This window comes from Heterodontus francisci, chromosome 19, assembly GCF_036365525.1.
Source record: "Heterodontus francisci isolate sHetFra1 chromosome 19, sHetFra1.hap1, whole genome shotgun sequence".
In the NCBI taxonomy this organism is placed as follows: Eukaryota; Metazoa; Chordata; class Chondrichthyes; order Heterodontiformes; family Heterodontidae; genus Heterodontus; species Heterodontus francisci.
In genome coordinates, this window is record NC_090389.1 from 67,312,778 (window position 1) to 67,384,866 (window position 72,089).

A 72,089-nucleotide genomic window follows, 5' to 3' on the forward strand; every position below is an offset into this window, starting at 1 on the left:
CGGAGGATGATCCTTTGGATATGGAGGCTGATGGGGTGGAAAGTGAGGACAAGGGGAACCCTGTTGCGGTTCTGGGAGGGAGGGGAAGGGGTGAGGGTGGAGGTGCGGGAAATGGGCCGGACACGGTTGAGGGCCCTGTCAACCACAGTGAGGGGGAATTCTCAGCTGAGGAAAAAGGAAGACATATCAGAAGCGTTGTTGTGGAAGGTTGCATCATCAGAGCAGATGCGTCGGAGATGGAGAAACTAGGAGAATGGAATGGAGTCCTTACAGGAGGCAGGGTGTGAAGAAGTGTAGTCGAGATAGCTGTGGGAGTCAGTGGGCTTATAATGAATATTACTAGACAGCCTACCCCCAGAGATGGAGACAGAGAAGTCGAGGAAAGGAAGGGAAGGGAAGTGTCGGAGATGGACCATGTAAAGGTGAGAGAAGGGTGGAAATTAGAAGCAAAGTTGATAAAGTTTTCCAGTTCGAGGCGGAAGCAGGAAACGGCACCGATACAGTCATCAATGTACCGGAAAAAGAGTTGGGGGAGGGGGCCTCAGTAGGACTGGAACAAGGAATGTTCAACATATCCCACAAAAAGACAGGCATAACTAGGGTTCATGCGGGTACCCATAGCAACACCGTTTACTTGAAGGAAGTGAGTGGAGTTGAAGGAGAAGTTATTCAATGTGAGAACAAGTTCAGCCAGGCGGAGGAGGGTGGCGGTGGATGGGGACTGGTTGGGCCTCTGCTCAAGGAAGAAGCAGAGAGCCCTCAGACTGTCCTGGTGGGGGATGGAGGTGTAGCGAAATTGGACGTCCATAGTGAAGAGGAGGCGGTTGGGGCCAGGAAACTAGAAATTGTCAAAATGACATAGGGCGTCAGAAGAGTCACGGATGTAGGTGGGAAGAGACTGGACCAGTGGAGAAAAGATAGCGTCAAGATAGGAAGAAATAAGTTCAGTGGGGCAGGAACAGGCTGAAACAATGGGTCTGCCAGGACAGTCCTGTTTGTGGATTTTGGGAAGAAGGTAGAAATGGGCTGTCCAGGGTTGCAGGACTATGAGGTTGGAAGCTGTAGAGGGAAGATCTCCAGAGGAGATGAGGTCAGTGACAGTCCTGTGGACAGTAGCTTGATGTTCGGTGGTGGGGTGATGGTCCAGAGGGAGGTAGGAGGAAGTGTCTGAGGGTTGGCGCTGAGCCTCGACAAGGTAGAAGTAGGTACGCCATACAACAACAGCACCACCCTTGTCTGCAGGTTTGATGACCATGTCGGGGTTAGACCTGAGAGTACAAGGCTTCCCCTTGTCCTCACTTTCCACCCCATCATCCTCCATATCCAAAGGATTATCCTCACCATTTCCGCCACCTCCAGTGTGATGCCACTACCAAAGGCATCTTCCCCTCCCTTCCCTTGTCAGCATTCTGAAGGGATCGTTCCCTCCGCAACACCCTGGTCCACTCCTCCATTACCCCCACCACCTCGTCCCCTTCCCACAGCATCTTCCCCTGCAAGCACAGGAGGTGTAATGCCTGCCCATTTACCTCCTCTGTCCTCACTATCCAAGGCTCCAAACACTCGAGGCCTGCTACCTGACCCGAATCCGACAGGACCCGACGACGTGTCGGATTCGGGTCGGGTTGGGCCCATCTTCCGGGGCCAGCTTTCGGGATCGGTTCGGATCGGGCTGAGTCCAGGTCGAGTCAGGTCGGTTCAGGCCAGACACACAGGGTAAGTGCTCTGCTGGAATTTTAAAAAACTTCCCTGAGCTGGGAGTCCGGGACGAAACTGAGTCTGTGCGGAGCGACTGGCGTCACTATGACATCATTGCGCATGCGCTGCTGCTTCTTGCAGATTCGGTGTCAGGAAGGTAAGTAAATGGATGGTCAGACCGGGCTCGGGTCAGGTTGAGTAGTGGCGGGTTCGGCTTGGGTCGGGCTCGGGGCAAAATCGGAGGGACCTGGGCCGGGTCAGGCTCGGGTCCGCTGTAGTTCGGTCGGGTTCAGGTCGGGTTCTTTTTCCTGACCTAAAGCAGGCCTCTACCAAACACTCCTTTCAGGTGAAGCAGCAATTTACTCATACTTCTTTCAATGTAGTATACTGTATTTGCTGCTCACAATGCACAGTGGCGCAGTGGTTAGCACCGCAGCCTCACAGCTCCAGCGATCCGGGTTCAATTCTGGGTACTGCCTGTGTGGAGTTTGCAAGTTCTCCCTGTGTCTGCGTGGGTTTCCTCCGGGTGCTCCGGTTTCCTCCCACAGCCAAAAGACTTGCAGGTTGATAGGTAAATTGGCTATTATAAATTGCCCCTAGTATAGGTAGGTGGTAGGGGAATATAGGAACAGGTGAGGATATGGTAGGAATATGGGATTAGTGTAGGATTAGTATAAATGGGTGGTTAATGGTCGGCACAGACTCGGTGGGCCGAAGGGCCTGTTTCAGTGCTGTATCTCTAAATCAAATCAAATGTAGTCTCCTCTACATTGGGGAGACCAAACGGAGACTGGGTGACTGCTTTGCAGACAACATTCAGGCTTGGGCTGGTAAGTGGCAAGCAACATTTGTGCCACACAAATGCTAGGCAATGACCATCTTCAACAAGAGAGAATCTAACCATCTCCCCCTGACATTCAATAGTACTGCCATCGCTGAATCCCCCACTATCAACATCATTGATAGGGGCTACCATTGACCAGAAACTGAACCGGTGTAGCTATATTACTACCGTGGCTACAAGAGCAGGTTGGAGGCTAGGAATCCTGCGGCGAGCAACTCACCTGCTGACTCCCCAAAGCCAATCCACCATCTTCAAGTCACGAGTCAAGAGTGTGATGGAATACTCTCCACTTGCCTGGATGGGTGCAGCTCCAACAACAAGAAGCTAGACACCATCCAAGACAAAGCAGTCTGCTTGATTGGCACCCCAACTACAAACGTTCACTACCTCATCACCGATGCATAGTGGCAGCAGTGTGTATCATCTACAAGATGCAATTCAGCAACACACCAAGGCTCCTTAGACAGCACCTTTCAAACCCACAACCTCTACCACCTAGAAAGACAAGGGCAGCAGATGCATGAGAACACCACCACCTTCAAGTTCCCCTCCAAGTCACACACCATCCTGACTTGGAACGTTATCGTCGTTCCTTCACTGTTGCTGGGTCAAAATCCTGGAACTCCCTTCCTAACAGCACTGTTGGTGTACCTACCCCACATGGACTGCAGCGTTTCAAGAAGGCAGCTCACCACCACCTTCTCAAGGGAAATTAGGGATAGGCAATAAATGCTGGCCCAGCCCGCGAAGCCCACATTCCATGAATGAATAAAAGAAAATCCAGCGTTGTGCTAAATTAAATTATATTAATTCAGCATGGACACCAATGTACAGTGTGGGGTGCAAGACATGCTGGGAGGTCCAGTAAGCAGCTTCAGTAAAGAGTCAGCTTGGATCAGTGGATTTGGAGAAACAGTTTCCCACCTTATAATCATGTTACAATGGCCTGACTTCAGACAACATCAAGACAGAAGTACTTCATTTCTAAATTGATTTGCTTTTCCATTTCCTCTCTTTCTGGGTTACAGTTCCATTAGGCCAATCCACCTCCCCATTATTTTGTTCAAGTGCCCATCCTTGAAATGTGACTCTAGATGAGTGTCAACAGATTAATCAACCAGGAGGAGCATTACACCTGATCCTGATGTTGTTGTTATTCAACATCTACATGTGTACCCTTTTCAGCAGGGATTACTGGATTGAAATCGGGAGCAGATACTCTGGCTGATTTTCTCCTCCATCTTTGCCTGAGTTCATTGAGTCCAACTGTATCTCTGCACTCACCATTGCCATCGTTATTGAGTTGAGCTAACAGTACAAATGAAGGATTGAACCTGGGATCTTTCTATGCTGCATGACTCAGCATCACACAAGATGGTGCAATAGTCATTGGTAAAGAAATAATGATTTGGATCGGAAGGAAATTGCCAAGTGTACCTTTCAAGAAGAACCTATGACTTAATCCTACAAAAAACAGCTTAATTTCAAAGATTGTGCATCCGATGACAATCAATTTTAAATGCAATTTAAGCTTCTCACTTGAATTTGCACATAATTTTCAAATACTTCAGGGCGAGAGATATCTGACATTTCCCAATTGTGGCATATGATGTGCAAATGCCAACTATAGCACAGACATGAAGTGAAGAAATTACATTGGGTATTGACTTTGATCCTAGTATATTGGCTGCAGAAAATATTCCAATTTATTGTTCAACCCCATTAAAGGAAACTAAGCAGATCTTTAACATCTATGTACTTACAGTGTAAGATAAAGTTTTTATTTGCTTTCCAAAAAAATGACAACATATATATGACAATCATGCCCTGGTATCAATATCACCATTTAGAACTTAACGACACCATTTAATATATACGTTGAAAACTGTACATTTGATCAATTTAACATTTGTAAATCTACAAAACAATACTCTCTTTACTAGACTCATTATATATTGAATATATTTTATACAAATTAAATACATAGCTGATGTTGAAAGAATAATACTTTAATTATATGTTTGTGTTAAGAGTTATTGCAGTGTTAAGGTCTATGATGGAAGAATTGTTATTTTTTTTGACAAAACTACATTAAATAAGATGCAGACATTTACACATAATTTTTACACACTTGCTATACAACAACGTTTTGACAGATATAGTTGTAATAGTTCTTTTTTAAAAGCAACCAATGTTTAATCAATGCACATGTACTTTATATGCTTTTACTTCGAATACATTGTACAATTTACTAAATTTTCTTCCGTGGTTCTGTTTCCCTGTCACATTTGCGTAGCTGCCATAGACACAAGCTGATGTCTGTCTCAAAGTAGAAAACTGTTGAAGCACTGCCTTGATCTGCTGCTACCTGATATTGTGAAATCAATAGTTGTTTACCGTTCCCTGGGTTATAAAGTACACTGTTAATGCCCGGATCTGGCTCTTTAAATGTAGCAATTCCAAAATATTTGCTGCAACTACTTTCTCTATGCTAACTGAAATAGAAGGTAATGTTTGAGTGAATAAAATGTTTATACAAATATTTAAATATATTCAAATACTGACCTAACCAAAATGTAATGATTTGGGTTCTGACTGGATTTGACCATAGAGTGTTTGAAAGATAAGAAAAGAAAGATTTGGTGTACTTGAGGATCTAGTTAGTCAAAGCTGGGTTGCAATGCTAAGGAATTGGCTTTGGGATCAAGTGGTAGTTTTGTTAGAGACAGTTGAGCATAGAGGCTCAGGAAAATGAATAAATGTCATTACAGGAAAAAATTGCAACATTTTAGGAGTAAAAATCTGGAGAAGGTAGGTGAGTGATATTAAGGAACCAACTTCAAATCTGTGTACCTCTCTTTCCCCCTCTGACCCTCATGAATCATATCTCATTCCCCATGCCTGTGCATCATTATCTTGTTCTTCTCCCAGACTACATACATCTGCTTCCCATTCCCCATTTTTCCAGCCCATCCTCTAAACCTCTCCTCCTTATCCCAGTCTGTATGACTTGTGCTGTCAATTGCCAGTGCCATAAATTAGTGCTTCTTCTTCTCACTCTTCAGTAAGAGACAGCTAATGAACATTACTAAAGGTTGGGACTATCTTGGACACTAATTTAAATTATAAAATTCTATTAACTATATAGAGAAAAATTTCTTTCCATTTATCCTATCTTCTAGTACCAATACTTTGCTTTCTTTCACTGGAGAAAATAGTGAATCCCCACATTGGCATCTGACAATGGTACTTGGGCAGACCAGGAAGTGGAGTAGATACATGGACAAATGGCTGAAAAATAGATGACAGGTGGACTGGGGATTCCTACAGATTGTAGCATCCACCAAGACAATGTAGGGGTTGCAGGAAAAAAAAGTAGACTTCTGAAAAGTATGACAGGACTATTAAAGAGTAGGTAAGAAAATTCTATAATTTTATTGCAAAACCATAATTTTAATTAATGGCCTTAGTGCTATAAACTTGACAGACTGAACATGTTGACGTGTATAAAATAAGTCAGTGACTCTAATCACGTCTATATGATCATAAAATCAAAGAGTCTAACAGCACAGAAGGAAGCCATGTGGTCCATCATACCTGTGCTGGCTCTTGGAAAGAAAAAACTATAGTTTAAAAATGCTAACAGTCTGCCTCTATTGATGGTTCTTTGCCAAAATTACATTGTTATCAAAACCTGAACTGAAACTTTTTTTGTTAAGAGTTTTACTGATGTCCATCAACAAAGGTTTATAGCCTCATATAACTATTGGTCATATTTGTGATAGGAGGTAGGTGCACAATAATGTAACTACAGTCCTTGGTCTCGATCAACCGGTGAAAGATTCATTTTCTGGGCAGTGTTAGTATCTTATGTTTAATAAATAATCTACATATAGGCTTCATCAATTGGAGTGTTGCCATGCTCAGGTTGTTCTGGTCCATTCTCCCGACATTTCATGTCCTCAGTTGGTTGAGTCATAAGTCGGAGACGCTATGAACCAAAAATATAAAAACAAAATCACTAGTAAAGGTTTGGAATATAGATAATAATGGCTATGCTGGAATATATTAAGAACTAACCTCAAGTCGAGGGTAAATGTTATGCCTAGAAAAACCAAAAGTTTTAGCTAGCCCAAATGCAAGACTACCATTTCTTCAAACAACATTAATCTTAAATTTAAAGGATAAGAAAAACTTGGGTGGAACATTTTCAATATGATGAACCTCTCCATCTGTAGAATTCAAAATAAAGTGAAGAGCATATTTCCTAGCCGCCAGGAGACATCATTCATTTTGGATTCCATTTGCACCTGGACTCATTCAGATGACAAATTATGACTGTTCCCTGAAATGCTTCATTCATTTAAATAAAATAGATGTTCTGGACTGGCCTTGATGATAATCTAGTGGCAATCGAACCAGGGAAATGTTGTACTTCTATGATTTTAGCAATACCCATTGAGCTCAAAATTTCTTGGCCTGGGCACCTCCACATTCACTTTGGACCAGTCTGAAGGATCAACTGATATGCAAGTGAATGGAGTTACTGCAGGATTCACCCCATATCCCCACCCTTATAATTTACATCATCAGATTATATATATGAATAGAGACCTAAATGTTCAGGGCATGAAAATGAATGTCTGAATTCATCGAAAAAAATCCCCTTCCAATTAGGAGACGTATTGCTCATTTTATTTCATTGTAAAGATGAGGAAGTACATTGTATTCAAAGTACTTCTTCTAGATTTCCTTCTTCTGTCACTGAAATGGAAATCATGCTAAATAAATATGGGTTACTTGGAGGCTTCTCTGGATATGATGTTGACAGAAATATCTGGACATAGCTTTATAAACAGGAACAAGGAAAGGAACAATGTGTTTAAGTTTTATATATATCACAATCAATTGTACCATAGATAAAATTCAAAGATATTTTTGGAGTATTTGTAGTCCAGTGAGTAATTCTCCCATAATTTTCCCATTCTGATGAAAGGTCATTGACCCAAAACATGTCTGTTTCCATCTCCACAGATAATGCCCGACCTCCTGAGTATTTCCAGCATTTTCTGTTTTACTCCAGAATTCCAGCAGCTGCAGTAATTTGCTTTTGTACTTTTCTATTCAATTTGGATATATTTTTAACTGATTGGATCCTGGGAACACTTCAGGAGTTAAATCATCATAAATTTGTCAAGTGTAACTTATCAACTGTTCTCACTTACCTGTTTTAAAGAGCCCTTTGAAATGAGGAACAGGTAACCCATGTAGCCAGGAATCAACATCATGGATGATAAAGCCATAAACCAGCCCACACCTTGGCCCCACTTGGGGAAAACATAATTCCCCATCTTTAGTGGTGTCATTTGAATTGCACTGAAGAGAAATACACCCTGGAAATAAAGAAATTCTAGAATTGAGATAGTGTCTTATCTTATCTTGCATCAATGCATCCACTATTTCTAGGGCCACTTCCTTAAGTACTCTGGGATATAGAATACCCCCAGTAGCACGATCATACATTTCTTGCTTCTCAACTCTAACCAAATGGATTCTGTCCTTACCCCCTCAAGGACATCCTCTCTTTCCAACACTACAATGTCTTCCCTAATCAGTACTGCCACCCCATCTTCCTTTTTTCCTTCCCTATTTTTTCTGAACACTTTGTATCCTTGAATATTAAGCGCCCAGCCCCCACCATTTTTAATCCATGTTTCCATTATCACTAATGCATCATATTTCCACACAGCTTGTAGCTCACCAACATTTTTCACCACACATTTGTGGGTCTACATATATGCATTCCAAACCTGTCCTTGAATTCCTTCTAGTGGAGTTAAGGCTGCGATCAGATCAGCCATGATCTTATTGAATGGCGGAACAGGCTTGAGGGGCCGAATGATCTACTTCTGCTCCTGTTTCTTATGATCTTATGAACTGGTTCCAATTCCCCAAGAATCTGAAGCCCTCCCTCCTGCATCATACCTCAAGCCACACAATCACATATGAACTGGGTTTTAAAATGTATTTTAGAATGCAAAAGTTATGGATGAGCAAAACTTCCCAAAACATTTCACAGCTGCTTTGTATATAAATGGAGGTGGAATCAAAATGCTCAGAAAGCATAGAACATTGTAAGTGAAATGTACATACGAGCATACAAACATATGAATTAGGAGCAGAAGTAGGCCATTCGGCCCCTCGAGCCTGCTCCACCATTCAGTAAGATCTTGGCTGATCTGTTTGCATTTCGAATTCCACACTCCCATCTACCCCTGATAACCTTTGATTCCATTGCCTAACAAGAATCTATCTACCTCCGCCTTAAAAATATTCAATGACCCTGCCTTCACCATCTTCTGAGGCAGTGTTCCAAAGTCACACAACCCTCTGAGAGAAAATAATTTCTCTTCATCTCTGTCCTAAAAAGGAGATCCCTAATTTTAAAACAGTGCCCCCTAGTTCTAGACTCAACCACAAGAGGAAACATCCTTTCCACATCCACCTTGTCAAGACTGTTCAGGATCTTATATACTTCAATCAAGTCTCCCCTCACTCTTCTAATCTGCAGTGAAAACAAGCCCATTCTGTCCAACCTTTCCTCATAAGACAACCTGCTCACTCCGGGTATCAATCTAGTAAACTTCCTCTGAACCACCTCCAACGCATTTACATCCTTCCTTAAATAAGGAGAACAAAACTGCACACAGTATTCGAGATGTGGTCTCACCAATGCCCTGTATAACTGAATCATAACATCCTTACTTTTATTTTCAATTCCTCTCGTAATAAAGGATAGAATTTCATTAGCCTTCTTTATTACTTGCTGTACCTGCATACGAACTTTTTGTAACTCATGCACTAGAACACCTAGATCCCTCTGCACCCCGGAATTTTGCAGTTGTTCTCCATTTAAGTAATACTCTGCTTTTTATTCTTCCTGCCAAAGTGAACAACTTCACATTTTCCCACATTATACTCCGTCTGCCAGATTTTTGCCCACTCACTAAACCTATCAATATCGGGCTGCAACTTCTTTATGTCCTCTTCACAATATACTTTCCTACCTATCTTTGTATCATCTGCAAATTTAGCTACCATGCCATTGCTTCCTTCATCTAAGTCATTGATATAAATTGTAAAAAGTTGAGGCCCCAGCACAGACCCCTGTGGGACTCCACACGTCACATCCTGCCAATCAGAAAAGGGCACATTAATGCATACTCTTTGTTTTCTTCTATCCATGCTAATATGTTACCCCCTACACCATGAGCTCCTACTTTGTGCAATGACCTTTTATGTGGCACCTTGTTAAATGCCTTCTGGAAATCCAAGTACAGTACGTCAATGGACTCCCCTTTATCCACAGTGCATGTTACTCCTTCAAAGAACTCCAATAAATTGATTAAACATGACTTCCCTTTCACAAAACCACCATGCTGACTATTCCCGATTACCTTGAGTTTTTCTAAGTGTCGAGCTATAACCTCCTTAATGATCAATTCTAACACCTTCCCACGACAGACGTCAAGTTAACTGGTCCAGTAGTTACCTGTTTTCTGCCTCCTCCCCCCCACCCCCCTTCTTGAATAGAGGGGTTATATTTGCTACTTTCCAGTCTGATGGAACCTTTCCAGAACCTAGAGAATTAAAAAAAATTAACACCAACGCATCTACTATCTCATTAGCCACCTCTTTTAAGACCCCAGGATGAAGTCCATCAGGACCCGAGGACTTGTCAGCCCACAGCTCCATCAGTTTGCTCAGTACTGCTTCCCTGGTCATTGTAATTTCACCAAGTTCCTCTCTTCCTTCCACCTCCAGATTTACAGCTCTTACTGGAATTTTTTTGTTTCCGCTATAGTGAAGACAGAAGCAAAATATTTGTTCATTTCATCTGCCATGTCCTTGTTATCTACTATTAACTCCCCATTCTCACTCTCTAGAGGACCAACATTCACTTTACTTACTCTTTTCCTCTTTAAATATCTGTAGAACCTCTTGCTATCCATTTTTACATTTCTAGCTAGCTTCATCTCATACTAATTTCTTTCTCCTGATTAACCTTTTAGTCATTCTCTGTCATTCTTTATATTCCGATCAATCATCTGAGCTGCCACTCATCTTTGCGTTATTATTTGCTTTTTCCTTTAGTTTGATGCTTTCCTTAACTTCTTTAGTTAACCACGGATGGTGGGTCCTCCCCTTAGAGTTTTTCTTTATAGTAGGAATATACTTATTGTGAGTATTCTGAAATATCCCCTTAAATGTCTGCCACTGCTTCTCTATTCATCTATCTCGCAGCCTAGTCACCTAGTTCACTTCAGCTAACTCAGCTTTCATGCCCACATAGAACAAAGAACAAAGAACAGTACAGCACAGGAACAGGCCATTCGGCCCTCCAAGCCTGCGCCGATCTTGATGCCTGCCTAAACTAACACCTTCTGCACTTCCGGGGCCCATATCCCTCTATTCCCTTCCTATTCATGTATTTGTCAAGATGTCTCTTAAACGTCGCTATTGTAGAAGGGAAAAAAATTGTGGCCGATGAAGCTAAATAAATACACATATATATATATATAAGATGAAAGTATAGCCACATATTGTTACAAAATGGAGTATTTACCCAAGGCATTGTGGGACAAGTTAGTTAGCTTGCAGCCTTGAGCATGGTACTGCTTAGCACAGACAAGGAGGGCCCCTCATATCAGTGTATAAGACAGCTGCTTTGTGTAACTGCAGACTGCACGAAGCAATCAGGAATGCAAGCTTGATAAGGGTAGAAGGATTCATTGTGAAGACTCAAAGATAGTTGATAAGGGGGTCTGGGAAACATCACAAGATGATCAGGGGGCTTGCATGAGCTGATCACGTAGCCACATGATGCCTAATGAGTAATCTAATTGGTAATATGTGTAATGTATGTAATCGATAACCGTTATGATTGGATCATGTCTAGCCAGGATGGGCTGAGTAACTGTTTGAAAAATGTATAAGTATGCATGATTTTCCTTTATCCAGTGGAGAGGCATCTGGACAGACCAGTGACCTGCTCCCCGCTGGCGTAATAAACTGTTTGACATTGGAGCAGACCTGAGTGTCGAGTGATTCTTCTAGATTCATTCCCGCTAACACTATCGTATCTGCTTCCACCATCTCCCCTGGCAGCAAGTTCCAGGCACTCACCACCCTCTGTGTAAAAACCTTGCCTCGCACATCCCCTCTAAACTTTGCCCCTCGGACCTTAAACCTATGTCCCCTAGTAACAGACTCTTCCACCCTGGGAAAAAGCTTCTGACTATCCACTCTGTCCATGCCGCTCATAACTTTGTAAACCTCTATCATGTCGCCCCTCCACCTCCGTCCTTCCAGTGAAAACAATCCGAGTTTTTCCAACCTCTCCTCATAGCTAATGCCCTCCAGACCAGGCAACATCCTGGTAAACCTCCTCTGTACCCTCTCCAAAGCATCCACGTCCTTCTGGTAGTGTGGCGACCAGAATTGCACGCAATATTCTAAGTGTGGCCTAACTAAGGTTCTGTACAGCTGCAACATGACTTGCCAATTTTTATACTCTATGCCCCGACCGATGAAGGCAAGCATGCCGTATGCCTTCTTGACTACCTTATCCACCTGCGTTGCCACTTTCAGTGACTTGTGGACCTGTACGCCCAGACCTCTCTGCCTGTCAATACTCCTAAGGGTTCTGCCATTTACTGTATACCTCCCACCTGCATTAGACCTTCCAAAATGCATTACCTCACATTTGTCCGGATTAAACTCCAGCTGCCATTTCTCTGCCCAAGTCTCCAACCGATCTATATCCTGCTGTATCCTTTGACAATCCTCATCGTTATCCGCAACTCCACCAACCTTTGTGTTGTCCGCAAACTTACTAATCATACCAGCTACATTTTCCTCCACATCATTTATATATACAACAAACAGCAAAGGTCCCAGCACTGATCCCTGCGGAACACCACTAGTCACATTCCTCCATTCAGAAAAACACTCATCCACTGATACCCTCTGTCTTCTATGACTGAGCCAGTTCTGTATCCATCTTGCCAGCTCACCTCTGATCCCGTGTGACTTCACCTTTTGTACCAGTCTGCCATGCGGGACCTTGTCAAAGGCTTTACTAAAGTCCATATCGATAACATCCACTGCCCTTCCTTCATCAATCATCTTCGTCACTTCCTCAAAAAGCTCAATCAAATTAGTAAGACACGACCTCCCCTTCACAAAACCATGCTGTCTCTCGCTAATAAGTTTGTTTGTTTCCAAATGGGAGTAAATCCTGTCCCGAATAATCCTCTCTAATAATTTCCCTACCACTGACGTAAGGCTCACCGGCCTATAATTTCCTGGATTATCCTTGCCACCCTTCTTAAACAAAGGCACAACATTGGCTATTCTCCAGTCCTCTGGGACCTCACCAGTAGCCAATGAGGATGCAAAGATTTCTGTCAAGGCCCCAGCAATTTCTTCCCTTGCCTCCCTCAGTATTCTCGGGTAGATCCCATCAGGCCCTGGGGACTTATCTACCTTAATGCTTTGCAAGACACCCAACACCTCCTCCTTAGTTGCCTTTATTTAAGTTTAAAATACTAGTCTTAGACCCACTGTTCTCTCTTTCAAATTGAATGTAAAATTCAATCATATTATGGTCGCTGCTACCTAGAGGTGTCTTTACTCTGAGATCATTCATTAATCCTGTCACATTAAATAATACCAAGTCTAAGCTAACCTGGTCTCTGGTTGTTTCCAGACCGTGCTGCACTAAGAAACTATTTCAAAACTATTTATGAACTCCACATCTCGGCTACTATTGCCAATCTAATTTTTCCAGTATATATGTAGATTAAAATCACCGATGATTATTGCTGTCCCTTGATAACAATAACCCAGTACTTCTTTTTGTATACTTCGTCCGACATTGTGGTTACTGCTAGGGGGCCTGTAGACCACTCCCACTAATGACTTCTTTCCGCTACTATTCCTCATCTCCACCTGAATCAATTCGATATCCTGATCTCCTGAACCACGGTCATCTCTAACTATTGCACCAATGCCATTCTTGATTAACAGTGCTACCCCTCCACCTTTATCTATCTTCCTATTCTTCTTGAATGTCATATACCCCTCAATATTCAGGACCCAATCCTTGTCATCTGCAGCGTCTCCGTAATGGCTATCAAATCATATTTATTTACCTCAATGTGTGCTATCAGTTCATCTACTTTGCTATGAATGCTACGTGCATTCAGATACAGAGCCTTTAATTTTGTCTTTTTGTTATCATTGTAACTTCTAGTCTTGACTGTTGGTGTCCCTTCCTGCCATTCTCTGACCTTCATTATCCCATATTACTATTCTGCTCTCCTGCCTTGACTCTATCCTTTGATTTGCTACATCTATCCAAGCTTGATCCCTCATCCCCCTTGTTTAGTTTAAAGCCCTCTCTACTTTCCTAGTTATACGGTTCGCTCGAACACTAGTCCCAGCACAATTCAGGTGCAGACCATCCCAACGGTACAGCGCCCACTTTCCCCAGTACTGGTGCCAGTGGCCCACGAACAGAAACCCACTTCTCCCACACCAGTCTTTGAGCCACGTATTCAATTCACTAATCTTATGTGCCCTCTGCTAATTGGCATGTGGCTCAGGTAATAATCTAGAGGTTATTACTCTTGAGGTTCTGATCTTCAATTTGGTGCCTAGCTCCTCAAAATGTCTAAGCAGAACCTCCTTCCTAGTCCTACTATATCATTGGTACCTACATGGACCACAACAACTGGATCCTCCCTCTCCCACTCCAAGTTCCTGTCCAGCACTGAGCAGATGTCCCAAACCCTGACACCGAATAGGCAACACAGCCTTCTGGACTCTCGCTCTCGGCTGCACAGAACAGTGTCAATCTCCCTCACTATACAATCCCCTACCACCACTACATTTCTTTTTGCTCCCCCCACTTGAATGGCTTCCTGTACCACAGTGCCATGGCCAGTCTGCTCATCCACCTTGCAAACCTCACTTTCGTCTCCACAGGTTGAGAGTACTTCAAACTTGTTTGACAATTGCAAAGTCTGAGGCTCCTCCACTAGTGTCTGCTGAGTCACTTTACCTGCCTCAGTCACGATCACATCCACCTATCCCTCACTGCTGACCAAAACAGATGACCTTGTTCTAAGGGATGTGACTGTCTTCCGAAACAAAGTGTCCAGGTATTTCTTCCCCTTCCTTATGTTGAGCAGTGTTTGCAGTTCGGCTTCCAGATCAATAACCCTGATCCGGAATTCCTCTAGCTGCTTACACTTTCTGTAGACCTGGTTGCATTGGCATCCAAAAGCTCCCTCATACCACAGTTGCAACGTAACACCTGTCCTGTCATTGTTACTTATGCTATTAGTTAATTTACTTTTTTTACTTTCTTAATTAACTTAGAATAATTCATATGTATAGTAGAATTTACTGTGCTTATTAAATGCTAGTACCACCTACAACTAAAGTTGTACTTTCTTAATTACACAGATATGTGTTTTAGGTATTTATTTTTAATTATTTTATTTCATCTTTTATTTATTTTATTTTAAAGTGTTAGTTCTTTTTCTAGATGTAGGTTTACGTTAAATTGTTTTAACTGTAAATTGTTGCAAATTCAACAGCCCTGTTATAAGTATAAATGATGGCACTACTGGTATGTGACATTTTGCATCACATATGCATTGTTCATGAGGGTTATTTTTAAAAGTTCAGGAATGGCACAGCCATTTAGTGAATTGAAACATCAACATAATATGCCACACCAGTGGGAAAAAGGAGTTCAGTCCCCACACTACCAAGTTCCCAATCTCAGCTGTGCTGCAGTCAGACACCTTCTCAAGTGACAGTGAAGTCAGGGCAGCATCACACTGTAAGATGAGTCATTGGAGAGTGACATTGGCTGAGGCCTGAATGCAGCTCGGCCGTCCAATGAATCAGCATAACCAAATGCATAGTCCAGGGGGATTATGGGACAGGGAATCAAAAAGAAAGTTCAGACAACACACAATTATAAATGTCATGGGAAGAAGTTTAAACCGCATTAGGTACAAAGGCCTGAAGTTTCCACTCAGTTGTGCTGATTTCTTCAATGTAATTTGCCTGAGAGTGGCATAACTAGCGCAGAAGGTCATGGAAATTTAACTGCAAATTATATTCAGCACATCTCGAGTTGCCACAACTTTTGTGCTAGTTTAAAAACATTGCGCTAAAAGCAGATCCCAAAGACAAAACTGGGCATGCCCCCCTTTTGAATTAATCACCATTGGGCGTTTTCACTAATTGTATTCATTTGCGGGCCTTTGAGGAGGCTCTAAAAATTAAGCTTTTTTGGGTGCAAAGACACTAATAGGAATGTTTTAAAAGCTTTTGAATACAGTTTTTTTAATTTACTAAGAATCTGACTACTGTACCCCAGTATAATTGGCAAATGGTTCTGTATATTTTTAAAAAGTCATTTTTAATGACTTTAAAAGTAATTTAAAACCAGATTACCTACAAATGGTGCACTGACATTGTGACTAAAAATGCTTAATTTTTGTGATTAAATCCATTTTCAGAGGTATTTTGCACTTGGTTGGTTAATTTAATGGAGCTGGGCCAAAAAGGCGGTGGGAGCCTCACCTCAGCCATTCGGAGCCTCCCTTCAAGTAAGTGAGACAGGGTTGCTGGAGCCTGTCGGCAGGCCCACCAATGGGGGTGGGGGACAGTGGGTGATGAGTGCAGGGAGGTGGGTGGTTTCCCATTGGGGGCCCCCCATTGGCCTCAGATTGTCCAGTGAAGAGGGTGCCCCCACCCCCAAGCCTGAAGGGAGGTCACCTCATTTTCCTGGGCAATCTCCCGCATGGCAGCGGCCTCTTAAGGGACTCTGTTGGCCTCTGGGAGGGGAGGTCGTCGTCGGCCTTTCCCGCCCCCGATTTCATTGCGTTGTGAAGGGAAGGCGACAGGCCCTCTGCCTCCCAACCCAAGCCCCAATTCTAGGGGCCCTCTGCCTCCTAGTCCATCTCCAGGGGCGCCCATTAAGTCCAGCCCAGAGAAAGCAAATTAGCTTGAGTGCAAAATCAAGAAAAAAAACACTTTTCCAAACCAGCACAATTTGTGCCTGTTTTGCTGATTATGCCCAAAGCGGAAACTCTACCCCACATTGCTCTGCATTGACCATATTGTCAGATACGTGGTCTAGGCTGTTCTCACCTGTTTCAGCATCTGAGCCCACCTGAGAAACTTCACAACTTGTTGTCCTTACGATTGATTTGTGAGGTAACCTCTCTGATTCTCATAATGGTGCACATTAGCAGTTTTGTTTTGGGTCAATAAGCCTCTGACAAAAAGATATTATGTACATGCATGCTCTACCTTACCCCCACAACAATTGGAGTGAAAATGGACCAGCAAAGTTTCCACCATAGACAAGGTTTATGGCCAACCATCTCCCCGATGTTATCAAAGAACCTGTTGACTCCTAAAGGAAGAAAATATCAATTTATTCACGTACAAAGCAAATGCAGTAATATGGCGCATGTTCATGTCCATGTAGACACAATGATACTTAGCATTAGTCAAATAGAGTTTAATATTTCACTAATTTACTTTACTGTTAACTTACTGAATAAATAAAATGTAACTGCAGACAATATGATTTCTGTGTGGAAGTTAGAGACAATGTTTAAATTAGAACCCTGAAATATTATAAAGTATTGTGGAACGGAATTCAACATTGTTAGATTGTTTTTTCCCAACAATGCAGATTAATGAAGACATGATCTGAAAGAAATTTTGCTTGTTATCCTGCTAAGTAGGTACTTTTCTGCATGTTTTCATGGTATGGTACACAATCTATCACTGAACAATTTTAAAGAGTTGTGGTCAAATCAATACAGCCTAATGTCACAATGAGAACAGATGGGATTTGTAAATTGTGTAGTTTAAACAAACATACTTTTGTCGAGCCTGAGTGTCAGAGATACCTTGCATCGACTTTAGATTTTATTTGGGGTCTGCACACTCCTCACGTATACAAACAGGTTAACCTTTCACTGCTGACTATTTTTGAACAATGTGCACTTAAAATGTACATTTGTGGTTAATTTGTGAATGTGATAAACTGTGTTTTTCAGTCACTAATAACAAATGCACTGTTTACAATTACAATTGCAATTACTTTACAATTGCAACCGTTAAATTTTTTTGATTAAATGGCTATTATTCTTTTCGTAGTTGCACTGTCACTGCTCAGTTATTACTTTCAGTTTGATGCAAAATCCTTTTCCACAGCAGCTCACCCCTCTCAGATCGCCACTGAGTTTCTATCTGTTGTAATTGATTATTGCTGGCTTCATTTATATTGCTCTCCGGTCATGCTATTTCTCTTCACTACACCCTCGACAAAATGTATACATCTTTCTTATTTCATTGGTGGAGAGACAGTGTGAACATTTATTATTTTAAAGTGTTAGTTCTTTTTCTAGATGTAGGTTTACGTTAAATTGTTTTAACTGTAAATTGTTGCAAATTCAACAGCCCTATTTTTAATCTCTCATAGGCCTTGATGGAATCTCCTGCTGAGTATCAGTAAAAGTAGATCTTCTTTTCTAGGAAATCTGGAAGCAAACAAATTGAGGTAGAAATGTGTCTGTCAGATATTTTAATCTTGGTGGAGGAAAGTATTTCACAATCTGATCACACCTTTCTGTAGGGTTTTTCCACGAGACATAGAAAAATCCAGTAAAATGCCTGAGATGATTCACAGAAGATTATGCTGATTCTAAAATCAACTGGTTTCTGAGAATTTATTCTTAGATATCCTTTTGTAAAAATGTATTGTTTCATTCAAACAAATGTCATGTTTGTTTGACTGGTAACAATTTTGAATGTTCCTCTGGGAATTTGCAGCAAGCGGCGGAATGTTTTCCATTTAACTGAATTAGTATCATGACTTATTTAAAGGTAAGAAGGATGAGATGTTAAGAAGGATCTTGCCACACAGTTGGAAAACTTGGAGTGGTGAAGATTTCTGAAAGTAAATACTGGGCAGTTCGATGTTTGATAAACTACTCCATGAAAATGCAGAACATCAGGAATACTGTGATGTGATACCATATAACAAAATATTCATAGGCTAAACAATGAAGAGATCTTTAGGTGAAATACTGAGTCAGGTAATTGCTTGATTGTTCACCATTTACGATTCCTTAATTTTAAAACATTGAAAAATAATTCAATTTTTCACCAGCTGAGTGTTGCTGGTGGAAATTCCGATGATCACTCAACTCTATTCAATTGTTTCATTGCTCCATGAACTTTCATTTTGCTTGCTGGTTATCCCTGATGAACAATGCTGTTGACAATTTCAGAATTTATATTAATTTTGATTTTCTGTAATTTGTCATCTTGCTCCAGTTTCAGTTGAAGATTTCATCTGCCTTAACTTTTCCTTTTCTTTCCCAACTATCATGAATGGTCAATTCCTCTGTTCGATTCTTTTTCACTACTGTCTTTCCCGCATTGTGATATTCTCTGCAGGAGTTCTTACTACCAAATTTCTATCATTATTGTGACATTCACAAAACAATTCTGTCCTATTGGCAACTAGCAAATATGTTGCCTTATTTCTTTAGCATCTGGAATACATTTTTCAGAAGTGACGACCATATTGTGTTGTTTCTTTCTGTAAACCCATTCTTTCTCTTCTGCTGTCCTTCAATAATCTCTCACCCTTCTCTTAAAAGAAACTGATCACTTTTTCCCATTAGTATTAATGAATATTATATACTATTGGGACAAATAATGTGAAATTTGACAACTGACTATGAGTTCTGATGAAAGGTCATCGACTAGACATTTTAACTCTGTTTTTCTCTCCACAGATGCTGCCTGATCTGTGGAGTATTTCTGGCACATTCTGTTTTTATTTGAAGTTTGACTATCCAGTTCCCTTGTTCTAGTAGGAAAGTTGAGTAGTAATGGGTGAAAAATGAAGATTTTGTTTAAACACCTGCCATGTTAAAAAGATAAAATTGGGAGCAAACGTCCCTTGGGGGGTTTCCCCCTTCCTCTACGACTCTTCCACCAAAATTACAGTAGGCAACTTAGAAACCCCCATGGATATTCATCCCGTTATATATAAGCACATCAGAAACACAGTGAGAGATGATTGACATTGAAACAATGTTCTGGTGTACAGAAAACCTAAAATAAAGCACAATGCTGCACCAGAAGGTGGGACACTTGCATTTGCCATTTGTTGCATTTATGGTTGCTACAGCTGCATGATCAAAATGGGTATCAACAACAGATTTCCTCTGCTACAATATAACATGACAGCATCGTACGCAGTAAAAGAAATGTAATAATTTCATGATTGCACCAGAGTATTTAATGGAAGCATTATATATTGGTTCTATTTTCTATGACTATAAGCCTTGAGCTACAATTACACTAAAGCTAGCATTATCAAGCTATTAGCTGCACAGTGTGACACCCAGTTAGCATCAGTTGAATCTGAGTTACACTGTCTCTGGTCATATTGAGATCAGCTACATTGGAATGCTGCATTTTTGCTTGAATTTATGCTCCTCAAGCAATTTTTTTAATAACCTTGAGAATATGTCATGGAATACCAGGGTACAAATGTCAAATATAATTTGTGTTGAATTCCTGCCTCCATTAGTTTAGCAGAGGTGACAACCTGTTTATTTTAAACATGTTAATATCTCTGCTGGCGTAAGAACAGAAATAGGCCTTTCAGCCACAGAAGTCTGGTCTGCAATACAATTAGATCATGGCTGATCCGTGCATCAGTTCCATTTACCTGCCTTTGTTCCACATCCCTTGATACCTTTAATGAATAGAAATCTATCAAAATTGTTGCAAAAATTTCAATTGACTCCGCATCTACAGCTTTTTTGGGGAGTGAGTTCCAGATTTCCACTGCCCTTTGAGTGAAAAAATACTTCCTGATTTCACTCCTGAATGACCTAACTCTAATTTTAAGATTATCCTCTCTTGTTCTGGATTCCCAAATCAGAGGAAATAGATTTTCTGTATTTAACCTATTGAACACTGTAATCATTTTAAATCCCTCCATTAGATCACCACTGATCCTTCTCAAGGCAATATAAGCCTAGTTTATGCAGCCTGTACTCATAATTTAACTCTTTAAACCCTGTTATCATTCTGATGAATCTGCACTGTGGCCCATCAAAGCTAAATATCTTTCCTGAGGTTTGATGCCCAGAACAGAGTGCAGAACTCCACATGGGATCTGACTATTCTCTGTACAACTGAAACATTCCTTCCTCATTTAAAAGTCCAGCCCCTTTGAGATGAAGGCCAACATTCCATTAGCCTTTTTGATTACTTTTTCTACCTGTGCACTAATTTTTAGTGATTTGTGCACATGGGCACCTCAAGCTCTGTGCTCCTCTATCATTCCTCATCTCTCACCATTAAGGGAATATTCCAATTTGCCTTTCTCAGATCCAAACTGGATGACTTCGTGTTTCCCCACATTGAACTCTGTCCACCATTGTTTTCTTACTCACTTAGTCTGTTCTGTCTTTTTGTAACTCCCTGCTCCCATCCACAAAACTTACTGTGCCTGGTATCCCAAGGCCAGCAGCATTACACAGTGACAGTGAAGATATAAAGCCCCAAGAAAATTACTGATTATTATTTAGCATGCACACTAATGCTCAGTGCAAACTCAAACCAGTGTGAGGGTGCATTTACAATGTGAAATGGTTTCGCTTCATACCGGTGCTATAGTAACAATGCACCCTGATCCCGGAGGCAGAGCCTGACCATCACTCTGCAGTCAGGCTGTGAATTAACACTGGATTTATGTTAGATTTGTAAGGCTGTTCAGATTAGTAAAAACACCCTGAGGCAGGCTTTGGAAAGAGGTCTCACAGAGCTTGTTTCAGTATGTTCAGGTGTGAGATAGCGATCTGATTCCTGGGGCTATACTGACACTAGTATTGATGAACACCTGAACCTCAACTGCATCAATGGGAAAGTGGCAGCAACACTGCACCTTGGAACTTTGTCAAACCAAAAACTCTGAAATACATGTTAAAAAATGTAGGAAGCTTCCAGTCTCAGAATTTAAATGATTACATATGAAATATATACATTCAGTTCTAGATCTGTCCAGAAATCTATAGAAGATGTTGGTAAATCTTGTCTATTGCAGGAAGAGCTTAGAATAAAACAAACTCCTATTAAGATTGTTCACTTTTGAATTGCTTACAATGGAGTAGATCTTGACTTTGTGATTGTGTAAAATGGGTGATAATGAGTCAACAACCCATTTTACATCTTTCCCGATATTGACGTCAATGGAAATGAAAATCGAGAGAGATATAAAATGAACTGCGAGATCACGATCACCTATCCTTTCTTCTTTGCACTTCTACAAGCCATGGCTTAGAATGAGCACCTGCTTCATTTATTTTTGGCTACTGAGTTTGGATTCTGCTCAGGGTAATGACTTCCAGGTGGCATAGATGAGTGAAGATTTTTTTTTACCAGCATATTCTACACTGCAGCTTGCATAGAGAAATTGTGTGTTGTCTTCTGTGAGCAACAAACATATGTTGATGTAAAAGCAACTGTCTTCTGTGAGCAACAAACAGATGTTGATTAGATTAGATTAGAAGATTAGAATATTACAGCGCAGTACAGGCCCTTCGGCCCTCGATGTTGCGCCGATCATCTGACCTACACTATTCCATTTACATCCATATGTCTATCCAATGACCACTTAAATGCCCTTAAAGTTGGCGAGTCTACTACTGTTGCAAGCAGGGCGTTCCACGCCCCTACTACTCTCTGCGTAAAGAAACTACCTCTGACATCTGTCCTATATCTTTCACCCCTCAACTTAAAGCTATGTCCCCTCGTGTTTGCCATCCTCATCCGAGGAAAAAGACTCTCACTATCCACCCTATCTAACCCTCTGATTATCTTGTATGTCTCTATTAAGTCACCTCTCCTCCTCCTTCTCTCTAACGAAAACAACCCCAAGTCCCTCAGCCTTTCCTCGTAAGACCTTCCTTCCATACCAGGCAACATCCTAGTAAATCTTGTAAAATGTAAAAGGAACTTTAGAGCCTTATGGATTCAACATTGAATTCAATAATTTTACATCATAACCTCTGCCCCCATTGATTTCTGTTCTTGTGTTTTTTTGTTGGTTTGTTTCTCCCCCTCTTGTTTCTTTCTTAATCCTTTTCCTTTGTGTTTGGATGACTGCAATCCTGCCATTTACACCTTATCCAGACACATCTTTTGTTTCTTTACTTGTCCCATTACCACTCCCCTTGGCTTTGCACCGTGAAACCTTTAGCCATTTAATCTCTCCTGACCTCCACTCTGACCTTACCTTTTGTTTTTCTTCCCACCTCCCCCCTTTCACTTGCTCAAAACCAATTACATTTCTAACTTTTGCCAGTTCTGATGAAAGGTCATATAGACCTGAAACTTTAACTCTGTTTTTCTCTCCACATGTGCTGATGTGCTGAGTAATTCCAGCATTTTCTGTTTTTGTTTCAGATGTTGATGTAATCTACCAGGCAGAGATGGACTTGCTGGATTCTGCCATTCTACTGGCACTCTCAAATGGAAGAGAAATCACTGCTCCATTTTATGAGATGTTGAGATTAATCATTTGGGAAACCTTCTCATGTACTTGTACAGTTCTACATCAATGTATTTGCCTTTTAATTGGGCACCAACCATTTATTTGTTGTCCCGAGCCATAATAAAATCATCCTGGTCATATTTGCAGATGTATTGCCACTTGATTAGCATTTCTTTGATTCTTCATTTTCGAATGTAGACTTGCCTCTTTGCAAAGTATCATTCACTTAACAATCTTCTGCATGATTACACAGAGCAGCATCGATCTGAGACTTGGAATTGGGATTTCCAACTGCTGGCAGACTTTGCAGAACAAGTGACTTTTGCATCCACTTATTGAGAGATTTGACAAATTGCCTTGGTGAAATCAGCATATCAGAAATTGTTATAAATCTGCAGACATCATCCAATATAATTCAAGTGTTAGAAGTTGAATAATAACCAACGTTTGTTATTTTTGCATTTATCGCAAGATCCTGTGTGATTTTATATCCTTTAGATTCAGGTAGTTTCTTTCTCCTGCATGTTTTTGTTAATAGAATGCAGGGCTGAGATGCAATTTCATTAACAAATTTGAACAAATAATGTGAAGACGTGTTCACTGGGCCAAGAGGTTTGAAGAGAATTGGCCAGTAATTAATTTCAGGTTGATCATTTTGATTATGCGGATGACAACTTTTGAAACAATTGAACTGATGAATGGCACAATGCTGGGATGTGCATTGCCCTACTCTGTGACTTTAGGATCCATAATGCTAACCAGTATAATAGAAATTTAGGTTATGCAGGATCAAGTGCCACAGTGCCAACTTTTATCTGCTTCTGATAAAAGGTCACAGACCTGAAACATTAACTCTGTTTCTCCCTCTGCCAGACCTGCTGAATATTTCCAGCACTTTTTGTTTTTATTTCAGATTTCTAATAGCCGCAGTATTTTGCTTTTACTTTATCTGGTCAATCTCCGTAAAGCCATCATGCGTTATATTGGGATCTATTTTCACTTAACTATTGTTCCCTCATACACATTTAATCCTGCCCATTGTTTGGGTATTGTTACCATCTGTGTTTATTTAATCAGAGTGCTGCTGAAAATGCTTGACTTTCTGCAAACCCCCACCCCAACCCTCCCCAGAACTGACTATGATCTATCATTTTTCTGCAATCAATCACCAATTTCAGTTCCAATTTTTTAAGTTGCAGTTTTCACTGCTTATTAGCATTCAGTTGTTTCCTTCATGTTGTCATCTTATTCAAAGTCTGACAAAAAATGCCTTGGATGATATCTACTTCCAGCTCGATCTGTACTCTTGGAAAATCTTCACTGCTGCCCACAGCTGATAGAAATTTGGCAATTTGCAACAACAGCTTGTTGGTAGGCTTATATTGCCTGTCACTGTGACAACCAAGAATTACCCAACTGAAAGAATCCTCAAACTTACACTCCAATATGACAATTTATCATATGTTGCGACTATATATTTGCCCTTGACATCAAGGCGGCATTTTATCAAATATGGCATCAAGGAGCCCAAGCAAAACTGGAGTCAATGGGAATCGGGGGAAAACTCTCCGCTGGCTGGAGTCATACCTAACACAAAGGAAGAAGGTTGTGGTTGTTGGCGGTCAATCATCTCAGTCCCAGGACATCACTGTAAGAGTTCCTCAGGGTAGTGTCCTAGGCCCAACCATCTTCAGCTGCTTCATCAATGACCTTCCCTCCATCATAAAGTCAGAAGTGGGGATGTTTGCTGATGATTGCACACTGTTCAGCACCATTCGCAACTCCTCAGATAATGAAGCAGCCCATGTCCAGATGCAGCAAGATCTGGACAACATCCAGGCTTGGGCTGATAAATGGCAAGTAACATTCATGCCACACAAGTGCCAGGCAACGACCATCTCTAACAAGACAGAATCCAACCATCTCCCCTTAACATTCAATGGCATTACCATCGCTGAATCCTCCGCTATCAACATCCTGGGTTTACAATTGACCAGAAACTGAACTGGATCAGCCACATAAATACCGTGGTTACAAGAAGAGATCAGAGACTGGGAATTCTAGGAGGGAGTAACTCACCTCCTGACTCCCCAGTGCCTGTCCACCATCTACAAGGCACAAGTCAGGAGTGTGATGGAATAATCTCTACTTGTCTGGATGGGTGCCACTCCAACAACGCTCAAGAAGCTCGACACCATACAGAACAAAGCATTCTGCTTGAATTGCCACCCCATCCACCATCTTCAACATTCACTCCCTTCACCACTGACGCACAGTGGCAGCTGTGTGTACCATCTACAAGATAAACTGCAGCAACTCACCAAGGCTCCTTCCACAGCATCTTCCAAACCCGTGACCTCAACCATCTAGAAGGACAAGGGCAGCAAATTCATGGGAACACCACCACCTGCAAGTTCCCTTCCAAGCTGCACACCATCCTGACTTGGAACTATATCGCCGTTCCTTCACTGTCGCTGGGTCAAAATCCTGGAACTCTCTTCCTAGCAGCATTGTGGGTGTATTTACACCCCAAGGACTGCAGCAGTTCAAGAAGGCAGCTCACCACCAACTTCTCAAGGGCAATTAGGGATGGGCAATAAATGCTGGCCTAGTCAGCGACACCCACATCCCATGAATGAATAGAAAAAATACCTGTACATTTGCATAAAAAGAACCTACATATTTACATAAAAGGAGAAGAGATTGCTCTCGTCACTGTGTAACACTTTTTAAATGCATTGATAATGTCACTACACATAGAGACCAGAACAATGCTTCCCCAAAGGTACTTAAGTATGGCTCATTCACGATTAGCAAGTAAGAAATTAAACTAATCTACTAAAATGTTGGCCTATAAGTTGATTGCAACAACACTAAATTGAGGCAATTGCTAGGTATTTTGATCAGCTGTCGTTTTTGTTACTTTAAATACAGAGGAGAATTGACTTATTTCAGAAATAAATTCAGAAGTGTTGAAGAGGAAATTCTCACACAAATTCTCTGAACTCAATTATTTGACCATATTGTGAATGTACTGCAGACAATATAGGTGAATATAATTTTGGACTCTATTTTAGAGCTAGACTTTCATGATTAAACATTATTTTTCTTTCAAAACAGTTATTGTTGTGAAATTTAATTTATAAATGTGCTTTATTCTGAGATTTTGCCCCCACGCACATTTAAATTTGTATAAGTACTCGTGGTTCTCCCATGGTATTGTGCATGGTGAGTTGGAGGTTCGGCTGTATTATGATGTATATCCAACACCAGCCATGCTTCAGGCCCCTACAGATTTGGGGAGCCCCACTCTATCAATTAGCAACATGGCTTGTGTTCCCATCTTTTTCCCCTCTTCTACCTTCTTTTATCTTAAAAGGGTTTCTCTGTTTGTTCTATCCTCACCCTCGAAGTCTGTCTCTGCTTCACCCTTCCCTCTGAATATTGTAGTTTCAGTGTATCTTCCTTTTTTCCCCTCTTTACCACCTGTGCCCCCCATTTTATGATATGGACTGTTTAATATAAATAAGTCAGACATTTCTATACCCCAACTTCAATTCTTTAATTCCTCCAACAGTGGACAGTTGCAAAATAAGTTTGGGAATTCCTGTGGCCTGTTCCCTCCCTTCTTCTTCCCTCGTTCCCTTAGTTTTTTCCTTTAATTTGGAGTTTATGTAGCCAAATGTTCTTTATTTTTAGCAACAATGAGTTAATTATTTTTCCACCAGGCACAACCCTGGCAGTTTTCTAATTGCCAGAGACTTGCAACCCCTTGTGGCACTGAGGTTGCATGTGTTTCAAAGCCCAGGTAAATGAAGCAAGCTCTGAGAATGGAAGTCACAGCTATATCCAAGGCCTTGAAGGAGCTAAAAGTTGTTTTAGGCATTGAAAGGCGGCAAAGGTAAGTTCAGAGATATGTTTTTCACAATTGATTAACTTTTTATTTGCTCCGTTTTAAATTTCATTTTGAGAGTGTATAGTGGAGTGGGTGGGAAATCAACAAGGCCACTCAAAGGTACTTGGGGAAAAAATTCAGGATGAGGTCGGTTCATCAATTTATATATGGAAATGTGTTCTGAGATACTGATGCAAATGTTCAAGTGTTCTTTTTCAGTTAATATGAAATTTGAGCTAATCAGCATGTTTTGTGCACTTTGAATTTGCTGTGAAATGTTTAGCTCTGTATATTGTCCAGAAAAATATTCAAGAAATATTTCCCATCATTTCTGGAATTCTTGCTTTGTAACTCATGCACTTGGCAATTTTCAAAGCATCCACTGTTGCATATTGACAGTTTGTGGGAAAAAAAATGTTTGATCAGTTCACTCTCTTCAGGGAATTCAACATCAAGGCAAATATTTCCTCAGTTTAACCAGTAATAGTATGATGCTATGAACAAAAGCCTGCAGTTTGGCTAAAATCTTTATCGAATGCCGTTCACGCTGTTTGTCGGATGTATTTCAGTAGTGGTAAATAACCTTTCAATCCTCAGCAGAGTTGTTATTTGTTGTCATAGTATGTGTCACAAACTAATTTGTTTGTGAATTAAATGCTTAAATGTTGCTTAGCTCTTGGGACATGAAAAGCTGAAGCAATGTCACTATCCAGTTGAACCATTAACAGGATGTTCTTATCACCCAGAATGACCACTTTCTTCTAATGGATATATAGCCAATTGCAGAAATACAATTGGAATTGAGAAAACGGTGTTCATGAGGAAATGAGTGCAGAATACATGAAGAAAAGGCTGCAGATGCAAAAATGATTAAAACAGCCACAGATCAGGCCTTCAAGAGGAGTCAAGATGTGGAACGATACTATATCACAGATTGAACAAAGTGTGAAATGTTGATTGACTTAAGAAGGTTACCATTTACAATGGTGGTAAGATATTAGATAAAAAGCACAAGATCACAAAAGTTAACGTGTCAGGCCAAGAGTGGTGAAGTCCACTGTATTCTGCAGTTTGTCAGTCAAAATTAGATCTGGTGGTCTCAGCTCCTGTGTTTTTTGAGTTGGTCACAAAACTTTCTTGATCACTCACTTGTTTGCTATCATGGGTTGAGAGGATTACAGCTAATGCAAATGATCCACATTCCAAAACTGGCAAAATGGTGGAAATGCTCTTGTGGCCAAAATAAGAGCATAGCATCAAAGAGTTCAACTTTCAGTGAAAATTCAGATTGCAGTTAGTCAGTCAATAATCAATCTTTTGTTTCATAAAACCCAAAATAGACTGACATGTTGATGAAATTTTTCTGGTTGCCTGAATATAATGTCAACATTGATAGTCTGCAATGGCATCAAGTTCATATAGGTTACTTAAGACATCAATAGCAATTTATTGATCTGTCTGTTTTTGAATGAATTGTGGTCAAACAATGATCCTTTTGTTTCTATACCACACTAAGCATCAATGCTGTGTTTATCAAGAGAGTTTCTGGAACTGTTTTTCCTTATATTCAGAAATTCTATTCCATTCCACATGAAAATCCTGAGATTGAAATATTTGCATATTATACCCTTTAACAAATCCATTGAGAAAAAAATGAGTGAAATATCATTGGCATCCTTAATTATGATCTGCTCAGTTGCTTGACAGATGGCTGGTGCTAGCCAAAATAGTCAAGACTGTTGACCGTTAGTTAGACCAGAGATATGCAAAACTGTAGCTTCTTCTTCTATTATTGAATTCTGTTCCAAGAGGATGTGATGATTGCTATGTTGGATGTCAAATTAACAATCAAGCATTTGTGTTACTCATGTAGTGTAGATTACCTCCCATGCTGAGTATATAAATATTTCCTCCTCTGTAGTGGTAATCAGCTGCCACTACAGTCACAAATAACTGTTTGTACAGCCTTAATCTGATCTACAATGATATACTGAAAAACTGCTTGTGGTCGAGAGTGCCAACTCAGTTGCCTGGTTTTGACAATGTCACGTGATCTATTCTTTGCTGCCAATTGAGACGACTTTATGAGAGAATAGGCAGGTGAGAAGAGTTGCAAAAAGAGGATACATCAACGCAGTGGCTCCAAGATAAACGTTTAACATTGCCTGCAATTTTTTCCACATGTTACCCATATAAAGAACAATCTCTGTATCAGTAATGTAGCCAACTGGTATAGTATTGATGCTATGTGCCATCACCACATGCTTACCAGTGACTAATCATATTCTGTCATTTATTCTGTACATGTGTAAAAAATATGGCTTACCTTTGTTTTAAAAATATGAGTAAGAATGTCAGTTTCAGAAAACAGAAGGATTTAGGTGAGATCATCTGCTAAAGGTTTGAATTTATTGAAATTAATGGATCTGGTAACTCTGCAAACAATTGCAAATTCTTTAGAACACAAATTTTGTGCAGTCTCACAGTAATGATGGAACTATTGTAAAATTATACAAAAAGGCATACTTTGGAAATTAAGAGTCCATGATCTTTTGGCTAAGTTTAGTTAAATTGTTCTTATTAATATGTTACCCTTGTAGGAGGAAGCAGGGTTCGGCGACCTGAAATATTATAGGTGGTTAGATGTTACTTCTGATTGTGCATTGAAACAAACCCAATTACATAGCTGAATTTTGGTTCCCAAATTGCTTTAATCACCTTTTGCAGAATATGTGTGAGCACAATCTTCAGTGACGTGGCCCGATATCAAGCTATTTGTTGCACTGAATGTTTTTCCCCCCCACCTTGGGCCATAGGGTTGAGTTGCTTTTTGAAACAAGTGATTGTAGCCCCATGATGACTAATGGAAAAGATGTTGGTGTCTTTCATCTGGACTCAAATACTTGTAGCAGAAAAGTTTCATGACACAAAATGAACAAAAAAATCAGTCTTAATAATTCTTACCATAGCACCAAGATATTGAGATGGTCTCAAAGAAAACAAGAAAGAGCAAAGACATTCCACTAGCAGAGTAGTAGTCAAAAAGTTTAAAGACATACAGACCACCCTAGGGAAAAAAATAATACAGTGCTTAGATGGTTTCTAATTTAATACATCATTCTTCAGTATCTCTTAGTCGTTCACCAGCTGCCGTTTATAACCGGCATCCTAATTGCATGCTCAGTCTTTACCGACCCTAAATATATTTGACAGATTAACTAGCCTGACAATAGCTGTTCTGTAGGTAATTCTGATTAAAGTTAGCTTGCAATATATGCATGGTTTCCACAGCACAAAAATTAAGTTACCATGAATGTCTTTTTTACAATACCTCTGATATATTTTAAACATGCTTCAGTATAGTTTAAGTATCTACCTTCAGTGCCTATTGTACAGATACCTCAGTAGTATCTAAGCATAGAAGCATTACTAATGCTCATACTTAGTGACTAACGATGGTTAATAATTATCAGTACTCTGTTTTTCTTTATTACACCTCTGTGGAAAGAGGCCAGAGGACTCATACTCTGAATAAATATCATTTTTCAACCCTTTCAATCTTTAATTTAAGCAATTACACACAGGGCTGAATTTTACATTGGGGATTGTGGCAGGGAGTGGAGGTGGAAAATGCCTCCGGCAGACGCCTGCCACGGGCCTCAAAACAGAGAAGGCCCGGCCCAATATTGCCGGTGGCGGCGAGGCCTCATGGTGGCCCCCCCACCCCCACTGCTCGGCAACAGGAGCCAAATTTAAATATGCCAATTTATTAAATTAAATGAATTGATTACTTACCCGCTCCCACCATCCATCCCGGTGCGATATTGGTGCTGGTGGCCAGCACTCCTGCGCCTTTGGATCCCTGTCCGGGGATCCGAGGCAGAACACTAGTGGGGAGGGGGGAGTAGGTAGGTTTTCAGTGTGGGGTGGGGGGAGCTGGGTCAAACTAATCTGATTGGTGTAGGGGATGGTGGGAAGGGGTGAAGTTAAAAGCTTATGAACTTTGGGGGGGACAAAGGGCAGGTGGGCAGGAGAAGTGTTTTGGGGGAGGGCAAGTAATGCATTGCATGGTTATTGGGGGGGGTGGGAGAGGGGCTAATTAAATGTTTGTAAAATTTTTCCTCCCCTCTTTCTTTAAATTTTTTTATTAAATGAAAGGGTTCGAAGCCCTTTAAAAATGTGGTCAGTGCCTGTGTAAAGGCTGCTGATACCATTGCCAGTGACGGATCGACCACACCTCCACGTCATTGGGGGGGGTGGGGGGGGGGTGGTGGGTGGCGGTCCGCCCTAGTCATTTAAGTGAACTACCGCTTTTAATATCGTGGCAGCTCCAGGCTCCACGATGTGTGGTCCTTTTTATGTCCACCGCTGATTTTGGCATCAGACATGTAAATGCAGCCCACAGTCTTTACAAGTTACTCCTTGAAAATGTCATATAATGATGTCACTAAGTCAGTCAGTTATGACTAATTATGTATACATCTACACATTTCGCAATATAATTAAAGTACACTTTTTGTACCAAAGGAGCATATGTTAGGATTGCTAAAGAAGAACACCATGAATGATAAGATTTCAAAATTAGTAGAGGATCAGAGATACTTTGGTGTGCAGAAGCACAGCTCATTAACAGTGGAGCACAAGTGGATAAAGCCAAGAAAAGACAAACAGTATACTTGGTTTTATATCTAGAGGCACAGAATACAAAATCAAGCAAGTCATGTTAAGAAAGCTAGGCCATAGTTGGAGTATTGAGTAGAATTCTGGCCACCCATTATAGGAAGGATATATACGCAGTTGAAGAAGTACTGAGTAGTTTCACTCGGGATGAGCTGTTACAGTTATGAAGGGAAACTGAAGAAGTTAGGGCTTTTTCACTGAAATTGATAAGATTAAGAAATGACTTGATCTTTAAGATTATGACAGGCAATGATAGGGTAAATAGTAATAATAGTTTCCATTGTTCAGTGGGTAGTAATAACTTGGAACAAATTTAAGCTAATCAGAAAATAATTAAATGGGTGGTTCAGAAAAAGGCTTCTTTACATAGAGAATAGTTGGAGTGTCAAATTCTCTGCCACAAACAATTGTTGAAGTAAAGTCAATAAATTATTTTAAAAGGGAATTAGACAGTTGCTTGATAAAGGTAAATACTAGAAGGTGTGGGAAGAGAGTGATATTAGAATAGATGGCTCATATCAGGGAAAAACATCAGGGAAAAAACTTAGGTCAAATTGAAAGTTTCTAGATTCTACAATAAGGCCAAACCTTTGGTTTGAAAATGTGACAGATACATTGTAATGTTTTACGTACAGATTTTGAAAATGTGAAATGCTGCTTAAAGCTTTTACTGCATTGTCTTTGATAGTTCTGAAATCTGACAAATATTGAGGAAGACATCTGTTAGAAACTATGAAAAAGACATTGGCATGATTTTCACCGGAAAATTCATTGAAACAATGTCAGCTAGACAGCATCTTACACAATATAGATCTCACCAATAGAAACTAAAGCATTACAGGTACATGACCTCGCAATTTTTTTTACCTTATTTTAATTTTGGAGTACCAATTAAAATAGTTATCTCCCAAAAACAAAGGGCTGGATTTTAACGCCCTCTCCTGCACCGACTGGAATGTTCCCATTGACAGGCAGGCCCCACCCCTACCCCTGCAGTGGTCAAACTTGCCCAGTGAGAGGAGGTGACCTCCTGGTGGCAGACTGGGTGGTGGGGGGGGGGGGGGTGGGTTGGTGGGGCAGCACACCCTTTTTAAACTTCCTCTGCAGCCCCCATACCACGATGGCCACAGCTGCAGCCACAGGGCTGTCCTGTGGAGGTGTCCCCCCCACCACCCCCAGGATGATGGTGTGGCAGCTGTGGCCTCTTGTAATTTTTATATTTATATAAAGTGCTCAGAGGACACCTCAAGATGGAGGTATCCCCTTTCTCCCTCTCTCTCCTACATGCATCAGCAGCCCCCACCACTGCCAACATGTCATTTCTGGAGGGCATCCTATTGGCCCTCCAGCCTCAGAGCCTGCCCTCCTTTCTTAATTGGACAGCAAGTGTACCCTCTGGCCATTAATTAGCCTGGTGCTGAAAAATCGAGACTGGGGTCTATATCCAATGCAGGGCGATGTAAGGACCCAGCAGTGCTCCTGATGTCGAGTTCCAGACCTCAGAAGGAAACTTGTGTATTATCCTGAAAATTCAGGATCAGATAATAATAAAAAATGTTGCTGGTGGTTCAGTTGGGAAATTCAAAATTGATCTGTCGACATCTAGAATGCCATAAGATCCATCCCAATCTGTTGGCTGATCTCAGCCTAGGTAGTGGTAGGGTGCTAGAAATGGTCTCAGTGGCCTGGCCTATGGAAGTAAAAATCATCCAGGGTTCCTGCCCCTCACCACGATCCAATGGTCCTTGTTGGAAAATGTGCATATTCTTATTTTAGGTGAGGACAAAATCTGTCTTGTCTGTGATGCTACCCAGAGTTTAATAACTTCAAAGGTCAACTAAATTTGTTTCTCCTCCAAAGTTTTTTTTAGGGGAGGGGAAGGTGAAATAGTTAAAAAAAGGTATCACAGAAAAGTGAGACAACGCAATTTAATAACAGAAAAATCTGATGGTTAAATATGGGTGGGGCAGGAGAGACTACCAAATTTGTTGGGTGCAATGCTTTTAACTGTTTCAACTGGATATTAATCGACAGTGAGTAATATCAAATTTATATAGAATCAAAATGTCGATTCCCCTGACCCAGTGGTCCCAATGAGGAATACTATTTGCAGGGAGCTTTAGTTGGGATATTATGAACCTCAGCCCCTGATTATCACCCATATAAATGAATGAACCTAAAATCAGGGGCTTTGGGCCCACAAATTCCGAACTAGTGTTCTCTTTAATGGCTGCTCCTCAGTTGCAGTAACCAATCAGGCAATCAGCTCTAAAATGTACTTTGTTGGCAAACAATATCTAAAACTTTAATATTTAAAGATCATTTCTTTTTTGCATGTTGAATTTTGTTCTCATCAAATTGCAGGAGATCTGTGCTCAGTAATGTTTTGAACTCCATATCAGATTCTCACACAGCTTGTTTAAAATGTGTTGAATGTAAGGGAAAGATGTCTTTACACTGCCCAAGCCCTAACCCCAGCCTCAGAAGAACATCATCTATTCCACTAGTGTGATATTAATACTTCCATATCAGTCTGAGTGGCATTGCCAATCACTGTTGGGACAAACACAGGCAATTTCTGTGCTTTAGACTCATACCTATTAAGAACTGGATTTCGATAATATGAACTCATTTCATTTAAGATACTCACAGGGAGAAAACGTTTAGTACTCATTCTAGACCAGTTAAAGGACAGTTTAATAATCCTCTGTACCATCCAATTGCACATTTGAAACTGACATCAATCTAAATTAGGAACAGTAAACTTTGTTAATTTGGACAAGTAATTGATCTTTTATTAAAATCACAATATTTAAAATAATGGCAATGCCCCCCTTATTATGTTTTCAATTTATCTTATTGCTGGAGCGGTCCCAGGTTAATCTCATTAGTTGAGTCTCAGCCATTCAACTTGTGGTGGATGGAACTTTTCAAGATCCCTTGCCTTGTATACTAATGGACAGAAGAATCATAAGCAAAGCATCCTTTATATTCCAATCAGCCTCCTGCTGTTTCGAAGACCAGTGGGACAGAGCCCTCAGAAAGTTCTGCCCATTATCCCATTATCTAATTCCTGTGAAACTGTTCTTTAAAAAGAGTGAAGCGACACAATTTTGGCAATAAAATTTCAATCTGGTTTCAGGGTTTTGTTATGAAACATTTTTAAAATGTGAAATGTGCTCACACATCTGTCACAGTGTTGTTTACGGGAAATCAGATGATGCATTGTTTTATAACGATACCAGGTAGAGTGCAACTATACTTAATCAGTCTTGCCCCTTTAAAGTCACAAAGTCTAACTGCTCTCAATAAGAGATCCTGAGTCTAGTAGAGATTAGCTGTTGTTAATGAAGGAAGTTTGCAGATTGCCTCATAAATTTCTGGCTCTAGATCAGAAGAAACCGTCTGAAATAACTATACTTCTTTAGAAATAGATTTTTGATGCTTCAAAATATAGGGGTTACTTTTTAACTTTACGTGCAAAACAGGTGGTCAGTGGGCACAGTGTCCTTTGCTTCTGGCATAAGGCCCAATCTATTTTGAGGCCTGGGTCTCATTTGCATCAATCCAGCAAGCTGCACATACTAAACCAGCACACCTGCATAACTCGTTGGACGGGGAGGGAGTTAAATCACTAGACTCCAATGTGGCATCAGCTGGTCTGGGATGCAGGGAACAACATGCATGGACTGCTAGCAGGTTGAATATTTTAGCGGGCCTTTAAATACCACTGTTTAGACTACTCAATGCCAAAACAAATGGGTGGAACTGCATGGTGCACACTCTCTCTATTTGGACATCAGATTTTCAGTTAGAGACCTATACATTTCATAGGACCCCATCTTTCACAGAAAAGTGAAACAGGCAGGCACTCTGGCTGCCCATCTGAAGGCTTCTACTAAGATGGTGACTGCATAAACAGGGCAGCAATTGACCCAATGACATTTTTGAGCTGCTACCATCCCATTAACACTGGGCGGTTGCAGTTAAAATGTCATAAATGTGCATAAAAGTAAAACTTTTATATATAGATGCTGTAGGTTTGCCTTGTTTCAATTTCAGCTGAGCCAAAATCATTGTTGAATAACTACATATCATGTTACGTTGTGGCTATTTTTCTGCAGCAAAATATTACAATGTATCTGCCACTTTTTCAAATAGAAATCAGCCTAAATCTAGAAATTTCATGTAGAGTACAGTTTCGTAGAAATTGATTGCAATTTACCTGGGTAATATTAGATAGTCCTATCAAATATGAAATAACACAGACCACGGCAATGAAAATTTCTCTTCTTCCTCGTAACACTTTGGGAAACTCATCCACCAAAGCAGTTATAAAGCCTTCCACGGTGCAAAACTAAAAGTGAAGAAGTATTGCACATGAACATCAGTTCGTTTTCCTTTAGACTATATTTTGTTTGTAAACAGTAATAGCTTAGTTATAAATGTAAAAGCTTATTCGCAAATGTAAAATAAAATATGCAAATATGGGCATTGCCTATTATCAAACCAGTAATCATTCTAACTTCTTTACAGTACTGAATTTGGAAATTAACCAAAAGTCTGAAGGGGATGCATTTTACAAATGACAGAGTTCTGAATCAAAAATAGAAACAAAAGGTTCTTAAGAGAATACTGTTTCAGTCCCTTCCCAAAGGCTGCCGTTTTTTTCATACTTCAACCTCATTTTGATTTAAAATTTATTTTTCTTTCCTTTTGTTTCCATTGAGTGTCATTCTGTTTTCTGAATAAGTTTACAATTTTTAATGTTATTGAATTCTAAAATATTTCTCTCTCTTTTCGACACCTTCTCCCTCTCTCACATAGACCTCCACGGTTGCCCCACAAAACATCCTCCAAATAAAATTGTGCAAAGCTGAAAATTGGACAAATAGCATTTATAGCATAAGCATGTAGAGAAGTTCTGAAATTACTTTTTCCTCTTAATGTGTGTGTTTATATCCGTACATGTAAGTCAACTCCCTGTCATTATTTGCCTACCCTTCGTGAAATATTGTACATTGAGCTCCATAACTTCTGGAAATCCCACTCTGTGACTGATTGCTGGGAGATGAACAAGAGTGACTCAAGGTGATTTGCTATTCAGCCTAGTGGAAAAGTATCTAACCTTCAATCAACTCCTCCTCCTGTTAGCACGCCTGTGTTTGGGAACTCACTGTGTGGGGAGTGGCGAGTGTAAATTTGCATCTCACTACTCCATTACATACTGAGCATGTTGGTATATAAACCTACAGCTGAGGAAACAAAGTACAAGGCTCAACAGGGTCAACATCCAACTCTCTTATGGTAAGTATGTTGAAGGAAGAAAATGTCTCCCCTCAAAATCTAGCTTTTAAATGTATTAAATATATTTACCCAAAATCTAGGGAAAAAATTATTTTATAATAATATTTTGTAGCTAAATTGTCCATGGCAGTGTGCCCCAGAGTACTTTTCACTTTTCCTACACCAATATTGGCAAATGTTAAAGAAATTGGAATTGGCTGCCTCAGTCATTCTGGTTATTAAATGTTGACCATACTCCTGCATTTGCCATCTGCCAAACCCATGTCTTCTTATCTCAGGAACCTTCTCAGCCTGTGCACTGAGCATGAATTTATTTAGACTGTTATACAGTGCAGTCTTCAATGGAAGCTTGCATTGAGAACAATTCTTCACACTGGCATATTTAGACAGCCTAACTTGGACTACTGTTGACACACAAAACATTGATTTTACTAAGAAATGTGATTTTTATTACAGTGCTTCATCTAGAGATTGCAGCAGAACACAGCCAGCGGCTAATCAGTAGTGTTACCCATAGCAACAGGAAGCTGTTCCGTGCTGATGTGTGGCTGAGGCAAGGCTTGGATATGTCTGCACCTGTCAGATACAATCAGTGAAGGCATTCTTGGTGTTTTTCCCCTTAAATCATTAGATTCATGTAGAATGTTTCAAGCAAATGGCAGGATGCATCTCTTGGCTAAACCTACCAGCTCTATAAATGTAGAGTTGTAATTTTGTCTTGTAGTATAAAATGTAATCAACTTGTTTTTAACTGAGCTGTAGTGGGAAATGCTTCTTACACTGTAAATTTATAATTCAAATTTGTTCAAATAGCATAATTTCTAAATGTTTGATGATATTGAAAAAATATTAAATTTTATTACAAACAACTGCTCACAATTTCAATTACAAAGATTCTTGCTGTGCCATTTTTATTCTCCATTAAAATTTCAATGAACTGCATTTAATCAAAAAAACAGAATTACCTGACAATTAATTCTATTCAAAAATGAGCAACCAACATTTCTTATTATTGACCCATCAGATCCAATACAACATAATGGGTTAAAACTGAAGCTTACCTGGCTGTCAATCCCAAGCATAAGTAACATTGAAAAGAAAAGAATGGACCATAGTGGCGATATTGGTAATTGTGTCACTGCCTCAGGGTATGCCAAAAATGCCAGACCAGGGCCTTAGCAAGGAAAAGAAAATCAAATATTATCTGTCTTAAATTCAAGACCAAACATAACTACATGGCTATGATTAAATATGTTGGAATGTAATTTCTCTAAGCTACTTTTCAAAGTGGGAATAAAACAACTAAAAACATTAGAAAGTATTAAGTGAGAAAAGATTGTCCATTCACAAACCATATATAGGTTCATGATCAACCCATTATTGTGCTATAAAGTCTATCCCTAGGAAAGTAACGTTAAACTTCAGAATTGCTTCCACCCCAATAGCGATAATAAATAATACCCGAAAATTCCAATTGCAGTTTTTGTTCCTGCTTTTCTTGCTTGATCTTCTTGCTTGGTCATCAAGGGAGTGTTTCCCTTCATTCACCTTATTTTAAGAAGGCTGAAAAGTCTGTCATCTAACATTTTCATATCTCATTTATGTCTTCATCAACATGTAGTCAATGCTGGCTGTTGCTTTTCTGGTGAAAATGTCAGTGTTGGATCTCGGAATCCCATTTGACACGAAGAATAGTTCAGGAATATCGCACGTGGAACTTCTCTAGTTCTTTGTGGTAGCTGTAACTATGCAAGTTGCCCAATTAAAGGGTAGCGACTTTATCCATAACATCATTGTGGACTTTAATTTTAATTTTAAGTTTCAGCCTAATATCATGTTGGTTCTAAAAGTTCTCACTGTCTATAGAAACCAGGGCAACTAGTCTTCTGGATATGGCTGCAGACTTCCAAGTCTATTCTCCCACTACCCAGGTAAGGATGTTTCACAGATTTCAATGTGGCACTGTCGATGTTGATGGAAATTGGAGAGCTCATGTTCTGAGAGGCAGGCAGATAGATCATTCCCAGCTTCTTCAGGTTGATCACAGGACCAAATTATTTCACAGATGTTTTGTAAACCCTAGTATTTTCTGCGTGAGAGTATGTGCAATGAACTCGGAAGAATACTTCCTCTTCCGTGACACAATAAAGATCACAACTCACAAGAGTAGATTTTAGTAATATTTCCTTTGGGAGTGGCATACGTTGAAAAGGAGTTACAGACGCAAACACTTGTTCTATCCTTGAGTATTTCGAAGATGAGAGAAGGAAGCATCGGGGAAAGTTATAGCCTCTCGTATACAACATCAAATATTCACGAACATCATTCAGAAGTGGCACATAAGTTACTTTAATTGCTACAATAAGGTCAGGGTGGGTCTAAATTTCTGCATTGGATATAAACGGCGAAGGCACGGACGTACACATACCTGAAGCAGCCACGTCCGCTATCGACTTTTTTGTCACATGTGCCATGAAGCCTACGATGGAGAAAATGACAAAACCAGCAAACATACTGGTGGTGGAATTTATGCAGCAGACGATAATCGAGTCCCTGAAACAAGAAGGGAAAAGCAACATTGCTTTTGTCTGTAGCGCGTCCAATGTTACCGAATTGTTTTTGAGGAGGAACAACATCAATGCAACACCAACAGACGATGCCCATGCAGTAGTGGGACGTGGATTCCCGCTTGTGATTCGGCAAGCTGCTGAATTGCTACAATCTAATGTCACTACTGGGAAGCGTTTAGTGGAGGCTAAGCATTTCCTCACTGGTTCAGAAGAATCTCAACATCAAGCGGCTCTTGATTGCCTCCAAGTAGTGGGACTGTCATTGACAGAGGCTGAAGAGCAGGTCAGTTTGCTGCCTTCTCTGCTGCAGTTTGTTCATAATCTACTTCAGTTTTATCTCATTTGTGAGGTAGATAGAAAGATGCCCTTAATTTTAATTAATGATTTCAAAACACAGATAATGGCTGTCTTCTTTGGTGTCTCCATGTGGTTTAATGGAAGAGTTTTGGGGAAAATAAGTCGCTGGTACTCATAAAGCAACTGGTATCACAGAATGCCTGACATGAATTTGAAGAGAGGATTTAATAAACTAACATCGCGGACTATTACAACTCTATTGTTAAAGCAGCAATTGATGTATGTTAAATATTGATGTTTAGAGATTAGATTTTCTCATTTTAAAAATATGCTCAACAGTTTTTAATCTCGCAAACGAGCAAACAACAAACCCCAGCTAGTTATAATGAAATGAGACAATCTTGTGTTGATGGGTAAAACAAACCCTAAATCAGGGGCTTTGATTCCATTGGATTTAACCTTGTTGCACCATTGGGGGAAGTCAGACAATAATTAATGGAAGTGACTCGTAATTATTGAATTCCCAAAGAATAAATGATTCATCAGGCGTTCGGGTAAAATCTATTGTAATCGGAAGGGACTCCCCTCCTCGGGAATAATGGGAGCCGAGAGGTGATTACAAAACATGAATAACAAATTCGGAAAACTACAAAAAATAAAGTGAAATTAAAGTTGGAGAGGAATATAAGTGGCATCTGAAGCTATGTCTCGGAATATTGGCTTAGAGTCATCGAGTTTTACAGCACAGAAACAGGCCCTTTGGCCCAACGCGCCTGAGCCAACTATCAAGCACCCATCCTAACTAATCCCATTTCCCAGCACTTGGCCGGTAGCCTTGAATGTTATGGCGTTTCAAGTGCTCATCCAAATACTTCTTGAATGTTGTGCGTGTTCCTGCCTCTACCATCTCTTCAGGCAGTGTGTTCCAGATTCCAACCACCCCTCTGGGTGAAAAAAATTTCCCTCAACTGCGGCACAGTGGCGCAGTGGTTAGCACCGCAGCCTCACAGCTCCAGCGACCCGGGTTCAATTCCGGGTGCTGCCTGTGTGGAGTTTGCAAGTTCTCCCTGTGTCTGCGTGGGTTTCCTCCGGGTGCTCCGGTTTCCTCCCACACGCCAAAGACTTGCAGGTTGATAGGTAAATTGGCCATTAGCAATTGCCCCTAGTATAGGTAGGTGGTAGGGAAAATATAGGGACAGGTGGGGATGTGGTAGGAATATGTAATTAGTGTAGGATTAGTATAAATGGGTGGCTGATGGTCGGCACAGACTCGGTGGGCCAAAGGGCCTGTTTCAGTGCTGTATCTCTAAACTAAACTACACTCTAAACCTCCTGTCCCTTACCCTAAATCTATGCCCCGTAGTTATTGACTTCTCCGCTAAAGGAAAAAGTTCCTTCCTATCTATCCTATCAATGCCCCTCATAATTTTGTATACCTCAATCAGGTCCCCCCTCAGCCTTTTCGCTCCAAGGAAAACAACCCTAGCCTATCCAGTCTATCCTCCTAACTGAAATGCTCCATCCCAGGCAACATCCTGGTGAATCTCCTCTGCACCCTCTCCATTGCAATCACCAACAGGCAATTGGAAACGCACTTCAACAAGGAAAGCATTGCATTACTATGCGAAAAGAACGGGAGAGGGATTAAAGTTCCAAATAGTCTGCGCTGCGTGATTCTGTGATTCTATAACAGTTTATTTTTGCGGGAAGAATGCTGTCAGTATATATGCATATATGCATTTGTTACCTGTAAATATTATTGTGAAAGGTGTTGTAGCTTCCAAGCGCCACCAGAGAACCAAGACCCAAGCCGTATGAGAAAAATATCTGTGTAGCTGCATCGAGCCATACCTGAGAAAGAAATGGTCGAGATTGCCGATGGTAATTAAAATGGTTTCATTTATCTCTTTTTATGAGCCCTGAACATAAACATCGCTGCTGACATACCTCTGAATCTGAAAGGCGGCTGAAATCCGGAGTTATGTAAAACAAGATTCCTTCGCGAGCCCCAGGCAGTGTCACTCCACGGAAAAACAATATTAGAAGCATGACATAGGGATAGATTGCTGAAAAGTACACTACCTGTGAAAAGACGCGGAGCATTTAGTATAATGGAGACGATCTTGGTAATATTTTCCATATATTTTACATCACGATTAGATTCGCTACACTTCGTATTATAAATTTTTAATTTAAGGGATTAATACTAAGATTCATGCAACTAAATATGCCAGTTAAATATTAGCACTGATTGTCAGATGCCTTTGACTTTGAAGAAGTGTTCTGACGTATATAATTGCTTCAAAGTTGTAATTGTCTGGAGAAGTCTTAGATTCCTTCCACTGTTAATTTTAGCGGGATTTCTGTAATTTCATTGGGAATACAGGCCTTAGATCTGCGAGGAAGGGAAAAGTTGGAACTTGTATAAATAATATGCAATTTGCCTCCATTAAAATTTATGATGGCGATGACAGGGGATCATTTCCCGCGCTAGTGGAAGGCTGTGAAAAATCTGGGCCTGCATTTTTGGAGGCCCCTCAGACCTTGCTATTGTTCATGATTCATCACTACTTTGGATTGACCCGAAACTGTCCTAGTCTGATTACAGCAGGGAATGCTTTGCTATGGAGAATGGTTGAGGTAGAGACCAACAGGGCTATAGGGAGAGCTCAGGCCAGTGATTTTGCTTTTGGGTTGCTCTAGTAAAAAAAACTAGCATTGTCACAAGGTACCGAATGGCCTCCTTCAGCGCCATACGTGTATCTGAATCCAAACCGTTAAACAAAGACACGGAGGAAGGAGTGAGGGCGCAATGAGTTCTTATCCCAGCTGAAAACCTAACGTCACTTGCTTCCAATGATTCTAATGTTGCAGTTCCAACCATGCTCGAGAATTATTCTCTTTAATCAAGGAATTATTTTACCTTTCCTGTCCAGCTGACACCTTTCCAGATACAAAAATACACAAGAACCCAGGCGATCGCCAGTGTTACTGCAAGAGGAGGCCGAATTTGTCCAGGCTGATCCAATCCATCTGTTAGCTGGTGCATGTTTCGTCTGTGGATATAGTTATGTGTTTATCAATAACGTGTTTCATTCCTGTCCTACCTTTGTTTTGTTAAAGTTAACCTTAATTCGCAAAATAAGACAAAAATCCAAAGACGTAAAAGCTTACTCCCAGAATTCCACAATTGGGCTGCTGAGGTTCGTTGTATTGGTCATGCTGTAGTTTGAGAAACATCTCTTTGTGTTCCAGGAATTATCACAAGTTTGCCAGGGAAGATCCTGTTTACAAAACGGTACAATTATTTTTCGACAACTAGCCACTTGGATCTCACATGGTCACCAGCTAATTTTTATTGTTTGTAGTCTCTATTTTCCAGTGCAATATAAACGCGCGATATGAATGCAGTTTTGCGGTATTATATATGGATTTTTCCCCCTCCAGTTGTCGCTCACTATAGAAGAAATGCTTTTGATTTATAGAGGCGGCGTTTTTCATTACTTCCATAGTTATTTTCCAGAATGAGAATATGGTTACGTTAACACCAAGTAAGCTTTTTGTAAGAGCCAAGAGAATTTAAGTCGCGTTCAAAAATAAGCAGAAACAACTTACTGATGTGAAAGAATTGTACAAGTAATAAATGGCCCAAGCAATTATGACGACGTAGTAGATGTTTAACCAGAAAGAAAGGACTGCAGCTGCGAGACCCACGCCTGTAAATAGAAGAAATGTCGAAAAACCCGAAATGTTAAACCTAGCAGGTTTAATACAACAGATTGTGCCATTCATTCTTACAATACCAAGCGCGTTAACAAAGGCGGCCGTTCCTAACAAGAGCTTCCAGTGAAGACTTTTGCACGATATTTATGAAATGCAAACTGAAAGACACGGTGTTAATATCTCCTGAAAAACTTTTTGTGAAACAGGTGTTTGTGGCTAGTTTTTTCTTCAACTTGGAAAAATTCGAACTTTATTGTCTCTAACGATTATTATGAGTAACTTGGATGTGCGATGGCACTGAAACATTAACTTGTGTGTAGACTTTTCAACAGACACTTCGAAATAAATTCATTTCAGTGGCTGTAACCGATGACGAAAACTTAACTACGGTCGCTATTTGTAGAGAGATCAGTCTGAATTAGGTTAGAAAGCGAAGTGGAGAACAATTCTTCCCCTATAAGGAAACGGCGATGTATAGTATTTCTTATTGACAGTCTTTGCTTTGCTTTTCCTGCGCACTGATCCGGCGTGAAATGTGCGGCGCTCTTGCTCACCGTGCTCATTTAGACCATACCTTTGAACATTGGCGCCAGTCTCCAGATACCGAGTCCACCGACAGACGTGTACTGACCCAGAGAGCATTCCAACAGGAAGATTGGCATCCCAGCAAAGATCAGTGTCAGGAAATAGGGAATGAGAAAAGCCCCTTATGGAGAACAATGAGCGGTATGTTAGAAATTGACGGGATGTCAAAATCCGGACAAACTGGAAAGATGTAAATACTTAATAAATGCTGTTATATGTAAAGTACACGAGTTGGTCATACCGTCTAATAACACAACCGCCGTATTAAAATGTATTACTCTTTCCTCGGAATTAAAATAATGCATTCGGTTAGAAAATATAGGTATAGTGGCTCACCTGGAATTCACTATTTGAATTTTACATGCGAAATGGATGCATAATAGTGCATAATTGAATAGCTGGCAATATTCTACATCAATACAACTGATCAGGGCTTTTGGGGCGGTTGATATTTAACGTATAATTGACTCTAGGTTTTGCAATTGAAATCCAGGAAAGAGAGGATATTCCCGTTTACCTTTGTTTAAACTATTAATTCATTTAGAAAGTGCATGGTGAAATGAAAAGTAATTTTACCTCCGCCGTTTTTCCCACAAAGATAGGGAAACCTCCACACATTTCCCAGACCTATTGCATATCCAATACAGGAGAGCAGGAAGTCGAATTTTCCTCCCCATTTCTCTCTCTCGGGAATCTTTCTCGTCTTTTGCACCTTCACCACGAGAGTTTTCGGTTTATCATTCGAGGTGGGGACGTCGTGCAGCTCGGTGGAAATTTGCCCATCGGGTGTTTTTGCGCCGTTGGTCGCCATGCCTTTAAATTTAGGCGCCGAGCGTCTGGGAGTTGGTCGGAAATTTTCAGCACCAGACCACGTGGAAAGCAGCTTCGCGGTTCTGTCTGACCAGCACAGGTGAAAAAAAAATAGAGAGGACTCGGAAGGCAGCCGAAGTTGGGGGGAGGATGGCTGAGTTCCTACTTGATGAGGCGTGCAGCCAGATTTAGCCAGCGGGAAAGATGCTGGAATGAGACAAGGAAACGCAGGCTAGAGTTGGTAACGATAGAAACAGCCGAAGGCACGTGCTTTCACTCTGCTATCGGTTTGCTCATTTTGATGGAATTGGGACACATCACGTCATTTTAGAGTTTGACTTAAATCAGTAACACAGCTGTTGGATCTCGGAGCCCAATCCGCGGTGATTTTCCTACAGCTTGAGGACAGTCTAACTATTCATTGTTTTCCATTTCTTTACAAGAAAACCTTGATTGCAAAACAGAAGCGATTTACCGCCTTTATTAAAGAGAACATGAAGATATCACTGAGGTTAACACAAGCCCGTAACATTTCCCCACAAATATACTACTTTATGCCAATTAAATCGTGCAATGTGTCCACTTTGCAACCAAGCCTCGCTCCTAAGCAGGGGCATTCTGCACTATGTAAGCTGCATGTCTTATCCTTAATCCTTGTGCATTCTCTTGGACATTGTGACAAAGTGATAGCGATCACATTTAAGCAGAGAGTCCAGCCAGAGCTGCATGAACAAGACGCCTCAAGCTCCGAGATTTGCCGATCAATCTGCCTCCCCTTGATGTGTATAAAAATATCTCCTGTCGCTTTCAATTGATCAAAGTAAAGATCGTCAGCATTTCCTACCCCACTGAATTTCTGGAGAAGGAATCGCCTGGCGTCTTAACCCTAGTATTTGGACTTCACAATATTAGCAATAGCGATTACATTCCCTTACACCAGTACATTCTCATACACGAACACTCAAAGTTTTCTTATCGTTCAGTGAAATCAATGTGCAAGAAAACTACTGCTACAAACCATATTGACATTATAATCGTTTCAAGTCTGTTCGGGTTTTCGCTTCAAATCAGCCCGCCGTTAACTGTTACTTTGTTTCTCTCTCTATTTTCGCATAAACCTCGATGAGTGGAACAGTTCGCTCTCTGGGAATGTTACATGTTTAAACCGTCTACTTACTGATCGAAAGCGCAGCGTAAGCCGGTGTTTACAGTTCCAAGTTGTTTCTCGTTCTTTGTTGTCCAGTACCAGATCTTTTATTTCTTGGTCCTTTTCAGTTTGCGAGCCTACGAGCTCAGAGCAGTCGGCGCAGTATGTGACCAGAGCGCGTCTCTGAGTGTACGGCGAGTCGAGCTGAGCTGTGCCGAGAGGAGAGGAGGAGAGGGGCAGCGAGCAGGAGGGATGAGGCTCCCGCGCAACTGTCTAATACCTCCAGCGACAACGTAGCGTGCGGCGCCCAGCCTGCTACTCTCATCTACATAGCGTCAATGTCATCTCAAAGTCACATCCACTAAGATAGCAGTGCGCTTCGCTCTACTGCCCCTTCCTTTTTGCTCCGGCTTTTACATATTCTGGCATTTGTTATTGACGTTTAGTGGCTGCTTTCAACAGGTTAAACACTGTGCAGAGGCTAAACACGTCCCATTTGGCAGACTGGTCGAAAATGCCAGGTGAAAAAGTATTAGCATTTTAATAAGGTGGCACGTTATTTTGAAATTAATTCTCACTACTTCGACACACGATATAGTAGGGCAAACCGTTCATGCGTTCCAACTAATGTCATGGGGAAAAGCTACTGCTTAATTTTAACTTGAATATTGCGATAAACACGAATACATGTTATCGACAGCATTCTCTAGTACTAAAACACAAGATGTTTCTTAAATTGTGGGGAAGTTCCCACCATATCGGCATTTGCTTTACTACACAATGTAAATGTTATCAGCAATACCAATTCATAAAATGGACAATTAAAAGACAAAATGAAAAAAAGTTTGATACGAGTCATTTCAATTGCTAAAAGGTAAAACAAAAATGGTATTAAGTACAAGCGGGTAGGCACGGGGAGATCAAATGGGGAGGGTTGGACTAAGCTACATTTGAATTAAGGGATGGAACATTTTACCCTGACTTCGGGCAAGGAAAGTTTCACTCAATATAAGAAAGCAGAAACACATCAAATCTCCCAGTTGTAAAGATAACGCCTTAGACCAATTTTTAAATCAAGTTCTGCATGAAAAGCACAAAGAATTCACCACCACAACCCACAATTTCAACTGGCAGAATTTGGAATTCTGTCAGTGTAAGATAAGAGGCACAGTCAATAGTACTTGCTCTGGAGGTAAGAGATAAACTGAAAATAGTTTTATAATCTTCTTAACTTCCAAAAGCCAGAGAAGAAAAGGCCTCACTGCCCAAAGTCCAGAACACAGACCTCCGGATTGGACCTCCGGGTGCTCCGGTTTCCTCCCACATGCCAAAGACTTGCTGGTTGATAGATTAATTGGCCATTATAAATTGCCCCTAGTATAGGTAGGTGGTAGGGAAATATAGGGAAGGTGGGGATGTGGTAGGAATGTAGGATTAGTATAAATGGGTGGTTGATGGTCGGCACAGACTCGGTGGGCCGAAGGGCCTGTTTCAGTGCTGTATCTCTAATCTAATCTAATCTAACCTCATGCACAATAATGCTCGCTTGTATGTTAAGTGCATCGTAATGTAATTTGGATGTAATAAAACCTGCAGCAAGAATTTCACCAGCTGTTTCCTGAGAAGGGGGGTTCTGTTTCAGGAAGAAGTGCGAAATGCTGTTTGCATATACAAACTTTGCAGGTGGAGCCAGCGTTAGGAAGAGCTATCCACATTATATGTGATGCAGTTAGTTTGAGAAACATAAATTTCCATTAAAAAAATAAAGAGGCGCTGAATCGAACCTTCTAAGACATATTACAGATGCGGATCGACTCCGTTATTTACAGTTAACTGTAACTGTGCAGATTATGGGATTTCCTGTCATTAAACTGTTTGTCCTTTCCTCGTAATGATCACTTGAAGTACAATTGACGCGGCAATATTTTGAATATTGCAACACGACTGATTTGATTTGAAGAAACCTTTATACATAACCAGCGCAAACTTGGGGGTTCCCATTGGAAACGTGGTTTGTGCCGTCAGATCTGGCGGCATTGCTAATCGTCTCCTTAGGCTTAAAACATATGGCTTTGAGTAACCTCGACGATGTTCGGCGCCATATCCACCGAGTTCACTGTCCCGTAGATACTTCCAATTATCGGTGTGGACATTTAGGGCAGCGGAGACATGTATGTTATCTCACCATTGTGATTCCGGAGGTAATCACAGGAGACCTGAGAAATACTGCAGGTAACAACATCATATTTCAGTTCAAAACGTAGCAGTAAAACATAATTAATAACCCGTCGGGGGTCGGCTAGGTGGAAACTGAACTTTGCAATTTTCAAAACGTACGTTTAAAATTATAATTTGTTTAATACATTAAACAAGCAGTGCACCTCATTCAGTAAGACATCTGGAACTATACAAAATAACATTTTTGTGTTTCTGGTAAGTAATTAAGACATTTTTTGAATAACGGTTAGCTATTTTTGTATTTATAGGTATATAATATGAAACAGGTAGATTCAGCTAATGTTGCCTCGACTATTACAAAACAAGTGGCAAGCAAGATTTCGGACTTCGTTAATCCCTGTTGTTACTGGGGTAGTGGGTTAACAAGACTTTGGGGCTTTTAGGTATATTTTGTAGATACATGGTAGATTCACCCAACTGTGGCAAAACTACAAGCACATTATATAAATTTCCAATTCTTTATCTTGGATGAACCTCAGTGTCCTCCATAATTCGGTACTAAATTTGATTAAACTGAATAGCCAGAAGTAACGCAAGATAAGCTGACAGCTACTTGTAATAAAACAGTAAACGCTGGGAATACTCAGCAAGTCTGGCAGCAACTGTGGAGAGAGAAAACAGAGTTAACGTTTCAGGTCTGTGACCTTTCATTAGTTCTGAGTGCCAGGCCTGCTGTGTATTTCCAGCATCTTCTGTTTTGATTTCAGATTTCCAGTATCCGCAGTATTTTGCTTTTGTAACCATATGCAGTGATTGGATTGGGAATACTTCTAAGCGCCGAAGCGCTTAAGAACAATGTTACTAAATATCTGACTTGCCAACGTGTTTATAAGTAGTTCAAATCTCATTTATCTCAACCACAAGGCAGAAGATTTTATAATCAAGTGACCTGAAGCTCAAGTTCTTTTCGGGCGATCAAGGATGTAAACAGATCATGAAATGAAGTACTGTCGATGTGACGCATCGTTCGTTGTGTAATCATTTGTGATATGTGCGTTGAGATTTAACACACACAAACATACATACACACGACACATACACACAATACTATTACTGTAGCTTCCTTGGTGGGAACGCAAAGCACACACCACCTATATTAACTGAGCCTGACTGCGTTAATATGTAGTCATGTCTCCTCAAGGTTTAAGACACCAGGATAAATGTTATGGCGAAGTTCAGTTGAAAGGTCACTGATCTGAAACGTAACTCTGCTTTTCTCTCCACAGGTGCTGCCAGACCTGCTGTATATTTCCACTATTTCTTGTTTCCATTTCAGATTTCCAGCATCTGCAGTATTTTGCTTTTATATGTTATATTATGGCAAAGCGGTGTTTGATTCCAATTTCTGATACCATAGCAAACAAATGAGCTCAACAAGAATCCCTGCAGTTTATATGACGGGGTTTTGACTAACATTAAAAGTTCTGAAAAAGGGTCTCTGACCTGAAGCGTTATCTCTGCTTCTCGCTACAAAGATGCTGCCAGACCTGCTGAGTATTTTCACCATTTCTTGTTTTTATTTTTGTCCAACATTTGTTGGCTACTGATTATTTTTGTCTAAATTTTCCCCTGCTGCGGTATTTTCTCACCCACCTTCATTCAATATCTACAGAAAGGACAAAAATAAATATTTCTAAAAATAATCTGCTTCACGTTCCGTTCTTGAATCATTTTCCCTTCCAAATTACTTGGCATTCAATTAATTAGAAAATTAATCCTTTTTTCCCTAATTAGTGTTTGTGAGGATTATTGCTGATTTATTTTGTGGTACAGACACACGGTGTTTATTATTGGTCAAAATAATCCATTGTGATTTACTGTAGACAATATGAAAAAGGTGTTAAACAACGTGGAACATCGAATAGTTTGAGAGCGATCATCTTTGACTAATTTTAATCTGCAACCAACGCATACAAATCGTGTTCACCTTGGCAGAAAAGTGGTCATATGATAGAATTTCTAGCACATATTTCATGGAACAATTTTTACAGAGTGGGGACGTTTTAACAGCCATTAAGTGATGATTGGGTGTGCCTATAATCGATTTTACCTAGTTAGCAATCTCTGAAGTGCACATTTTGAACGTAGCTTTACATGAACCAGATCTTAATTTAATCCCAGTGACTGTGTTGATATTTTAAATATTGTACTTGGCTAACTCTGCGAACTGATGTATAGGTTGTGTCTCAGTGCAGAGGATTAATTAACATGAGCATGAACAGTGATTTCGACACAATAAACCCACTTGGCATCTCATTAGAAGAGTGACTCAGGATCGAAACTTGCTAAACAGATCCACATACAACATTGCGCTTTTGCAGCTAGAATTGTGCGGCGAACTGCCACACGAACAATATCATATCCCCTCCCGAAGAAAGAACACTAAATCAGACTGCGCATTAAGTAGCACTCAGAGTTCCACCCAGGAGGGCGATCCAAGCCCAGGCTGAAGATTTCAGGCATGCATATAAGATGAAGTTGAAAGATGGGCATAGAGGCGAAGAAGACGAGAGGTAACTAATAAAAATGTGGAACTCTTGCTGTAGCAACTTGGGAAAGGTAATGCAAGTAAATAAAATATCTCCACTCTGCAGACAAGTTATGTAATTGCAGTTACTCCACTGCAATCTGAGATAGTCCAATTGTTTAGATTATGTCTGCCTTTACATGGTATTTCTGTGCAAATATTGCAAATCTATGCAAACATAGCTTTAAGGATAAGCAGTGCTACTTAGGCAACAACTACATATCATTTGAGAGGATACATGCATGTGAAGAAAATATTCATGGCTTCATTTTTCAGATTTAACAATGATCTATCTGCCCTCTCAAAGTAAGGATCAGGTTGGGATGTCCATGCTTTTTACCTTCATGGGCCACATAAATGTATGCCATGGAGACATGTAGAACACATACAGGCTCCAAAATTCAGACATGGGGCCAATGTGGAGAGCCGTGGAGTCCCTGATGGGAACAGAATTTGGAGCAGAACCCTGTTCTGCCGTCAGTTTCAATGAGCGGTGGGGGAAATGAGGAAGACTTCAGTCCTCCCCTCTACATCAAAAGGGCATCTCTGGGACAGTTCCTAAGCGACACCAGGATTTCTGCCCACCATGTCCTTACAAGACCTCAACAGAACTCTTGTGCATTGGCAAATATTTTGTTGAGGTCCCTGGGATGGCTCCAAGAAGTACTGAGAAAAAGATTAGGGATTGATTATCTTTATTGCAGTTCTTATCACTTCCTTTGGGGCTGAGAATCAAAAAAATTGAAAAATTCTTTGGCCAAGGACATGCCTTGGGGGACTTACAGCTGAGTGGTTGTGGGCTGGTCTATTGTCCAACAGTGGATTGGGATGGGTGCCACTGATGTGCCCTTTCAGGTATGGGCATGCACCACAACCATGTAAATAACCATGTCCCCAGGATTTGGGATAGGATCTGTAGGCTATTGTAAGGTTTGCTGTGCCAAACCTATGCCAGCAGAGTCGGCTAATTGAAATTTGGACCCTCTAAAATTTGAATCCATGTTCCCATTAATCTGAATGTATCTCAAGTTGCTGATATGAATGGACTTTGGTGTTCTGATTTATCATCTATCCACCAATGAGGGAACAGTGCTAAGGATAACCTTTCCAAATCTTCAGAGCCATGTAAATCAAACAGGATAAACCAGAGATTATGAAATACAAGTAGTTTCTCGGGCTTTGAGGACCAGATTGCCAGGACTTGTGGGTCACAGATTGGAGTCCTGACACATTCACCCTCCCCAACCCCAAAACTCAGCAGCATAGTCACCTATTCCCATGCCCCCCACCTCCCCCCCCCCCCCTCAACCCCACCATCTTTTAGCACAAATTCCTCCTTACTTCCGTCCACCAACCAAGAAAATCATTACTGTCCCCTTGTTAACTTCATACCATGGTCTGAACTCAGATTGCCTGCTTTGATGGGTTACTGAAAAAAGATTTGTTTAAATGAAGCCATCACCAGAAAGCATTATGAACATGCATTAGACACAGACACCTGGATGAAAAGAAATGTGGCTGGCAATTAGATTTCTCTAGCACTGCATTGTCTCTTTGCAAAGGAGAAAAGGGCACACAAGCAGCATCAAAGAACAGGAACAGGATGAGAAAAGTAATCTTGGGCACTGTTGAATACCCACAAGAAGGAAGCTTTGAAGTTTGCAGGCAGACATACAGGAGAGGTTGTAGGTGATAATGAAGTAGGAGGCGAGTCATCAAGTGATCAGGTTGGTAAAGGCAGAGCACACGCTATTTCAGTTTCATTTGGATCATTAAAGTGTAGCAATGGCTGTGCTTTCATTATCTGGCAGGGAATCATATTGTTTATACAGCTAAACAAGGTTGCATTTTTGCAATTCTCGGGGACATCTTGGAGGAAGGAGCTTGACACTCAGATGAAGTCTAGCTTATTAAGATCTATAACTTTTGCCTCTTCCTCACCAGCTCCAACATGCCATCTTAACCGGTCCAGCACTAGCCTAGATACACCCAGCCACCAACCTCTGAACCTTTTAGGTACCTCGCTCATTCATGACTGCTCCTGCTGGCACAATTTTCCTTTTGTGGAGCACTTTGGGAAATTAGAGTCAAAACCTTCATTGTTTCTACCCTAGCTACTTTCAGGATCCTTAGATGTAAACTTAGTGATTTTGTTTATCTTCAGTTTGAGTGCCATGCATATTCAGCATTCATGGTTTGTTTCATGGCAGAATTAATAAGGAAACGTTTTTGTGAATATTTAGGTTCACCACAAATTCATTTACAGGTTATGTGGGTAGATTTTGTGGAATGCATACTTGTAGCAGGGAATGCTGTAGAAGCTGTACTGTAGATCTACGTTAGCAGCTTTCTTCAGGTCAGCTATCTTCTTCCTAATCTGTGTTCAGTCTGATGAATCCTGCAAACAGCATAGAATCTGATGGCAATCTGATTTCATCTTGCCTGAACCAGTCACTTTTGAGAAGGGTGTCTTTCCATCTTTTGTAGGATATCATTAGTTTCCTGAACCTCCAGTGTCTGGTCATTTAATCCAGCCATTTACGCTTTGATAGTCTCCATTTTTTTATTCTTTCATGGGATGTGAGCATTGCTGGTAAGGCAGCATTTGTTGCCCATCCCTAATTGCCCTTGAGAAGGTGGTGGTGAGCTGCCTTCTTGAACTGCTGCAGTCCTTGGGGTGTAGGTACATCTACAGTGCTGTTAGGAAGGGAGTTCCAGGTCTTTAACACAGCAACAGTGTAGGAACGACAGCATAGTTCCAAGTCAGGTTGGTGTGTGGCTTTGAGGGCAACTTGCAGGTGGTGGTGTTCCCATGTATCTGCTGCCCTAGTCTTTCTGGAGGTAGAGATCATGGTTTAGAAGTTGCTGTCGAAGGAACCTCAGTGAGTTGCTGCAGTGCATCTTGTAGATTGTACATACTGCTGACACTGTGCGCCGGTGTGGAGGGAGTGAATATTTAACGCGTGGATGGGATGCCAATTAAGTGGACTGCTTTGTCCTGGATAGTGTCGAGCTTCTTCAGCGTTATTGGAGCTGCACTCATCTAGGCAAGTGGCAGGTATTCCATCACACTCCTGACTTGGGCCTTGTAGATGGTGGGCAGGTTTTGGGGATTCAGGAGGTGAGTTACTTGCCCCAGAATTCCCAGTTTCTGGCCTGCTCTTGTAGCCACAATATTTATATTTCTGGTGCACCTAAGTTTCTGGTCAATGGTAATCCCCAGGATGTTGATGGTGGGGGATTCAGTGATGGTAATGCCATTGAACATCAGGGGGAGATGATTAGATTCTCTCTTGTTGGAGATGGTCATTGCTTGGCCCTTGTGTGGCAGGAAGGTTATTTGCCACTTATCAGTCTAAGTCTGAATATTGTCCAGGTCCTGCTGCCTATGGGCATGGACTGTTTCAGTATCTGGATACTGTGCGATCATCAGCGAACATCTCCACTTCTGATCTTATGATGGAGGGAAGGTCATTGATGAAGTAGCTGAAAGGGCCCAGGACACTAAGCTGAGGAACTCCTGCAGCGATGTTCTGGGACTGAGATGATTGGCCTCCAACAACCACAACCATTTTCCTTTGGGCTAGGCATACTCCAACCAGTGGAGAGTTTTCCCCAATTCCCCTTGGCTTCAATTTTGTTAGGGCTCCTTGATGCTACACTCAGTCAAATGTTGCCTTGTTGACAAGGGCAGTCACTGTCACCTCACCTCTGGAATGCAGCTCTTTTGTCCATATTTGGACCTAGGCTGTAATGAGGTCTGGATTAATAGGATTATTGGAGCATTATCTCTTGGCCTGCTCTCCCCAGCACGAATGCAGAAGCTTAAAGGCCTGCTTAATTCAGTTAAATGTTGCTCTGCAGTATAATTGATTTTGATGCTCCATCAGAGAGCCTGCTGAATGGATGAGAGATTGCATGGCTTCCACAAGTGACTAAAAACATTGATATTAGGGTGGTTTGCAGATGGGAACATGCCCAAAATTTTCAGTTACCCACAGCAAATCAAATAGTGCCACAACAGCAATTTTTAGGTGTTTAGCTGAAATCTTAATGGTTTGCTTAATTAGTTCTGAGACCATGGGAAAAATTTCACATCATTTTACCTTGGAACTTTTATTTATCTGTGTTTACCTCCTTCAGGAGATTAAATTAATTGGGAACAGTCCTTGATGGTGCAAAATGTACATGGTCTATCAGTAGGAGAGGTCTCAATGAGGTGAATGGCCTTTCATGTTTATTTTCTGATGTTTTTGGTAAAGTTGCCCAGTTTTTGTCCATTTATTAAAATTTATTTTTTAACTCCACTTTGGTGGCAACAAACCAGTTTGTGGCAATTATGAACCTTTAATTATTTACTACATATTTTGGTGTGGATTGAAGTTTGTATTGACTTACTTAAATAAGCTAAGCTTTTTGACACTGTGGTCAATTGTTCATTAACTTGCTGTAGCTGCATCAGAGAAAAAGCATCACTGATTAAATTGTGCATTGCATAGAATGATTCTGTCATGTATTTGTACCTAATTTTCTCACTGATTGTACTCACGTTAAAAAGAAACAGCTAATTTTAACAGACATGCACTTCTGCCCTTCTCCTTGTTGATGATTATTATATTCTATTGCCACAGCCACTTTGACATAGAAACAGGTCAGACTAGTGATAGCTGGTGCACTCCCTGTTTCTCTCCTGATTGTTCATGATCAGCTGATTCTTCTCATCTCTGTAGCCAACTCTAGACCCTGCCTAACAAGTCAACCTTAGCCTAGGCATTGATAATGCATTTCTGGAAGCAGTGTTCTCTCAGGTCCTCTTCTTCATTGTTCAGTGGGGGCCTTTGTGTTGTTCCAAAAATGTTTCCCTGTATTATGTCAAGCTTCAACTGTCACTCTTTGCCTCCTGAATCTGGCTTTGTACTGTCTGTCTGGGCTTTGCACTGTTTTCACTGCCAATTTCCCATGGATTTTCTGGAGTGCTTCACTGCAGCAGAGAATTCAAATTAGTCTGTGCATCATTAACATGTTGCTTGGCATGCTAAAAGCATTAATTGTTTGAGAGTTGTGATTGGTTAGACCAAAGCTGTGTTGAGAGTTTGTACTAGATCAGAGTGGAAAACATAGTTTTCTTGGCAAAATGCAAATACAGTGCTCCTTTCAACCATGTTAGTGCTACATCCTGAATTTATGTCAGGTTAGGTAAAAATCCAGCTCACTGCATGATATTTTAAAAGCTATTACACACTCCTTAATTTTGGTATAATTTCGTCAAAAGTAATTTATTTTTAGAAATGACAAAGAAAATTACTCGATTAAAATGTTAAAATTCTACAGTTGATAAACAAAGAATCTGGAAATAATTTATCGCCATCGATGATTCCGTTTATGTTGACAACTGCCATGCTAAGCCAAGCAAATTAATTTAAAGTATAATTACCAAAACAGCTACTGTGATGGTTCAGTTTTACTCTTATCATTTCTATTCTTCTTTCTTGGCATGATTCAGGAATTGGAGGCATTCAAAAGGATTGGCATTTAGTTCTCAGGATTATAATATTTGTAAATACAGTCTGGTATGTTGAAGATGTGTGAAACTATGAATGAATATAGAAATGAAAGTCTTGTATTTATATGCACCACATTGGATCTTTCAGATAGATTTCAAATTTTAACAGGTAGTGATTTACTTTTTTTTATATGGCCACATCTCACAAGAAGTAGTGAGATGAATGACCACTCTAGTGGTGTTAGTTGAGGGAGGAATATTGGCCTCCTGATTTTCTTTGAATGGTGTCACAGGATCTTTATTATCCATCAGAGCCAGCAGGTGAGACCTTTGTTTAATGTCTCCTCAAAAGGATGGCACTTCCAATAGTGCAACACTTCCTTAGCATTGAATAGAAGTGTCAGCATAGATTAAAAGTTCAAGTTGGGAACAGGGCTTGAACTTATCGGGGTAGAAAATAGTCTTGGGCAGTAGTGTTAAATGAGAGCTATTGCATCGGATCTTTGCTATAGACCTTGCCCAATATTTTATTGGCCCAGATTTTGCAGTCAACAGTGAAGCAACAGTGCTTACCGCTGACCTTGAAGAAAGTTGCCCATAAAGGTCTAGTGATCTCTGTGGCATGATTTTCCCCATTCCTGACGGCCATTTAAATCTGGCACCAAATCAAGGGGATGTCTTGACGTGCAGCAACAGTAATGCCAGCAATCGTATTGAAGTATTCAGACACAGCAAACCAGGATATTCTTCACTCTTAATTTAAATTTTCGATAATGGAATAAATGACTATGATTGGATTAAGATAGAAGCTAAAATAAAAGTAAACAAACTTTAAAAATAAATTAAAAATGTGGAATTTATCATTATGGAGAAATTTGACACCCCACAAATATAAAAATTAGCTTTTCAGGGCCAGTGAGGCCGTTTAGCAGTAATTATAAACTTATTACACCATTAAAACCCCAGTCACACCTCATTCAACAAAGTATAATTTTTCAAGGGTTTTTACAATGAGAATAACAGCACAAGAGTGGAGGTTCTTATCAATTCAATTGATTTCCATGATTGCAGTATGGAGGGACCTCAATAGCATACCGTCTGGAGAAGAGTAGAATCGCTGACAGCAACTTCTGGATTTCCGTGTTACTCAGCACATGGACTCCAGAAGTTGCTGTCAGTTTAAGTGGGGTAATGATGGGGAATACTGAAAGGTTTGCCGTCATTACCAGAACAAAATATGAGCCAATGAAGTCAATGGAATTGAATGTTGGTGGGGAGTATAATGGGCAGCTGATACGATACTGCCTGTGTTGCGCTATCACCCAAAATGAATTTCCACCCCATGATCTTCTAACTCAGAGATGAGAAGGCCACCAATTGAACCAAGTTCAGATTTATTCCTCATATGGAGTAATTTTCATTGCTTTTGGTTAAGCAATTATTAAGACTTGTCCCTGGCAGCAGTACTGACCTTTCTTCTCCAAAAAATAGTCACACCCTGGTGGCAAAAAGATGTTGATTTCTGCAGTAGGTAATAATTTCTATAGTTAAAATGGTGCTTCTTGTAGTTGAATGTACTAATTTAATGATTGTTTTGTATTGTGTGCCCATTCACTAGGAGGTTTTAATAAACCCATTTACTTGTGACACTTAACTGTAGTCTGTGAGAGCAGACTCTCTTCTCTCTTGCTTGTGGTAGATTCTAAGTTGTGTTTCAAAGAGTAATAACTGAGATGCGTTTCTCAACTGCACCATCTGGCTGGATTGAAAGTTTGAGAAACTGGAACTATGGAATTTTTTTCTTCTATTTAGTATTGAGTGACTGAATGAAGTACTCCTTGTTACCATATGGCAAGGATTGCAATTACCTCAACAGCAGCATTGCTAGATGAATGCAATCACTGCAGGAGTTGGAAATTTTTATCATCCACATTCTATTTCCCTTGATTTCCCAGAACAAGACTAGTGGATTAATCTCAGCACCAGATATAAAGCAGTATCATGCTACAAGCTGGTATTCTTTTTGCGTCTGGATTGGATTGAGCCAGGATTCCATTAGCCTATTTATGGTCATTCTTCCAAGTGCACTAACTGGCAGAAATATATACCGTAAAGTTTAATTTTGGCAGGTAATTACAAATTGGGTGCGATGGCCTATGCACCAGAATTCATGATGGGAACTGCTGTTGAGCAAAACTGTGTGTCAGGAAACGCTAACTAGTAAAATTTAACTCACAGTTCAACAGTGCAAAAGACCTCATTATTTCATTTGTAACTCATAGTGAACCCCAGGTCAAAGGGATAAAAAATGCAATTAAAATTTTGAACAGTGGAAAAACACTTAGCCTACCAATTAATGTTTGTGATATGAATACTTAATGAATCCATATGACATTCTTCTATCTGCTACTTTAATGAGGTATTAACTCATTCATCTCATATAGGGTCATGCCTCTTTTAAAATAGTGGGCAGAGAAGCATTATAACAATAAGCTAAGCACTTTTACACAAATAGCACAGCAGTTTTTAAGCTTATAGGGTGGGGGGAGGGGGGAGGGAAGAAAGCGAACGGCATATGCTGCTAAACTTTGACAAGTTTTCCATAGATTCCGTCTGTTGGTCATATGAATGTCTGATCAATTTAGCAGAAACAAACAGTTGAACTATGAGGTAAATTGCATCAGTTAGTGACTTGTGGCACACAGTGTTGCATGGCACAGCTGATACCAGGAACCAAGGTCAGTACGTCCAATTCATAACAATTTTCAATCAATTAAGCCAGTTAACACACACAGAGGAAATGCCATACACAATAGACAAAAGGAATCCTGACTCAACCTGAGCCAATCTGTGGGAAGCAGTGCTATTTAATTTGTGTCATTCAATACTTTTAAACCTGGATTATAATCCATAGAAATACTTTATCCCTAATGGCTCTATAAAAAACAAATAAATAGAAAATAAAACACTAAAGGCCATTTTAAAAGCTGTAAGAAAATGAGCAAATAGGTTTTATTTTAAATATGTGGTGTTACAACAATATATGCTGCATATTAAAAACAAATATTTTTTGACAATAATTTGATGCCTTCACATTGGAATTAAGGCATGATGGAATATTCGAAGCGTGATCACTTTAAGTTTCAAAATAACAGATGGTGAATAAATGAGGGGTGAAGCAACCAGTTAAACGATGGGAAAGACATTTAGCGTTTAAATTTCCATCTGGTTTACCTTCATAGCTATGCTCTCCTCTGGGGTTTAACTGTGAAAAATGTCATATCCTTATGAACTTGCAACATAATTTGCAAAAACTCACCAATTGATGCGGTGGAACACATGGCTATGCTGCTAAAAAAGAGAACGTCTTTGAGCCACATAAGGTATCAATTACAGTTCCTCATGGGGGGCAGACAGTACTTTGTACTTTGATGTTAATTTACTGTAACAGCTGCTACACTTTATATTAACGAGGCTTTTTCTATTCAAATAATAATCGGTTTTACTATTTAATTGTTTATGATCAGGAGCATGAAATAAAAGTTAGAGGACATACTTGGTGAAATAAGAATCTTAGCTCCCTAAGAAAGGCACGGCTAAAATGAACTCTACAACAAGTGGAACAGCTAATAAAAACAGATAATATTGGAAATACTCAGCAGGTTTGGTAGCATCTGTGGAGAGAGAAACAGAGTTAATGTTTCAGGTTGATGACCTTTCATTAGAGCCAGAATCTTCAGGTTCTGATGAAAGGTCTTTAACCTGAAACATTGGCCGGAATTTTACCGGCATTAAACGTGTCTCTTCGGAGGCGTCTGTATGGTAAAATGAAGCGCAATGACATCGGGCCGTGTGCCAGGCGCCTTTACGAGCAGACGTCATTTTACCAACGTCGGAAGTCGGGCGTGAGCGAGTCTACGCTCGCCACCTGACTACAAGTAATTGAAAGGTAATTGAGGTCGTTTGCAAAGTAATTGACTACAATTTTACATCTGAGGTCTTGATTTAACGTCCGTAAATCGGCTCGTGGGGTGTGTCGGCCATCCGGCAGCTACATAAGGGTGGCAAGCATTGATTCAGGAGGGAATTGGAAGTACAATTTTCAGTTTTACTCTGAAATAATTTTAATGCTATTTGTATATCCTGACAAGGTGTGTGACTTGCAACTCATGCTAAAGGATTCATCTGAATGTTCTGCACTGCTGATGGGGACCCATCAACTTTGATTTATGTGGTGAAAGGAAGGGGATCTCGTGAGCCAGTCCTAACTGCTGGAAGCTAATACCTGTGGTCAGAGCATCTGGTGAGTAGTACAGCAATGGGAATTGTTCAATGTGGAGGTGGATCATCAGATGAGGAGTAACTTGCCCCTATGAGGGACAGAAGGACAAATGTGCAGGGGAACATGCAACAAGCTGACGCAGTGCACCATCCTGATGTGGGAGGGAGAGCAGGTGGCAGAGTTGCCCGGTAGTGAACACATGTCAGGATACGTGCCTACCCACCAGGAGGGGCATACCGGCTGCGTCTGAGCTACCTGCAGCTGTCAGATCGCCAGTGCAGAAGAAGACTGCGGCTGTCACGGGAGACTGTCACATCTCTTTGTGAGATGTTGGCACTGGATGTTTCCTCAAGCTGTATTGGAAGCCATCCAATGCCGGTCGCTCTAAAGGTTACAATATCTCTTAACTTCTATGCGTCTGGCTCATTCCAAGCCTCAGCAGCAGACTTGTGCGGAATCTCACAAGCAGCAGCGCACCACTGCATCAAGGTTGTGACTGATGCATTGTTCTAACGTGCTAACCAATTCATCACGTTCAAGGCAGACAACACTTGTGGGGCTGAGAGAGCCAGAGGCTTCAGCACTATATCTGGGTTTCCAATGGTACAGATCGTGATCGACTGTACTCATGTGGCCTTTAGAGCCCCAGCAGGTCAGTCGGGGGCATTGATTAACCGCAAGGGATACCATTCAATGAACGTTCAGCTTGTTTGTGATCACTGCACAGTGGCACAGTGGTTAGCACCGCAGCCTCACAGCTCCAGCGACCCGGGTTCAGTTCTGGGTACTGCCTGTGCGGAGTTCGTAAGTTCTCCCTGTGACCACGTGGGTTTCCGCCGGGTGCTCCGGTTTCCTTCCACAGCCAAAGACTTGCAGGTTGGTAGGTACATTGGCCATTGTAAATTGCCCCTAATATAGGTAAGTGGTAGGAGAATGGTGGGGATGTAGTAGAGAATATGGGATTAATGTAGGATTAGTATAATTGGGTGGTTGTTGGTCGGCACAGACTTGGTGGGCTGAAGGGCCTGTTTCAGTGCTGTATCTCTAAATAAATAAAATCGTTAGAGAATCATGTGGGTGTGTGCACATTACCCTGGGAGTTGTAATGATGCCTTCATTCTCCGAAACTCCCACGTACCTGCACTTTTCAGGCCTCCAGACTGAATGGAGGGATGGATACTTGGCAACAGGGGTTATCCTCTGAAGACATGGCTCATGACACCAGTGAGGAATCCAAGGGGTCATGTGGAGGAACGATACAATGAGAGCCATGCGGCCACCACAGTGACCATCGAACAAACTATAGGCCTGCTTAAGATGAGGTTCAGGTGTCTTGACCTCTCAGGTGCAGCACTGCAGTACGCACCTTCAAGGGTTTCAAGAATAATTGTCGTCTGCTGTGCCTTGCATGACCTGGCAACTGAAAATGGAGAGGCTCTGGAGGAGGATCAACGTCAGCGCGATGTGTCATCAGATGACAATGATGTTTCTGATGATGAAGCTGGACACCACTGACTTGATGGTCATGGAAAGGAAGCTGAATTTAATTTGGATCTAAGTGCTCGAGAGACAAGGGTGTCTTTAAGAGTCTGTAAATTTTCGCACAATTGGGATTACCGTATGACAAGACTAATTGTGAGGCTCTGAAAGGGCAAATTCACTTACCTTCACGGGGAGAGAGAATGCGACGATGCAATCCTTCACATCATGAGGAACGCCACCCAGGTGTGAGATCTCATATGTTGAACTACTTTTGTTGAGCAACGATGTTGGATTTGACTTCAGGAAAGCCATGACAAAATCTCAGAGAACCCGATTTATTACAATATTTTATAACACATTCAAATAAAAAACCTTTCAATTCATCCTATGAACCAGTAGTGATGTTAAAGTGATTTCTTAAATCTTTTCCGTGTGCTCTTTCGGGTGCATAATCCCTTGCCACCAGACACACCAGAGGCAGGTGGCTGAACTGTTTGCTGCCTTGCTTGTGATGACTTTGGCGGAACGTCCTCTGCTTGCTCGCAGCCGTGAGGGCCCCGGCATCTCAGGGTTCTCCTGAGAAATCTCATGAGTACTCTGCAACACCCTGGGATTTCGCTGATCACATGTCCCTGGCACAGGGAACAAGGAGCTGCAGGATGCATCAGAGGCACCCTGAGAGGAGGTCCCATATGCGATCTGCCGCCCCTGTGCCCTCGTGAGGCTCGGACGATCCTCAATGGTGACATCAGAGGGATAAGCGGCCTCGACCTGGCGCCAGCGCATCAGATTCTGCTTTCTGATGCTCTGGTCCAGGGAGGTCACAATCGATCTGACATCACGAAGTGCATCCAGAACTAGCCCCTCCACTGCAGCCGCCAATCTGTCAATGGAGGAAGCCAGATGTTCAATTGCCTGAGAGTGAGCAGAACTCATACTCTGGATGGATGTAGCCAGAGTTTGATTAATTGCGCGCATTGACTCAGGCAGCTCCGCTAGATTTTCAAGGACCGCTTGCTGCACCTGCAACATCTCCCGCTGAATGGATGTTCTCAAAGGCATGTCATCAGCTTGCTGCTCTGCACTGGCCTGGCCTCCCACTCTCCTCCGACTGTGTGAGGCATCGGCTGATTCTGCCTCCGGTGGCTGGCCCGGCACCTGTGCTGTGCTGACACCTGGATGTGAAATCGAATCCACGGACACGCAAATCCCAACCGAGGTGTCTGTATCTGTGCTGGTGCTTGGTGCGTCGTGAGGATGTGACGGTGCGCCCTCTGAAGTGCCCTCCTCAACCTCAGAGGTGGATGGTGGTACAACTGAGACGCTTCCTGTTCCATGTAGTTGGTCACCTGCTGGGAAAGTCATATTGATCAGTTTCATCAGAAAGCCAGAGTGGAGAACATGTATTTGAGTCCATTATGGCCACATCAGTGTGATGTGACTTTTGAGGGCCAAATTATGTTCATTAGTAAACCATAACAACATTGGCCCATCAATCTCCCCCACCCTGCCCCCTCCCTCCCGAAATGCACGAATACACCACTTTCTGGATCACTCACTCTCATGGCCACGTCCACCGGCCTCGCCATCTGCTACGGCTCGTCCTCCTTCCTCAATGCTATCATCAATGCGTCCTCCTCCATTCTACTGAGGAATGTTGGACAGGCCACGCCACCACCTGTCTGGGACCTCTCTTCGGCGTTGTGTGCCCTCTTTTTCTAATGAAAGAAAAAAATGAGGTCAAACATTTGTGTGCGCATGTCACGCAGTCACCCGCATGGGTTGATGTGGCTTTTAACTGCTGTGCCATTGCTGAGCGTGCCCTCATAAACCCCTCCTTAACGTTCATCTCACATATGCCCATCTTGCATCCCAATGCAAGGAGGCAGCCAGGCAATGATCACACAGGGGTTCCACATTGCATCATGAATACAAATACACCCTCCCTTGACAAAATAACGATTAGGTGAATGAGGAATGCCCCTTACCCGGGCAGAGTGAAGCAGGTCATTGAGGCGCTTGCGGCACTGTATCCATGTGCGCCGAATGACGCCATGGCTGCTGACCTCTTCCGCGACCTCCAGCCAGGCCCCCTTTGTCACTGTCGATGGTCACCTTCTACCATCTGGGTTGAAGAGGATATCACGCCTCTCCTCAACCGCCTGAAGGAGGACCTGCAGTGAAGCATCCGAAAAATGGGGGGGCTGAGCGAGTGCTTCTCCCCTCCATGACTTCCTCCACCTGTGTTTAAATCTCAAACTCCTTCTGCACTAACAGAACTGTAGCCTCTCAGTGAACCACAACTACTACTGCTGATTTTTAAATAATGAATGAGTACCTGGTCAATTTCACTGAGGTAAACATTTTTCAAGGGTTTATGTCAGACATTCCCGGATGTGGCTCCGCCCACCAATGATGCATATCTTCCCGCCTGCCCGCACAAGCTGATTCAGGTCTCAGTTACGCCGCGGGGCCGCTAATTGGCTGCCCCGCGCCTGATGCTGGTGGACAGGAGACGCAGCCCGGGAATGGAGGCCGCATCCGTTTGAGTTCCACCCATACTAGAACCAGCGATTAAGGTAAAATTCCAGCCATTAACTCTGTTTCTCTCTCCACAGATGCTGCCAGACATTCTGAGCATTTCCAACATTTTCTGTTTTTATTTCAGATTTCCAGCATTCACAGTATTTTGCTTTTGTATTAAGTTGAACAGCTACTCTAATACTGCTAACAGGACAGTCACACTGTAGCATTGACACTGGTGCAAAGTCGGCAGTATAACTACAGTCTAATTTTGCCAACCTGGCATTGATTCAGCAATTTGCAACTGTTCCAGTTGGAGTAGGTGGTCTCATCTAACTTTTGCTTTTCACCAGCCACCGTTACACTGCAATTATACTTGGCAACAATTTAGCCCACTGTGCATTTGAACAACAATCGCTACCTTGGAATGTGTTTTGCATGCTAATTCAGCCATTATCTGGTAGAGTTTAGCATCTGCTCCATTGTTTGGCTCAGCAGTCCTACAGGGCAGTTCACAATCTCACTGTTTGTTGATAGTGCTAGCATTAGCTGCAAATGTGATGGCAGACAAAAATGCATGAGCAGGGGGCAGGGTGTGCACTGCACATGCCTTTTGGTGGTGTCCGGACGGCATGTAATATTCATGCTGTGTGCTCATGAGTCAGGTGTGCAGACAGTGCTATTTATTGGCTGCATACCTGTTTGGGGGGGCCAGGTATTGGGGATCCCTGATGTACTTAAAGGCAAGCACTACCTCTTAAAGGGGAGGTCAGCCTGGCTGCAGATAACAGGGAGATGGTTCTGTACACATAAATGGCTACAAGAAGTATTGAGAGAACACCAAGTTTTTGGGCTGCCTTGGAGGTCCTGATGCAAGCTGTGGACTGGAGGAAGGAGATCCTGTCCCCACAGTGGTCAGGAAATCCTCCAGGCAACAACTTCACCGCCAATGGGAAGACTTAACAGAAAGATTCAATGCCAGGAGCATAGCTTCCAGATATGACTGCAATGCTGAAAGAAGTTCAATGACGGCACCAGAGTTGTCAAGCTAACTATGCTGCTATCTTACTCTCTGCTCACATCTCCATCAGCTTCAGCCTTACTATTCCCAATATTCTCCTCTCCACTTCCCTTCGCTCACCTACAATCAGTGCACATTTCACTACACCTACTTCTCCTCATACTTACACACTCACCACTTTTGCAACCTTCACTTCCCTACACTTCACATCTGAAACTTTGCATACCAGCTATTGTACCATAACAAGCACATTCTCTAAGCACCTCAGAAAACTACAATTAACACAGTCCCTTCTTTCTTGGAGGAGAAGGTAGCCCAGAACTCCAGACAGGAGGCTGCCAGCAGAGGAGGCCAAGTGTGACTGCATTACCCTGACCCTCAAAGAAAGCGTGCTGGCAATATAGATGGGGGCAGAGTCATGGCTGTGGTGACTGACAGTGCTGGAGGAGATGTTCAGCAGAATTTTACACACCTCACACTCTTTCTTTTCTTACTTCCATCTCACCCTGTACACTCTGCATGACAAACTACAGATGTTTTCACCAGCTACTTCTCTCTCTGCTCTCCCTGCACACTAAAAATTGACCTTTGTCTCTCTTTTGCATTTCAGGTACTGAAGGTGGCACCATATCTCTGTCACTTCAGAAAGAGGATACTAGCCTTCCAGGTGGTACGGCATTACTCCATCTCACCCTCGTAAGTACCAACTCAGACACTGGCACTACACATACTTTAGAGGCTAGGCTAGAGGTCAGATCTTCAGGTGGTGAATCACTGGCCACAAATGTGCAGAAGCTAGGGCAGGAGGATAGGATACCATAGGTATCAGCTCGACAGAGGGTGAGTTTGAATACTAGCTCTGCTGTAGAAAAGACGGATGCTGACTTTGAGGGCCCAGGCTATCAGAGAACGTTGATGGGCAGATACTGGAAAAATCTAGGTGCTCTAGGCAGCATGTCACAGAGCACCGAGGAGTCCAGCTGCAATTTGTCTCAAGTCTTTGTGCAGAGCACAGAGACATTCTGCCCAACATGCATCGACTGGCCAACTCCATCAAAACAATAGTGGCACCTACCATCATAGAAAGTCTCCTGACAGCTCTCACAACTGCCATGAAACTAAAATGGCTGCCACCTTGGCTTTGGGGGTCATTGTTGAAGATGTACAGAACCACATGCCACTGTCGTACTCTGTCTTTGTGCAGGAGTGCTGAAGTGCAGTTCTATGAGGGTGGCCTTTGTTCCATGGGAGAGGCACTTGCTGTCCTCTCTCATGACAACATGTTTGCTTTATCACCACCCACTCTGGCAACACCCTTGTTAATGTCACACATCCAGCTGGGCCAGGCTGCTGCTGCCAATGCTGAGATGCTACAAGCTGGGCCCTCAAGGCCTCCAGCTGCTCAAGGTCATCTGAAATGTCCTCAATGGAAGCTGAGATGCTTTCCACCTCTAAAGCTGTAGCTACTGGGGATACGCTTCATTTGAGCAAAGAAGCAAAAAAGCCATTAAAGGTTTGCAAAATGGTGATTCAGAATTATTTCTGTAAACTATCAGACAAGATAATATTGAAGTATTTGATAAATTTGATTATTGTTCTGCATTTGTTGTTTATACTTGCAGTGAGCTAAGCACAAGATTCCTAAGACTGGACTGAAGGATGGCATGTAGGAAAAGGTGAGTGGAGGGCATTTGAGGTGGGAAGTGAAAAGGGGGCTACGGCAAAGAAGCAATATTGGAAAAAGCATTAGCAAAGAAGGAATTCCCTAAGTTATGGGGAAAACCTTTAAGAAATCCTGCTTATGAAGTATGCTGCAGCTGAGACTGGACTGGCAGAAGTGCGGCTAGAGGATAGCTGGGGCAGCAAAGCAGTCAGGTTCCAAGGAAGACACAGCAGTTAACATGGGAAACATTGAGTGTGATACACCCACGGTGCTGTTAGGGAAGGAGTTCTAGGATTTTGACCCAGCAACAGTAAAGGAACGATGATGTAGTTCCAAGTCAGGATGGTGTATGACTTGGAGGGGAACTTGCAGGTGGTGGTGTTCCCATGCGCCTGCTGCCCTTCTTCTAGGTGGTAGAGGTTGTGGGTTTGGAAGGCGTCGTTGAAGAAGTTTTAATAAGTTGTTGCAGAGCAACTTGTAGATGGTATACACTGCAAACATGGTGCACTGGTGGGTACCAATCGAGCAGGCAGTCGAGCTAAGTGTTGTTGGATCTACACTCAGCCAAGCAAGTGGAGAGTATTCCATCACACTCCTGGCATGTGTCTTGTAGTTGGTGGAAAAGCTTTGGGGAGTCAGGAGGTGAGTTACACACTGTAGAATGCCCAGTCTCTGACCTGTTCTTGTAGCCACAGTATTTATATGTGGATAAAAGAAGCACATCCCAAAAGTGCTTGAAGCCAGATCGAGGAGAACATTCAGGGAAGATAAACTTTTACAAAGTTGAAAAGTGCTTACTGTTGTCTTTCAAGGCAAAGGAACCTGTCCAAGGGGTCATGGACTCTGTACAAAACCATCTGGTGGTGTGACAGGAAGTCATTGTGATTTAGCAGAACAGTTAATATTAGAATCTCCTGTATCATGACCTACTGGCATTATAGCAAATCATTACTGGTAAGTGTAAAAGGTCAGTGTTGCCATTCTGACATGTTTACATAGCAGTTTACAATAGAGCAATGAGATGATCTGACAAAGTCAACATAGTTTTACGAAAGGGAAATCATGCTTGACAAATTTATTAGAGTTTTCTGAGGATGTAACTAGTAGGGTAGATAAAAGGGAACCAGTAGACGTAGTATACTTGGATTTCCAAAAGGCATTCAATAAGGTGCCACACAAAAGGTTAATATGCAAGATAAGGGCTCATAGAGTTAGGGGTAATATATTAGCATGGATGGAGGATCGGTTAACAGATAGGAAGTGGAGAGTAGGGATAAACAGGGCATTTTCAGGTTAGCAGGCTATAACTAGTGGAGTGCCACAAAGAGCAGTGCTGGGGCCACAGCTATTTACAATTTATATTAATGACTTGGACAAAGAGACCAAGAGTAATGTATCTAAGTTTGCTGATGATACAAAGTTAGGTGGAATGTAAGCTGTGAGAAGGACACAAAGAGGCTGCAAAGTGATATAGGTTAAGTGAGTGGGAACAAAGTGGCAGATGGGATGTAATGTAGGGAAGAGTGAGGTTATTCACTTTGGTAGTAAGAATAGAAAAACAGAAAATTTTTTTAAAAGGCGTGAAACTTGCAAATGCTCAACTATCAACATCCTGGGGGCTACCATTGACCAGAAACTGAACTGGACCAGCCACATAAATACTAAGGCTACAAGAGCACATCAGAGGCGAGGAATTCTGTGGCGAGTAACTCACCTCCTGTCTCCTCAATGCTCTCCACCATTTGCAAGGCACAAGTCAGGAGTATGATGAAATACTCTCCACTTGTCTGGATGAGTGCAGCTCCAAGATGCTCGACACCGTCCAGGACAAGGAAGCTCACTTGATTGGCACCCCAACCACAACCTTCCACATTCACTCTCTTCACCACCGACGCATAATGGCAGCAGTGTGTACCATCTACAAGATGCAGTGCAGCAACTCACCAAAGCTCCTTAGACAGCACCTTTCCAAGCCCACAACCTCTACCAACTAGAAGGACAAGGGCAGCAGATGCATGGGAACACCACCACCTGCAAGTTTCCCTCCAAGACTTGGAACTATATCGCCGTTCCTTCACTGTTGCTGGGTCAAAATCCCAGAACTCCCTTCCTAACAGCACTATTTGTGTACCTACATCCCTAATAGATGTAGTGGTTCAAGAAGGCAACTCACCACCACCTTCTCAAGGGCAATTAGGGATGAGCAATCAATGCTGGCCTTGCCAGCGACACCTATCCCATGAACGAACAAAAAAAAATGTTGATGTTCAGAGGGAGACTTGGGTGTACTCATACAAAGAACACAACAAGTTAGCACGCAGGTGCAGCAAGCAATTAGGAAGGCAAATGGCATGTTGGCTTTTATTGCAAGGGGATTGGAGTACAAGAATAAAGATGCCTTGCTACAATTGTATAGGGCTTTGGTGAGATCACACCTATGTGTGCTGTTTTGGTCTCCATATCAAAGGAAATATATACTTGCCTTGGAGGCGGTCGAGCAAAGGTTAACTAGACTGGTTTCTGGGATGAGATGGTTGCCCTATGATAAGAGGCTGAGTAAATTGGGCCTATTCCCTTTGGAGTTTAGAAGAATGAGAGATGATCGCATTGAAACATGCAAGATTCTGAAGGGGCTTGACAGGGTAGACACAGTAAAATTGTTTTCCCTGGCTGGGATATCCAGAACAAAGGGGCACAGCCTCAGGATAAGGGGTTGATCATTTAGGACTGAGATACTAACATTTGAATTAGGAGCAGGAGTAGGCCACTCAGCCCCTCAAGCCTGCTCTGCCATGCAATAAGATTATGGCTGATCAGATTGTAACCACAATACCACATTCCTGCCTACCGCCAATAACCTTTCACCCCTTGCTTATCAGGAATCAATCCACCTCTGCCTTAAAAATATTCAAAGACTCTGCTTTCACTGCCTTTTGAGGAAGCGAGTTCCGAAGACTCACGACCCTCTGAGAGAACAAATTTCTCCTCATCTCTGTCTTAAATTGGCAACCCCTTATTTTTAAACAGTGACCCCTAGTTTGAGATTCTCCCCACAAGGGGAAACATCCTTTCCACATCCACCCTGTCAAGACCCCTCAGGATCTTATATGTTTCAATCAAGTCACCTCTTACACTTCTAAACTCTAGCGGATACAAGCCTAGGAATGAAACCGGACGGACCACCCGGCATCAACCTCGGCACCCAAAACGACAATGGCAAACCCAGCCCTATCGTCCCTGCAAAGTCCTCCTTACTAACATCTGGGGGCTTGTGCCAAAGTTGGGAGAGCTGTCCCACAGACTAGCCAAGCAACAGCCTGACATAGTCATACTCACGGAATCATACCTGACAATGTCCCAGACACTGCCATCACCATCCCCGGGTATGTCCTGTCCCACCGGCAGGACAGACCCAGCAGAGGTGGCAGCACAGTGGTCTACAGTAGGGAGGGAGTTGCCCTGGGAGTCCTCAACATTGACTCTGGACCCCATGAAGTCTCATGGCATCAGGTCAAACATGGACAAGGAAACCTCCTACTGATTACCACCAACTGCCCTCTCTCAGCTGATGAGTCAGTATTCCTCCATGTTGAACAGCACTTGGAGGAAGCGCTGAGGGTGGCAAGGGCACAGAATGTACTCTTCAATGCCCATCACCAAGAATGGCTTGGTAGCACCAATACTGACCGAGCTGGCCGAGTCCTAAAGGACATATCTGCTAGACTGGATATGCGGCAAGCGGTGAGGGAATCAACAAGAGGGGAAAACATACTTGACCTCGTCCACAACAATCTGCCGGCTGCAGATGCATCTGTCCATGACAGTATTGGTAGGAGTGAGCACCGCACAGTCGTTGTGGAGACGAAGTCCCGCTTTCACATTAAGGATACCCTCCTTCGTGTTTTGTGGCATTACCACCTTGCTAAATGGGATAGATTTCGAACAGATCGAGCAATGCAAAACTGGGCATCCGTGAGGCGCTGTGGGCCATCAGCAGCAGTAGAATTGCACTCAACCACAATCTGTAACCTCATGGCCCGGCATATCCCCCACTCTACCATTACCATCAAGCCAGGAGACCACCCTGGTTCAATGAAGAGTGCAGGAGAGCATGCCAGCAGCAGCACCAGGCATACCTCAAAATGAGGTGTCAACCTGGTGAAGCTACAACACAGGACTATCTGCATGCCAAACTGCGTAAGCAGCATGCGATAGACAGAGCTAAGCGATCCCATAACCAACGGATCAGATCTAAGCTCTGCAGTCCTACCACATCCTGGACACTTAAACAACTAACTGGAGGAGGTGGCTCCACAAATATCGCCATCCTCAATGATGGGGTAGCCCAGCACATCAGTGCGAAAGATAAGGCTGAAGCATTTGCAACAATCTTCAGCCAGAAGTGCCAAGTTGATGATCCATCTCGGCCTCCTCCTAAAGTCCCCAACATCACAGATGCCAGACTTCAGCTAATTCGATTCACTCTGCGTGATATCAAGAAATGACTGAAGGCACAGGATACTGCAAAGGCTATTGGCCCTGACAATATTCCGGCAATAGTACTGAAGACCTGTGCTCCAGAACTTGCCTCGCCCCTAGCCAAGTTGT

The 72,089-nt window shown here is 41.7% G+C and overlaps 1 protein-coding gene across 1 annotated transcript; it reads right to left on the bottom strand.

Moving 5' to 3' along the window:
• Positions 1–6,428: 6,428 nt before the first annotated feature.
• slc6a1b (solute carrier family 6 member 1b) lies at positions 6,429–45,096 on the bottom strand. The gene is made up of 14 exons (XM_068052325.1): positions 44,862–45,096; positions 44,275–44,406; positions 43,593–43,693; positions 43,152–43,261; positions 42,901–43,033; positions 41,925–42,059; positions 41,725–41,828; positions 39,539–39,663; positions 38,172–38,284; positions 36,029–36,160; positions 30,088–30,190; positions 16,948–17,048; positions 7,768–7,935; positions 6,429–6,533 (listed from the first exon to the last, which is right to left on the bottom strand). The coding sequence occupies exons 1-14, from the start codon at positions 45,094–45,096 to the stop codon at positions 6,429–6,431; spliced, it is 1,797 nt and encodes a 598-aa protein (XP_067908426.1).
• Between the last annotated feature and the right edge of the window lie 26,993 nt (positions 45,097–72,089).

Bases quoted from the DNA above. Each gene is read 5' to 3' on its own strand.
- slc6a1b (XM_068052325.1), bottom strand. From the start codon at position 45,096: ATGGCGACCAACGGCGCAAAAACACCCGATGGGCAAATTTCCACCGAG. The intron at 38,285-39,538 runs GTATGTGTACGT...TTCCTTGCTAAG, and splicing joins AGCGGACGTGGCTGCTTCAG to GCCCTGGTCTGGCATTTTTG. The intron at 7,936-16,947 runs GTAAGGTAGAGC...CTTTATTTCCAG, and splicing joins TCACTCCAATTGTTGTGGGG to GGTGTATTTCTCTTCAGTGC.